Source organism: Mastomys coucha, unplaced genomic scaffold (genome assembly GCF_008632895.1).
Source record: "Mastomys coucha isolate ucsf_1 unplaced genomic scaffold, UCSF_Mcou_1 pScaffold17, whole genome shotgun sequence".
NCBI lineage: Eukaryota > Metazoa > Chordata > Mammalia > Rodentia > Muridae > Mastomys > Mastomys coucha.
Genome location: NW_022196899.1, coordinates 35,093,600 through 35,155,517, shown reverse-complemented (window position 1 = coordinate 35,155,517; position 61,918 = coordinate 35,093,600). Strand labels below are relative to the sequence as shown.

At 42.9% G+C, this 61,918-nt stretch overlaps 2 long non-coding RNA genes and 1 other non-coding gene across 5 annotated transcripts; all 3 read left to right on the top strand.

Annotated features, from left to right (window-relative positions):
• Positions 1 to 9,929: 9,929 nt before the first annotated feature.
• On the top strand, positions 9,930 to 27,620 carry LOC116094818. Of its 3 annotated transcripts, XR_004120333.1 has the most exons (4): positions 9,930 to 10,009; positions 19,565 to 19,705; positions 23,719 to 25,799; positions 26,483 to 27,620. It is a non-coding gene; the product is annotated as an uncharacterized LOC116094818 (long non-coding RNA). The 3 variants fall into 3 exon arrangements; XR_004120331.1 differs by lacking the exon at positions 26,483 to 27,620 and having other exon boundaries at positions 23,719 to 25,909; XR_004120332.1 differs by lacking the exons at positions 9,930 to 10,009; positions 26,483 to 27,620 and adding an exon at positions 10,653 to 10,699 and having other exon boundaries at positions 23,719 to 25,909.
• A 1,718-nt stretch (positions 27,621 to 29,338) lies between these two features.
• Positions 29,339 to 30,512, top strand: LOC116094819. Its single transcript, XR_004120334.1, has 2 exons — positions 29,339 to 29,827; positions 30,330 to 30,512. It is a non-coding gene; the product is annotated as an uncharacterized LOC116094819 (long non-coding RNA).
• Positions 30,513 to 57,675: 27,163 nt separating this feature from the next.
• LOC116095182 lies at positions 57,676 to 57,801 on the top strand. The gene has a single exon (XR_004120502.1). It is a non-coding gene; the product is annotated as a small nucleolar RNA SNORD22 (small nucleolar RNA).
• The last annotated feature ends 4,117 nt before the right edge of the window (positions 57,802 to 61,918 follow it).

Below are 61,918 nucleotides of genomic sequence, written 5' to 3'. Positions count from 1 at the left end.
GGGAGGTAGGCAGTGAGTGGGATGTAAAGTGAATAAATAAAAAAATAATAAAATTTAATAATAATAAAAAGGAAGCGTGGCAGAAGGAAGGCCATTCCTTGCTTGGCCTTTTTTCTTGCTGATGAGTTGATTTGCCACGTTCCTGCTGCTACTGATTCCTTCCCTGATGCCAGATCCAGGTCCTCCAGTCATTGCGGACTAGGGACCAGCTGCTCTGCAGGACCCTTCTAGGCTTCAGATGTCTATTAAGAACACTGAGACAACAGCTTTGTGACCCTACTGGTTGTTGTTCGCACCATTAAAGCAAGAGATACGCGTTATGGGACTGCCTTGACTGCTAAGGCACCCAGGCTTGAAGATCAAGTACACTGCCGGACTGTCAGCTCTCAGGCGGGATTTTGCTGTTGTTACTATTTTACATCTAATTTAATGAATACACACATGGACGCACACACGAACACACACACACACACATATACATATATGCACACACACATGTATGCATGTATGTCCCATTGGTTCTGTTCCTCTAGAGAACCCTGACTAGTGTGCAGCACACAGTTTGAGTACAATTTGTCACAGATGGGAAGGTATGGCTGGAAGAGGCCTTGTAGTGAGGTGGTAGGGTGCTGAGGCAGCTAGTCACACTGTCACACAGCTGGTCACACAGTCAGGAAGCAGAAGGGTGAATGTGGCGCTCACTTCCCTTTCTCCTTTTTATTCAGTCCAGGACCTTAGATCATGTTTGACACTCACACCTGTGGTGGCTGTTTGCACACTAATTAACCCAATCTAGAAATGCCTACAGACACTCCGAGGAATGTGTATTCATGATGATTCTAAATCCTACCAAGAGAGCCGGGCGTGGTGGGGCATGCCTTTAATCCCAGCACTTGGGAGGCAGAGGCAGGCAGATTTCTGAGTTCAAGGCCAGCCTGGTCTACAGAGTGAGTCCAGGTCAGCCAGGGCTACACAGAGAAACCCTCTCTCGAAAAACATAAATAAATAAATAAATAAATACATACATACATAAATAATCGTACCAAGATAACAACCAAGATTAATCACCACAGTCTGAAATTACTTTTTAAAAAATAATTTCAATTTAATTTTATGTGTATGGGTGAAATTTTTTACTTGCATGTTGTCTGTGTACTGTGTTTGTATAGTGCTAAGGAAGATGGGAAGACAGAGTCAGATCTTCTGGAACTGGAGTTATAGGCAGTTGTGAGCTACCATGTGAGTGCTGGGAATGAACCTGGGTCCCCTGGAAGAACAGCCAGTGCTCTTGACTGCTGAACTCTTTCTCCAGCCCCTGTAGCTGCTTCTCAGATTGCGCAAAGATCATTGTCACCAAGCAGAGCTGAATAGAGCAACACAAGGTGCAAGCTTTAAGATGCTCCAGGCTTTGAACCTTGTCTACTCTCCACCATTCTCCTGGGCATGGGTCTTCTACCTCAAGAGTATTGCCTGCCACCAGCTTGAAGACACTGGACAATCTGGAGTTTCAAACCCATGTGATAATCTACTCTGGTCTGGATCTCTGTCCATTCTTTCTGTCCTAACACAGAATTCTAGAAAATATGCAGTTCTATAGAGACTTGGGTACCAGAAAATGGAGCAGCCTGGCCCGTTTAAAAGGTAACAATTGACATAATTGTCCTGTATCTTTTATAAGATGTTCTATGATCGATCCAGATGTGGGATTCATACAGCAAAAGGTGCCCAAGCAGAAAAACAAGGCTTCCAGGACACATAATTAGGAGCTAAAGTGCAGGCATGGTGAAATTTTAGATGTACTAGCAAGCCTTCTTATTATACAACCCAAAAAACCTTTTCCTCACCTCAGATCCTCCTTCTCCTCCTTCTCCTCCCCTCCTCCTTTTTCTCCTTTCCCTCCTCCTCCCTGCCCGCCACTCCTCCTCCCTCTCCTTTCCCCTCCCCTCCTCCTGCCACCCCTCTTCTTCCTCCTCTTCCTCCCCTGTCCCTTCTCTCCTGCTTCTGTTTATTCTTATACCCCACCCTTGTCCCCCTCCTCCTCCTGGTAGGCTCTCACTGTCAGCTCAAGCTGGAAGTGGTAATCCTCCTGCCTCTACCTCCTGAGTGCTGGTATTAACAGATGTCGTCTACCACACCCAGCTCTGAGCTTTCTTTTAACTTTTAGTATTATATTTATGTGAGTGTGTTTGTGTGTGCATGTTCTGTTCCCTGTGGGTCTCAGGGGTCAAACTCAAGTCTAAACCCAGTAAGCCAGTTGCTTTCTGTTTTGGTAATTTCATGCATGCCCTTAGAGCACTTCTCAGTTCTGTCTAGAGAATCATGATCAAACCCTGGTGCTTGTCCTTTTAGAAGAAATCTGTTTGCTACTCTGAGGGTAAGGTCTGGAAGTCTTTGAAACTAAATGAGATGTTAGACACAATGCCATTCTCAGGCATTAAAAGACCCCAAGCTCTGTGTTTGTATCAATTGACTGTTGGACCTTGTGGTGGTTTGAATATTCTTGGCCCAGGAAGTGGCACTATTAGGAGGTATGGCCTTGTTAGAGTAAGTATGGCTTTGTTGGAGAAAGTGTGCAACTGTTGGGGTGGACTTTGAAGCTCCACCCAATGCAGAAGAGATGGTCTGCTCCTGGCTTCCTTTGGACAAAGATGTAGAACTCTCAGGTCCCCTAATGCCATGCCTCCCTGAATGCTGCCATGTTTCCTGCCAAGATGATAATGGACTGAACCTCTGACCCTGTAAAGGCTAGCCCCCATTAAATGTTGTCTTTTACAAGAGTTACTTAGGTCATGGTGTCTCTTCACAGAAATGGAGACCCTAACTAAGACAGACCTGATAAATGCTAAAAGGTTAAAAGAAATGAAGGAAATGGTAGAACATGAAATTGGAACAAGGAGCAAAGTATCTTGAAAAAAGGAAGATTCAACTGTGATATGAACGCTCCCTCCCAGAGCTGTCTGGAGTGGTTTTCATAATGCAGTATGGTTTTTTTCTTTTTTTTTCTTTTTTCTTTTGTTTTTTCGAGACAGGGTTTCTCTGTGTAGCCCTAGCTGTCCTGGAACTCACTCTGTAGACCAGGCTGGCCTCGAACTCAGAAATCCGCCTGCCTCTGCCTCCCAAGTACTGGGATTAGAGGCATGCGCCACCACTGCCTGGCTAATGCAGTATGGTTTTTAAGAATGGGAACAGTCAGCCGGGCGTGGTGGCGCACGCCTTTAATCCCAGCACTTGGGAAGCAGAGGCAGGCGGATTTCTGAGTTCGAGGCCAGCCTGGTCTACAGAGTGAGCTCCAGGACAGCCAGGGCTATACAGAGAAACCCTGTCTCGAAAAACCAAAAAAAAAAAAAAAAAAAAAAAAAAAAAAGAATGGGAACAGTCAACCTTCAATCCATTTGTTACCCTTAATCAGAGACCAGAAGATGATGTGTTTTGTGAGTATTTCAGGTGTAGCTGGAAGGGAGAGATCAGGAAATGGTCTTATTTTTACAAAACTTCCTGCTTGTAACTCTATGGTTTATTCTGTTCGTTAAGGGATGGAGGGAAGAAGACAGCTAAAGGGCAGGTTTAGAAGACAGGAGAGTGTGGCCAAAGGTGAAGTGCTCACTGTAAGCCCAGTGAAAACTACAGAGCATTAGCACAAACACCCCAGTGGTGAGCAGGGAAGGATCTCCAGTATTTAGAGTCATAAAATACCAATACTGCATCTGCCTCCTGGGTCAGCACACAACACTAAGATTTGTCCTTAGGTCAAATGAAATGACAAATTTCTGTTTTCCCTACATTTTCTTTTATCCTTCCTTCCTTCCTTCCTTCCTTCCTTCCTTTCTTCCTTCCTTTCTTTCTTTCTTTTTTTCTTTCTCTCTTTCTTTCTATTTTTTTTTTAAGACAAGGTTTTTCTGTGTAGCCCTGGCTGTGCTGGAACTCACTCTGTAGACCAGGCTGGCCTCGAACTCAGAAATCCTCCTGCCTCTGCCTCCCAAGTGCTGGGATTAAAGGCATGATCCACCACTGCCTGGCTCTTCCCTACATTTTTTAGTAATACGAATCTAAGGCCAGTTAGCCCCAACCCCCAAGGGAGGCCACAAGCCACAATCCAAATAGTTCTGAAAGGAGACAGCTGCTTGCTCAATTCAACCAGTGTACTGTCAGCTGAACAAACCAGGCCTCTCTAGGGGAAGGGGATATCTTTTCTGAGTGATCTGTATTTCAATTACTCCCTGCCTAAAAGTGACTTTATTCCGGAGAGAAATGTGCTAGGCCATGCCCGACTTTGTTCATTTGGTGACCAGGACAGCAGATCGTGGGAGAAGATGTGTTGACTAAACTGCTCTCTGCCTTGCACTTGAGGTACCGGAATCCCAAGGAAGCACACTCAGGCTATGTTAGTGAAGCCTTCTGGCTTCTATACAGGACTGACAGGGGAAATGAAGGCCAGAGCAACCCCAAAGGACAGAGTCTGTAGGTCAAAGAGGATAGGGAAATGTTAGGCACACTTACAGTTGTCCCTGTCCTCTTTGATCTCCTCAACTGCAGAACATTATAGGGAGTGACAGACTCTCTTCTGATGGAACTTCAGTCAAGATTCTCTGTATCCACATATCAGTGAGGTTTCAAGGAGTCCATTTAAGTTGGGCTGGGGAAGCCTAGTTACAGAAAGAACCCTGCTAAGTCAGCAGGCACTCTGTTAAGTTAGTTCAACAACAACAACAACAACAACAACAACAACAATCCCCCTTCCCTTGATGGTTCATCTAAGTAACCTCATTCACGGATCCTGTGATGTTGATCACTGGCTGTGGACTGCCTCTTGCTCCTGTTGTATTCAGGATTGAGCCTCAACTCCAGAGTGCTGATACGACAGTGTGTACAACCGCCTCAGATTATACAGTGTTAGGGATCAAACCCAGGGCCTCAAGTATCCTGAGCAAGCATCCTGCCAATTGAGCTACACCCTCGACCACATCTGAGAAACTCAAAATGACCCCCGGAAGTCATCCTCAGTAAAGTTACATCATGGTTAAGTATCAGATGGTTATGATGCAGTAGTGTGGGTAAGATCAAACTCATCCCTGGGCTCTGGATTTTTTTTTCCCTGTGTTCAAGTGTGTGCCTTTGAAGAGTCTGGCTGTCCCCATGACCAGCTTCCTAGGATTCCTTTGGTGAGTAAGCCTCCTGAGCTGATGAGTCAGATCACTGGGGTGTGTGTTGTGGGACAGATTTTAAATCCTAAGGTGACTATACTTTCTGCGGTTGTATCTCTTGGGCCAGAAATCCTGTCTGGCCGTTTCAAGCAAGGACCCACACCTTGAATGCAGGGAGGCCTCTATGTTCTGTTTGATCTTGCTTCTCTCCTCCCCCTCTTCGGGGTGGAGTGGAAGCAGCAGGGGCAGCGGCACTGGTGGTGGTGGTGGTGATGGGGCATCTCACAGAGACTGTTCTTCAACTTCTGCTCTTTTTCTGTTCCATTATCGCTGCACAGACTCTTTACTTGTCTGTCTGTCTGTCCTTATTTCCTTCTTCCCACCTACCTCCCTACTTCCCACCCTCTGCTTCCCTCCCCTTCTTCCTCTTTTTGCTTTCTTTCCTTGGGGCCTCTCTGACTCTCCCCCTCTCTTTGCTCCTTGCCGCCCTCCCCCTCCCTCTTTCATATCTCATGTTGCCTCTGATGGCCTCAAACTTGCTATGTACTAGAAGATATCCTTTAAACTCTTGATCCTCCTGCCTCTGCCTCCTGAATCTGGGATTATAGGCTTGTGCCACGACGCACAGTTTTTACTGGGGACAGAGCACAGAGCGCCTCACAGGACAAGCAAGCATCCTACATCTGAGCCACAGCTGTAGTTCTCTGCTGCCTTCCTTATGGCACTGTTTCTGCAAGCATAACCTGGAACTTAAACTCTCCTCAACAGGCTACTCTTCCCTTCGTCCTCCTCCTCCTTCTTCCTGTCACGGCTCCTCCTCACCCTCCCCCCTCCCCTGCGGCTTCTCCTCCCCCCCAACTTCTTTGAGTCCTGTGACTCATCTCTTCAAGCCCCTTCTGCTTTCATCCCTCTGCTCAATAGTGGCCTCTGTTTTTTTCCGTTCTACGTACTCAATTTACAACTGAGAGTATGGCTTTAAGTCGTGACTCCCAATGGGGTTCTCAAGAGACTTAGAGATTCCTGTAAACCACTATTGGAAGCTCCAAAGGAAGGGGACACTGTATTATCTCAGATGAGCGTTGGGGACAAGCAAACAGTGACTTGATCTTCCTCAGCCTTTGCTTGAACTGTAAGCCACAGCCTTTGTAAGACAGAAAGAGAAGAGAGTCCAAAAGCTCCTTCTACAAACACTTATAAAAAGCTTGAACCATCTACTGTGTACTCAACCTTAGCATGTCCCATTTGCCAAAAACATAATTCAGATAAAAATATAAACTGGAGCAGAGATGAGTGCCAACTATTTTTTATAAACTATGTAGTTGGGTATTGTTGTATTTAACTGCTTCATGGCTAAATTTTAGAGCAAAGCTCTGTGAGGTCTCTGTTTACATCTCTTTGATGTCTATATATGTACATATGTATAATATGTATGTATATATATTGTAAACACACACACACATATATAAACCTGTGCATACTTTTATACCTCTAGGTGGTATTATCAACTTAATTTTTATCATGAAGGATTTAGATGTTCTATTTAAACATACTTAGAAATAAATAAGTGCTTATAAAGATTGAAAATGATCATAGCTTTTAGAAATATAGAAACTAATGTAAAGGTCGATGATTCACCAAAGAATGGCACCGGGACTCAAATAGTATGTAAACTCAAAGAGTATTTTATTCTGCAGAAGTCCAGCATGCTGGGGTCTCCCCATTACCAAGATAGAGAGACAACCAAATGAGCTGGCAAGCCTGATGTAAAGCACATTAGGAGATTCTGGGGTAGGTGACCTCTATCCTCCATCTGGAAACTAACTGTTGCTGGGGAGGTCTGGAAACTGCTGCTGACCCATTGCCCTTGCCTCAGGCCCAGTGACTGGGCAGTTTCTGAGGCCTGGACTTGCCTGGACTTGTCGAATTCTTGGAAACAGAGATTTAGGGCCTAGTCTCCTTAACTGCCAATTTGAAGCCTGTCATGGAGTCAGCCTAGCCTTTGCATTAACAACTTGTGTTTTAAGTTTTATGGAAAAATTTTGATGAGCCTAGTTTGGCATTATTGGTTTAAAAGAAGTGGGTGTGTCTTCTACCTTTCAGTTCTAAGCATTATGCAAGCATGTTCTTGTTCGCATGGAGGTTACTGAGGACATAAAGGGCTTTGTATCAGGTGTTAAAATATCTAAGGGATAAATTTAATTTTGAGATATGTGCACTGGTAAAGATATAGAAAAGATGAATTGCAGTACCTTTTCATGTAAGGCAACCATCAGTAAGAAAAACTCTCAAGAATTTAGCATGTTTTTGTTTTGAGTATATTTGTCTGATATGTATATGTGATAAAACAATTAATATATAGCATCATCAGATGGCACGAGATGATGATTAATCAAGGTCAATAAGATGACTTCCTGGAAGTTTCCAAAATCTTGTTGGTAACTTGTAGCCTCAGAATTATACTAAATTTCTTAGTTAGGGCTTTACTGCTGTGAACAGACACCAAGACCAATGCAACTCTTATAAAGGGCAACATTTAATTGGGACTGGCTTACAGGTTTAGAGGTTCAGTCCATCATCATCAAGGCAGGAACATGGCATTATCCAGGCAGTCATGGTGTAGGCAGAGCTGAGAGTTCTACATCTTCATCTGAAAGCTGATAGTAAAAGACTGACTCCCAGGCAGATAGGGCAAGGGTATTAAAACCCACACCCACAAGGCCACATCTACTCCAACAAGTCCACATCTCCCAACAGTGTCACTCCCAGGGCCAAGCATATGCAAACCATCACACTAAGTAACAGGTGGTCACTAAACAGCTAGGTTATTTGTAAAATAAAGCATGAAAACATGAAGAAGGAGAAGAAGCAGCAGCAGCAGCAGCAGCAGCAGCAGCAGCAGCAGCAGCAGCAGAAGAAGAAGAAGAAGAAGAAGAAGAAGAAGAAGAAGAAAAAGAAGAAGAAGAAGAAGAAGAAAACATGTAAAGAAGATGAAAAAGAATATATATGTATATACATACATACATATATATATACATACATACATACATATATATATATATAATTTGTCTTTAGTCTTTTGAGACAGAGTCTCCTATAACCCAGGAGTGCCTTAAACAACTCACTGTGTACCCAAGGTAACTTGAACTCCTGATTCTCTAGACTCCACTGCTTGAATGCTGTGATTACAAGCATGAGCCACCATGCTGGCTTTTTATTTTCATATGGCACTGAGAGAATACTTTTAGTTGGATATGTTAATAAACATATTCTTTTGCCACATTAGAAAGCTGTACTGTGAAAACATGTACCTAGAAACATCATCAGATGGCACATGGTCCTACAATCCACTAGCCTGCCACAGAAGGCTGGTCTGTAATAAACAACTCACAACTTCTACTACTTTGTATTTTACTGTGAAAAATTATGATCAACACATACAAATAAAAATAGTAGAAAAATGAAGGTGAAGAGAAATAACATCACAGGAAAATCGTTCAGAGAATATAGGATCTTTCTATTAAAGAGGCAAGAAAAGAACTTTTTCTTAAATTGAAATGGCTGGTTGTCCCACAAGTAGAAACAGGAAGGGTAGGACATGGCTTGGATGGATAGCCAGTGTGTACTCTCATGGAGTCAAAGGAGGTGAGTGATACTGGATGGATTTACTTATAAGATTTATTTTATTTTATTTTATTTTATTTTATTTATTTTTTGAGACAGGGTTTCTCTATGTAGCCCTGGCTGTCCTGGAACTTACCCTGTAGACCAGGCTGGCCTCGAACTCAGAAATCTGCCTGCCTCTACCTCCTAAGTGCTGGGATTAAAGGTGTGCACCACCACTGCCTGGCAAGATTTTCTTTTTAAAGGGAAAATTTTCACCAAACAGTGGTAAAGATGAACCGGAGAAGCACAGGGCTGTGAAAGAAAGCAGAATTTGGTTTTCTTTCTTAAAGAGGATGGCTTCTTATGTCTTGGTTCCTTTTCCTGTTGCAGTGATAAAATGCCCCGACAGAAGCAACATAGAGGAGAAAGGGTTTGTTCTAGCACACAGTTCAGGTGTGGAACTGTATGGAGAACCAAAGAGATAGGAAGCTTGAGATAACATTGTACCCGCAGTCAAGAGCCGACTGCAGCCGAGCAGTAGTGGCACACGCCTTTTATCCCAGCACTTGGGAGACAGGGGCAGGCAAATTTCTGAGTTCAAGGCCAGCCTGGTCTACAGAGTGAGTTCCAGGACAGCCAGGGCTATACAGAGAAACCCTGTCTTGAAAAAACAAAAAAACAAAAACAAAACAAAAACAAAACAAAACAAAAAAAAAGGCGCACATGCACTCAGCTTGCATTCTCCACTCTTAAACAACTCAGAATCCCCTGACTAAGAACTAGTGCCACAGCAATGGACAAGTTTCCCACCTCAATGTAATAAAGATAACCCTAGGTCATGTTTTATAGGTGAACATAGATATATATAGAAACACACCTCTAACACCTCTAATCAGAAATTTCATGACATTCATAGATAATTAATTTTCTTATTGCTCATTATGTATTCAATTTCATATTACCAGCCCTAATTTTAATTTTGGAGTTGTTATGTTAAAATGTGTGCATAGCTTGACATAAGCCTGTTGGGAATTGGTTCTAAGGCTTTGAATTAATCCAGTCCCCCAAATCGGGACCCTGAGTGTCCAAACGCTGAAGGTCCTTGTCCCTAATTGGTTTTTGGTCGATCAATAAAGAACCAACAGCCAATGGCTGGGCAGGTAGACTGAGGCGGGACTTGGAGTCAAGGAACCGCGAGAGAGGGAGAGGGCAGAGAGCGCCATGATAGGAAAGAAGGAAGACCGGACCTAAAGGCCCACCGCCATGTGAGAATCAGGGAAAGTGGCCACACAGGCCACTTCCACAGCTGTGTTTGGGGTAGCAGAGATGAAATGTAGATTTTAAACGATGTTTTAAACAGTAGTACCAGAGGGGAGTGTTTGCTACCAGGGGAAGCATTAGAACTGCCCAGCATTTGAGCTAGTCAAGGCATATTAAAAGTAACTGGTGTGTGTGTGTGTGTGTGTGTGTGTGTGTGTGTGTGTGTGTGTGTGTGTGTGTGTGTGAGGGTGCAGTGAGCACATGCAATCTTCTGGGAGCAAAGTAACTGGTGTGTGTGTGTGTGTGTGTGTGTGTGTGTGTGTGTGTGAGGGTGCAGCGAGCACATGCAATCTTCTGGGAGCAAAGTAGTTAGCCAAACTACTGCTATTCATGCCTGTTTGTGGTCCTAGAATTTAAGAAGGGGGCGGGGCTTGAAAAGTTAGAGTCAATGTTGTGTGTGTGTGGGGGGGAGGGGACTTGAAAAGTTAGAGTCAGTGCTGTGTGTGTGTGTGTGTGTGGGTGTATGTATGTGTAGTACCCGCCTATAATCCCAGCACTCAAGAGGCAGAGGCAGAGGGAGGCAGGTCTCTGAATTCAAGGCCAGTCTGGTTTACACAGTTTGTTCCAGGTCAGCCAGAGCTAAACAAACCATCTTGAAAACCCTAAAGAAAAAAGAAAAAAAAGAAAAATTTGAGGTCAGTTTGAAAACCCTGTTTCAAAAAAGATTAGAAAAAAAAAAAGTAAACAAAGGCTGGGGGTGTAGTTTGGTTGGTACAGTGCTGGCCAGCAGCCAGTGTCCTGGATTCAACTTATCTTTTGGTTGCCAAAACCAGGCATGGTGAAACATACCTCTAAGCAGCACCCACAGATGTGGGAAGAACAGAAGTTCAAGGTCACTAGAGTTAGGACTCCCAACTTCATCCATTGAGAAGCTCATTTCATAAAGCTGCTGATTTGAGGTCAAGTTGAGCAAGCAAGGGTTAACTACCCCGCACTGGGCAGCTTTTGAAGGAGGATTATTGCTTTTAGTTTGGGTGTTTTTTGATTCTTTGATGTTTTTGTAGCGGGGGTGGGGATGGGGTAGGGAGTTATAAGGAACTTTTTTTTTCATCCTAAGCTATCTATAACTCATGGCAATGATTATACCTTTGTAAACAGAAATGAAACACATTTTTTCTTTGCTTGATCCTTTCCAAATTCAGAAATTCTGATTGAATATTCTTATTTCCATGGTAATCTTATTATTTGCACAAGTTCAGTATGAGCATGTCCTCTTTGCGACAGAATATAACAGGAAAGTGGTAGAAACATCAGATATGACCACATGGTTATAATAACTTACTGCAGAACTGGATGAGGTGACCTTAGGTTAGGGTCGCCTCCCTTAGCACCTCCCCGACAATGCACCCAACTGGGATCAGAAAGGTTAAGAGAGTTTGAACGCGTATTCAGGGGAAGGCCGGTGTATCTTTTGTACCAACTAGGAAAAGAGCACAGAAGCATCCAAGGGAAAGAACTAGTCCCAAGCCTTGTTCTGGTATAGCTTCCTAGTGTCAAGGGGCTTTGTGTGTTGTAGTTGTGTGTGTTATGCACACAAAGGCCAGAAGACTACATACAGAAGTCAGTTCTCTCTTTGTACTGAGCTCAGCTCATCAGGCTTCGTGGCAAACATCTTCAACCACTGAGCCAAGCCTCTGGTTCCACATTCTTTTTATGAATGAGCCTGAAACTCACATATCCGACTGTGTTGGCTGGCTAGGCGGGTCCAGGGATCCTCCTGGGTCTGCCCTGCGAGAACTGGGATTACATGCTATCTTGCCCAACTTATAGAAAGATGCTGGGGATCCCAGTTTAGGGTCTCACGTTTACATAGCAAGAACTTTACCCCATTGAGCCATCTCCCTAGCTTCTTAGGAAGCTTTTAAAAAGATATAATCTGAATCCGCATGGAAAATACCAGCCAAGGAAACTCTAAATGCCAATGTGGTTCTTTACCGGTCAGTTTTATTGATGTAGTGACCAGGACAGATCTAATTAGACCAGATTTATTTTGCAAACAGAATATCAGAGTAGAGTAACCACAGAGAAAGTTTATGTGTCCCTGGGCTGCAATGGGTCTTCCTGCTTTGAACAGGGGAGAGATGGACAGAGGTTTGCTCCTGGACTGAACTTCATATTTGGGCTTTTTGTCAAGTTCTCCTCTTTAGCAGGCTGTTCCCAGGTTCCTAACCTGCACTCATTGTTCCAAGAATAAAGCTGAGTCATTTAGAGGCAATCTGACTATCTAATTAAATTCCTCCTTCTGTCCTTTTGGCACCTGATAACTATGGCCCATCTTCCACAAGAATCTTACTGAGTCAGTTTAACTAGGATCCCTTGTTGTAATTTTCCATTCTCTGGCCTTTCTGTTCACATAAGCCCTCACTCTTTGGTTATGAATCCTGCTCTTGTTGTGTTTGGAGGAGAGCCCAGTCTTCTCCCACTTGTAATAATCTTGACACCTTTCACAGTGGTTCTGAACAAAGTCTTCCTTACACTTAGCATGTGTCAATATTTTCTTTAGCAGTACTTTGGGTCCCTAACCTGCTACTCAGCACTCAGTCCATCATGTTCTATGCTAACCCCTGTGACTTCCCCAGGGCAGGAAAGTGACAAGTTTCTGTGCAAGGGAGCTCGAGGTAACTGGTTCAGGATGGAGAGGGCACTTCAGAGGCCTCAAAAGCATGCGCAGTTAGAGGACTTCAGTAGCTTTAAACTCCCTCGAGGGTCAATGGCAGTCAGGCAAAATAGAGGAGCCTGAAGTGGAAGAACAAAAATGGAACAAGGCGTTTGTTCTGGAGGACATAAGGTAGTTTTCTGAGACATTTCCAGAAGTATTCAAAGGGAGATTTAATGGGAAACCATTATGCAAAAGAGTCTGTAATATATTTTAGTTTTAAAAAGTACCGAGCATGACACCTATCAATTACACCATCTGCAAAGGTGAATGATAGTTGTCATTACTATTACAAAATGCAAAGAGAAACAAACAAACAAACCAAAAACAAGCCAGCTACTCCTGTTAAGTACTCCAAACACCAAGCAGAAATGCTTCTGGGAATTAGCAATTGTCAAAGAGTAGACAAACTGAGCTTCACTCTTTATGAAAATGAAAAACTTCTTCTTTATATGCACTAGGAAAATGTTCTACCACAGAGCTATAAAGCCAGCCCCAAACTTGAAAATTTTATGCATCAAAGGAAAAAGGCAGCCTATAGAATGGGGGAGAATATTTTCAGGACACGTGTCTGGTAATGGGTGCATTTTTAGACTATATAAAATGAATAAGAGGAGGGACAGGGAGTTCATGTTTAGTGGTTGAGATCTCGGGACAGTTGATGAAAGGCTCCAGAGTATTCTGGAGATGAATGATAGTGATGACTGCATCAATGTGAATGTCCTTAATGCCATCAAAAATTGGTTATAATGGCAAATTTTATGCTACATATGTTTTACTACAATAAAAATGCCAGGAAAATCTAACTGCTCCAAATCCTGAATTTATTAACCCTATAAATTAGGAGATGGTTATTGAACTACAAATGGATTTGTCAATTTTTAAAATGATTTCCTTTAAATTGAATTCTCTCCTAGAGCTTTATTGTCTCTTCACAAACCATTAAACACTTGTTAAAGTGTTCAGAGAGGGCTGAGATGGAGGAGGAAGTGAAAAAAAAACAAACAAACATATGAGGGACCTTCCCCAAATGATGTCTGTTAGCAGACTTCTTGAGTATTCTATTTATATAGATTTCACAAGTGTTTTATTTGAGAAGAAAAATCCCTAGATCTTACATAGCACAATGAACTTCTTATGCCTGTCATCTAGGTTTATTAATTTTTAACAAAGCGTATTACTTTAAAAAGCTATCTATTTACTATTGGGGGAAGGCGGAGGTCAAAGGACAACTTGCACAAGTCTGGTCTCTCCTGCTATGTGGGTTCTGGAGACAGGAATTCAGGCAGGTTGTCAAGCCTAGCAGTAAAGGTCTGTCTGCACTGAGCCATCTTACCTGCCTTGTTTTGTTACTTTTGATGACCTATTTTAGACATCATGATTCTATAGGCCTAAGTATAACTTCAATTATGTATCTTCAACAATGACTTTATGGCCATGAAATCAATTCAGGAAATTTAACATGTATACAACTCTATCCAATGTATATACAGATTTCCCATCTCCCCTTTTACTGTAGTTTATAGAAAAAGCAATTCTCTTCCATATCTAAACCAAGGAATATGCATTACATTTAGTTTCTGTATTCTTTAATCTCTTGTACAGAACCTCAACCTTTCATGACAGGTTGAACAATTTTGAATCATACAGGCTGTCATGGTTTGTATATATTTGGACCAGGGAGTGGTACTATTTGGAGGTGTGGCCTTGTTGGAGTAGGTGTGTCACTGTGGGCATGGGCTTTAGGACCCTCATCCTAGCTGCCTGGAAGTCAGTCTTCCACTAGCAGCATTCAGGTGAAGATGTAGAACTCTCAGCTCCACTTGCACCATGCCTGCCTGGATGCTGCCATGCTCCTGCCTTGGTGATAGTGGACTGAACCTGTAAACCAGCCCCAATTAAATGTTGTCCTTATAAGAGTTACCTTGGTCATAGTGTCTGTTCACGGCCGTAAAACCCTAACTAAGACACAGGCCAATTACAGAATGTCTCTTTTTGGTGTGTGCAGTGTTGAAGTTTGAAGCACAGGCCTAATGCTTGTTAGACAAGCACTCTACCACTGAGCTACATCAACAGCTCAGCGTGTCTCTCATGCTGATGGCCTCATTGTTTTTTTATGACCCAGTGCATTGGGGTGAGCAGATCACACAGGTACCAAGGAGTCTCTTTCAGAGCTTAGCATCAGGGAACTCAACGTTGGTTTGTCCATTCTATTTCAGCTGAGCTAGTGTCTGGCAGTTGCTCACAACCCCCATCAAGTTACCACCTTTTTCTTTGTAATTGTAATTTGCAAAGAAATATTTGCAAGATTGAGTAATAGACTGCACAACGTGTTTTAGCTTTCACTGAGCATTCTGCCTGAACTGGTTTTTTAAAGTTATGAAATGATAAATTTCCAATGTTCTCATTTCTTTGATAATTATTTTAAAGACTTTCATTCTTAATTCTGTATGTATGCCTGTATGTGCACGTGTGTACCTATGTATCTGTATGGTTATGTGCACATGAATTCAGGTGTCCAGGGAGAAGAGGCCAGAGACCTTGGCTCCCTGGAGCTGAAGTGGGAGGTGGCTGTCAGCTGCTGTTGGAAGGTGAGAGGAACTCTGCTTGAGTCCTTTCTTTGCAAGAGCAGCATGAGCTCTTAACCACAGAGCCACCTTTCCAGTCCCTCTAATTTTTTTAAAAAAATTTATTCTTATTGTGTGTGTGTGTGTGTGTGTGTGCACGTGTGTGTGCGCGCGCGTGCGTGTGCGTGCGTGCACACAGAGGCCAGAGGATCACTTTGTGAAGTCAGTTCTCTCTACCTTTTTGTGGGCTCTGGGGACTGAACTCAAGTTGTTGGGATTTGGTGACAAGTGCTTTATCCACTGAGCCCTCTCACCTGCCCTTAAATGTTATTTTAAATGACATCAAATGGTTACATTCTTTATATAACAGGCATACCAGAATAAACATGTCCTATTGATGTTAATATGCAAAAGTATGCCATTTTTTTTAATCTCTGTTTCCAAATGGACAAGTATTCCATTTTATTTCCAAAAGTAGAGATTTCTTTTAGATACAGTCATGTGGATTAAACTACTTGACTGAAGCCATGTCTCCAAGATACATACCTAGAGGGTAAAGGGAATGTTTTAAAGGAGGGTGATTATGAATATCCAAGCTGAAAATAAACACTGATTGCTAACAACAAAAGATTACTGAGAAAAAAAAATGAGTTGGTTTTCAGTACTTAACTCTTTAAAGTTATGTTAAGAATTAGTTTAAGGGCCCAGAGAGATGGCTTAGTAACTGGTTAAAAGTACTTATTGGCCTCACAGAGGACTGGTTTCCTTCTCATCATGATGGCTCACAACCATCTGTAACTTCACTTCCCTGAGGCCTCTCCTGGCTTCTGCAAACTCCAGCAGACACATAGCGCACATACAAAAGATAAAATAAATACATATTTTTGAAAGGCCCTAGGACTGTTAAATGACTTACACTTTCTTAAACCTTCATTCATCTCTTATACTTTTATTGTGAGGGCTGAGCTGCAGGAAGACACAAGGCATTCAGCGTATGCAGCTCCCGTGGCTGGTTGTCACCCTGGTGCGGTCCTACCACCCACATGCACCTCCTACCTCCAGCCTCTGGCTAACTGCACTCAGACAAAATTCATGTCATTCTTCTGCAGTGTCATCATGTCTGTGCTCAGTTTATCCTGGGCTTGAGGGAAGTCTTGGGAAGTCAGGTGATCGCTGCCTAGATCAGCCATGTGACCCCAGTAGTTAGTGCTGATGGGTTAGCCCACAACAGTTGCTACTTTTCCAGTTCAACCCTCCCAGTTACTGCAGACTCCTTCCACTAGAAAATTCTATCTTGTGAGGTCTCAGATATGGCCACTGTCTTGTACTGACCTATATCTTCACTGTAGAAGAGCACCATCAGCAAATCCTTTCTTATAAACACTCCTCTAACACATACATTTCCAAAACATTTAGGGACAAATTTCAATATGATTAAAAAGGGGAGGAGGAAGGGTTAGAATACCATGTCAGCCCTGGGGGTCTTAACATCAATTGTTAAAACGTTTAAAATGGGGAGCAATGAAGTTGATGTCTGGCCTTCATTTGTGAGAATGTGCATGTCAGTAGCCCACATGCAGCGGTGCACACACATGAATACATAAACACAGACACAAATGACAAAGAAATACCATTAAAATGGGGTAAATAATTGCAATTCTTTTCAGTTGTTTTAATCAGGTTAGTTTTTTTCCTTTAAATATTTGAGTGTGCTAAATATTTTTTTTCCTGTTGCATATCCATGAGGGCTGCCTACACACTGGCCCAGAGAACTGAGAGGTCATTACTCACATAAAGGCAGGCTATAGTAATTGCATATAATAAACTTGAAACATCTTCAGAAGCTGACCCTGCAAGAAAAAACTTATTAAGGAAAACCTCTTACCTCAGTAGTTCTAAACCCTGATTCTGTGCAATAAACACCTGGGGCATCTGAAACAGTTAGTTCCTGGCACTGCTTTGACACACTACACTAGCGACCAGGGAGTTTGGCCTAGCATGGCCAGGATGCAGAAACCCTCAGATTCTAGTGTGCAACTAGTTTTCCTCTGCCTCTTTCTCTTCCTCCTCTTCTTCCTCTTCTTTCTCTTCCTTCTCCTCCTCTTCCTCCCCTCCTCGTCCCCCTCTTCCTCCTCCCTCTTCCCCCTCCTCTTCCTCCAAATCGGTTCTTACGTACCCCAAGCTTGTCTAAAATTTTCTCTGGGCCTTCCAAGTGCTGGGATTACAGCTGTGCACCATCACAGCCAGTTTCTATGGTGCTAAGGGTCAGCCCATGCTGGGCAAGCACTCTATCAACTAGCCACATTCCCAGTCCTCACAAGCGCTTCTTTTTCCGACATAAATACACATTGCTTTCTTACCCAGAGTCCTTGGGTTTCTTTCCTGCAGCTGGTTCCACCTGCCCTACCTCTCCTACTCTCGGGGTTCTTCCTGTAGGGCACACGTAAAATAAATGTTTCCATTTCTCCCGTTTCCTCTGCTACAAAGAGCCCCTTCCATCTTAAGAATTACGGTGCAGTAAATGAGACAACAAAACACATGCTGCAAAACTATAAATATTATGAAGATTTTGGTTAATTTTTCCAATGCCTGTTGTTTATTGGACTTGCTATGTTCCTCGCCCCCTACCCCCGTTCTTTGACAGTTTTAGGGAGGGTTCTTGGCCTTTCTGTTATTTTTGTTTTGCAGACCTTAAGTTCACTAAACGCCTCTATCTCTAGTAAAAGTCCCCAAACCCCACATCTGATTTTCTTCTTAGAGGTCCTGAGAATTTCACCAAGGCAAATGTGTCAATGCATGTATTGATTTGCATATGTATGCATGTACATACACATATGCTAGTTATACATAGCAAGGCATTCAGCTGCTTTCAGACTCCAGAGGAAGTCGTTTATGTAATCTTAAACTTCTCAGTTTTGGGCAGGAAAAAAAAATCACCTCATAGATCCCTGCTGCTGTGTGCTGAAAATGAAAACATGTAAAAAGATGAGATAAATATGGAGTTAAAAAATTAACCAATGGGATACAAGTTTAAACTTATTAAACTTGTTCTGAGATATGACCAGCAGTGGTTAAATTAGAACTGGAAGAAAGTGAAGACAGAGAAATAAGTAACGATAGTGGTAAATTGCTCAGTAGCTGCAGTGTTTCTCAGAATGCTTCTAAGTCTCAACATGAATATTTTAATACCATAAAGTAAAACTTACAGGTAAGCCAGTATCATGAACTCATCCCTGAATATGAAACATAATCAGAACATCCAATTTTAGCAGTTTATATTTATTTAAGTGAAAATGTTGGAGAACTATAATTCTTTAAAATCCAAAGTAGAGAGGTGGGTTTCTCAAAAATGTTTTTTTTTTTTTTAAAAAGGACTGACTTTTATTTATGTGTCTGTGTACTGTTCATCTGTGTGTCTGTGCATCTGTGTGTCGGTCGTCACGTGAATCTTGGTGCCTGTAGAAGCTAGAAGTGAGCATTGCATTCCCTGGAGCCAGAGCCTCAGGTGGCGGAGAGCTGCCCTGCACGGTTCTCTGGAAGAACAGCAAGGGGTCTAACTGCTGAGCCGTGTTTCCTCCCCAATTTTAAAAGCTCAATTAATTTATTGTTGTATGTGTTTGTGTGTGTATATATGTACGTATATATGCCCATAGATTGGCACACATGTGGGGACCCTGTTCTTTCCTCTACCATGTGGGTCTCAGGCCGCCAAGCCTGATAGAAAGCACCTTACTCACTTAGCCATTTCACGACCCCAGCATCTTAACACAGGGATTGATTGAATCAAATAATTCCCATCTTTCACTAGACCAAAGTACTGTTGCTCTAGCCACAAGGAAAATCCTGGGCAGCACTAGTTACTGTCAAGGGAAGATCGGCTGTCCCCACTGAGGGCACCTTGCTGGATTCAGGTGATCAGCTGATGAACGTGAGGGGACAGACAGGAGCGTTGAGCAGTCTCGGTACTGAGTCATTTTTCATCTAACATGCAAAGAGCAAAACAAACAGCAAAGTACACCTAAGCTGTCCATGTTTCTGCTAAGACGAGAGAGTGACTTACACGTAGCTCAGCACTCACTTGGTGCAGTATAAAGTGACTGCAACCAAACAATGGGACGTGCCTGTTGTAGGAGTCTGCAGTTGGCCTGGGTAAATCCTGGATTCCCAGGTTTTTAAGTCCCTTCTATCCTGTTAAAGCCTCCGTCTCGTTTGATCATTCTGAGTTTACACACCAGTTTGCTATGGACATGGACTTGTTTCTTGTTTCATTTTTCTAGGACCATGCTGCATTGACATATTTCCTGGTGGCTGACTTGTTCTCGTGGAATTAAATGCTAGGAATCCAGAAGCTGAATGCGGATCTAATATGCTCTCTAAAATTAAAGAAAAGGTTGGCGTCAGACTTAATCAGTGTAAAGGTACACAATAAATTTTGAGTAACTTATAGTGTAAAAGTTAGGGCTGGGTAGCTCAATTGATAACTCATCTAATGCATAAGCCGAAGGACCTGGGTTCAGATCCCAGGCACCCACATTTAAAAAAAAAAAAAGGCTGGGAAGGGTCTTGTGTGTCTGTAAGCCTAGTTGGGGATATCAGCAGAGATATTAGCCAGTCAGTCCAGCCAATCAGTGAGCATCGAGTTCACACAAAAGACCCCACCTCAAAAGATGGTTTTGGCTTCCACACCCATGCGTGCACACATGCATAAGCAGCTGAATTCTCATGTGCATACAAACATACATACTACATACGTACAAGTAGATAAAGAAAGGAGTTAAAACAAACCCCAGACACCAAGAAATAAAGTCACTGGCAGGAAGCGCAGGGATCCCTGTTAGTGGCTTGCCACTATGCCTGGTCTCTGATATTTACCCCCATCTCCAAGGGAGTTCAGGATCATCTTTCCCACACTCGTCTTAAGGTCCTTGACCTTTCTAGCCATGCTTATCTTCCTTTAAAGGCCTCAGTTGCATGAGCAATGTCAATTTTCATTTGAGAAAGTCTACCTGAAGGGTGCTCTGCTTCTCTCCAGCAGGACCATGCAGAGCTCAGACAGGGACCTTGGAATCATTCTTTAGCTTCTGGGTGATGTGACAGTCCCCTGATCTAGGACAGTCCTGGCTTTCTATCCATTGCTGGGTCCTTTGAACATAAAGCGTGCAGAGGCGTTTGATGATAGATGGGCTTCTGCAGAGACGAAGCTGGCACCACACCAACAGGGTTCAGTCGTAATAAATAGCATCAAATGCAGTGGTCTTGTGCACCAGGAGAGGCCGAAGCTTGTTTAAGCCATCGACTCAAAAGATAGCTTTTAAGCTTTCCCAGTCAATGCGGCAGTGACCAACTCAAACTTTTGACACCTTCTGGGTATCTGACGAAGGCATGAGGAAAGAACCATTTTCCAGTTTGATTATTTTATTCTAAAAGGGGGGTTATTGTGCCCATGACTTATCTACCTTCAATAATTGCTAACTTTTTTGCTAGTGTAAGGGAAGGGAATGCTAATACAAGAGAGCTACTGTCATTCAGACTGTCAGAGTGAAAATAGGACAAGCTGACTTATAAACTGTATAGAGGGCTAACAGGATGGCAGTCCACTCCTTGGCAGTTGATTTCAGTTGGCTTTGCACCTAATCTTGGTCTACGCTATGAAGTGCTATGGAATGGTAGGGAGAGTTTTCAGTTGTAGCAACAGCTAAGTATCTCTTTGGCTGTGAGTTTTCTGACACCCCTTCTAGGAGAGTGACCCAGTCTGTCTTCCAAGACAGCTGCGGGACTCTAAATTCAAAAGATTATAGTAAGCACAAGAGGGATAGGAAAGGAAGTCTTCTCCTAGAGGCATTCTGGGATGGGAAGGATCCAGAATCTGACCTTGGAGGTTTTAGTTGCAGTTGACTATGTGTCTGGTGACCATTAAGAGAACAAGCAGCCACTGCCAAAGTTAAGAGCTTTATAAAATAGAAGCTAAAACCAAGCAAGACAAAGAGCTGTGGAAGGAAACTACACAGAGTCTCAAAGCATATTAAAGCAGGGAAGATTAAGGCTCAACAAAGGTGAATGGCTTAAACTGAAACTGAACCCCACAATGTGTAAGATGGACCGTCATAGGAGATAGAGGAACAAACATGTTTACCAGCAGAAGGAAAGCAAGAGATGTAGCTAAGTGAGTTGCATGGTCACCTACCATGCACAAAAGCCTTGGTTTGATCTCCAAACCCCATAAAACTGGACATGGAAGCACATTCCCAAACTCCCAGCTCTTAGAGGTAGAAGTAGGAGAATCAGAAATTTAGGGTCATCGTTGGCTACATAGTAAGTTGGAGGCCAAGCTGTGCTATGAGAGCCATTGCTAAACAAAAAAATGAGAAGCAGAAGCATTCCAGCAGGCTCAGGAGGGGAACCTTCTACTGTAAAAAGTGAGCCAGTGTAAACCAGTTTCTATAATAAATTGTTGCATAAAAGAAAATATGGGCTCATAGGAATTAAAAAAAAAATAGGCAACTGTACAGAAAACTCTTGACCAGATGTCTTGTGAAGACATCTAAAACTACTAGAAATGCTTTGTGTTCCAATACAAAGGAACTATTGATACTTTTTTAGGTGTATTAATAATATGGTGATTAAACCTTTACTAAAAAAGGTTTTGTTAGAAATGTTGACAAAGCTGGTGTTGGTGGCACACACCTTTAATCCCAGCGCTTGGGAGGCAAAGGAAGGTGGATCTCTGAGTTCAAGGCCAGCCAGGTCTTGCTCTACAGAGCAAGTTCCAGAATAGTCAGGGCTACACAAAGAAACACTGTCTTGAAAAATGAAAACAGAAAAACCAAAACAAAACAAAATTTGACAGAATATCTGAAAAATAACATAACATTTAAGACACCCCAGTAAGGATGAAGAAGAAGAAGGAAAAGCAGGAACAAAAGGGGAAGAAAGGAAAATGTCTTAGGTAGTGTTAAGCGACAGTGCCTAGAGTCACCTGAGAGGCAGGTGTGGTCCTATTCGTTTTCACCTGACCATCCTACGTAAAAGACAGGCTCAAGACAAGCAGCCATGATGCAGACCACAGGGCCAGGGCAATTTCAAAAAGGAATAGATGTCTTCTAGAACATAAGGTTCTAATTCAGGGGTTCTCAGCCTGTGAGTCACACCTCCTTTGGGAGTCACAAACCAAATATTTACATTACAATTCATAACAATAGCAAGGCTACAGTTACGAGGTAGTAATGAAAATAATTTTATGCTTGGGGCGTCACCACAACATGAGGACCTGTATTGGAAAGGTCTCAACTTTACAAAGGTTGAGAACCACTGTAGCAAACATGTGGAAGATGCTGGGAATAAGCATAGATGTGGTAGATAAAAGGTAGGCCCCGTGGATCCTCAGATCTACATGCGTGCAATCTTCCTTTGCTCTGAGAAATCTGACACACTTGAGTCTTTCTTTGAGTCTTGCTCCATCCTTGAGGACCCATGAGCAGAGAGACACGTCTAACAGCCACACCTGGGTGCCTACCACTCCGCTCACAAATCAAAATTTAACCCAGCAGTCCCCTTCCTCACTAACCTGACACTCCTCACTTCACTGGAAGCCATGCTCTGTGCTCTTGTGCCATGGTTTTTTCACCTTTAAATGTTACATAAGTAGGCTCCTGTAGTGTGATGTCCTTCCATCAGCTCTGCCTGTGGCATTCACCCGCAGCCTGGTCGCTGTGTTCTTTCTGGTGCCGAAGAGTGTTTATTGTGTGCTCTCTGCTTCTCACTGCCATTGTTTTCCATCTGTGCAATCCCAAAAACAGTGATTACGTTTCTGCATCGTCCTTTGCTGCACCTATAGGTGTGCATGTGTTGAGCACACGTGGAAGGCATTTGTATCAATGAGACCCAACAGTTACAGAGCACAGGCATGTTTTCTCCATCTCTGTAATGCCAGGGCTTTCTAGTACCTGGTACTTAAACAGATACTCAGTGAGTCTTTGCTAAATGAATGAACGAACAGATGATTGGCGTGGGTTTTCCTTCAGGACCTAATACCGTGTCATTCACATTCCTGCATTTTTCAGTGTGCTGAAGTCTTTCTCTTTACAAATCTGTCAATTTCCTTTGCGGGAGCTCGATCATGGAGCTCTTCTGCATCAGGTGATTGATGTCCTGCAGGTACTTCAAGCAACATCATGCATATCAAACCTGCCCTCTGCCTGGACTGTTCACAGCTGCCTTTTTGCTAGCTGAACTGCCTGACACTTTGGCTCAAAGTCTCATTTATCACTGAGGGCTCATACCTCCGTTATCTGAGCACCTTCCGCAGCATCCTGCACCATCTCTAGACTTCCTGGAATTGTCTATGGGTACAGCACTCGCTCTTGTAAGTTGGTTACATAAACATCAAAGAATGAACTTTAAACTAAAATTTCTGACTTTTATCTCTTTGCAGTGTAGGCATAGGACAAAAGAGAGCATTTTGGAAGACTATATTTACATGAAATTGGAAATGCTACAGACAAGCTGCAGATGCTGATACAAAGTCAGAAGACACGGTTGTCAGTGTTGGGATGCTGCCTTATTCTGCTCTCTCTCCTTTAGAAGATGTACAGTTTACATTGTGGGTAGCATTCATTAATGAGGGCGATGGAAACTTGAAGAAAGCACTGCAAGCTCTTCTCTGTGTTTCACTCACTGGCCAAGTAGCTAACCAGCTAGGTTTTCAGGCTCCCGCGTGTCTCAAGATGATGTGGCTCCTTCCAGTAGCAACCATCCTGAGCAGAGACCTTTGCAATAATTTAAAAATTAGAAGTGATATAGAGCTTACTACACTTTTTTTTTTTTTTTTGCTGAAGATTAAAGATCTTCATGAAGGCACTGGCTCAAAAGACATCAACCCCAAGCCTTTCGAAGGATGTGCACTCGAGATTGCCATACTTGATGGTGTGTCCAATTAACTTAGAAATACCCTTGACATTTCTCATCCGTGAAGAAAGGCTTGGGGTGACAGTTTTCATGGTGCGGGCACTCACGGTGCCTAATTTGCTTTTTCCTTGTTTTCAAGCCTGAAAGGGAAATAGCCCCGGCCTTCAGCTCTGGAGCGAAATGCTCTTCTTACATGTATACAGCCACTGTCTGAACCATTGTACTTGACTTCCCCTCCATCCCCCTTTTACCAAATGTCCTTTTGATAGCTCATTTAAAAACTTCTTCTCCTTAAGCTTGGGGGTGCAGAGCAGCTCAGTGATGGAGTGCTCACCCATCACAAGCAAAGCTCCTCGGCCATTCCCCGCTCCCCGCCCCCTCCCCAGCCCCTGTGCACACACCAAAGGAAACACAACCACAAAAGAGACATTTCTGATCTGAGAGGCCTCCTCCAGTTGGCTTTTGGAAGGCGAAGGTGCTACCTACCTACGCCGACAAAGCTCTTCCCAGTTATCCTTCAGATGACTGTGGTTACAATCAGAAGAAGAAAAAGTAAAATAAACTTTAAAGGGGAGCCATCCAAACCATTTAAATCAGCACCATAAAGCTATTTTAGAAAGCCAGCTTTCTATATTTTAATGCTTTCCATGTCTGAGGCATCTCTCCAGACTTTGGTGCTATAATTGTAACACCATCTTGACACTTCTACTTTTAAGCCACGAAGTTTTTTTGCCTTTTCCTTTTACAAAGGAAAAAGAAAAAATGGAGCCAAGTGACCGTAGTGCACACGCTGACTCAGGTAGCGGTGGCTGGAGAGAGAGGTCTGTGCTGAACAGTACATCTGTGGCTTGGGCTTCTTGGTTGTCTGTGGCACAGGGTAAGAGCCAGGGAACTGAAGAACGAAGAGTGGTCTCATCCTGACCAGGTCTGCAGGACTCTACATGCAGGGAGAAGGCAGCAGACACTTCTTGTGGGGAAACAGGAAGGGTCTTAGGTGGCAACTGCTGTTTTCCGTGTGCCGTGTTAGGAAATGGCCGGATCTTTCTAATGATGCTGGTGGATGTCATCTTAGATGCTCTCCTTCTCCAGCCGTGAGCAGATGCTCTGCGCAGAGCACAACCCCTGTGATCACGTTGTACCGTGACTTCATGGCTGCCTCTCCATTTATGGTTTCTGACTGTCTAGCTTGAGAGGAGTGTGTGTTTGGATGAGTCACCCCAAATGACCTTTTCATTGGCACAGAAGTACCAAGGAAGGAGCGGCCTGGCTCCCCAGGCTGGCCTCAAACTCACAATGGAGCTGTGCGGCCGGGCTCAAATTCGCTATGGAGCTGTGGCCTAGGTTCTTGAAGAATGGTTGAGTCAAGATGGAAATGGACATCTTAAAGTCCACCGTAGGAAAAAAAGAGCTGCAGTAAACAGAACACAGGGAGATGTGTAGAAGAGAAAGAAAAAGAGAATTGTACTTGCAGAAGGACTTCTATACCAGAACTGCATTCTAACAAATATTCGAACAAGTATTCCCTTGGAGTCCTCAGCAAGCAGTATGCAGCAGGCGGAGAGTGCCAAGTCTGCAAAGCTTCGAAGTTGGCTCCCAAATGCTCCAACTGTAAGTAACGGGCGTCCACTTTGACCCTCCCCCCTCTTTCTCTTTAGAGCTACTTAGAACGTGGATGCAAGCTGGAACTTGGAAGTTGTCTTGGGGATAAAAGTTAAACATGGATAACAGTTAAAGAGGTAGACTCTTGCGTCAGTCCTGACATGTAAGTCACTGACAGGTGAGAACCTGGAGATGTCTTCTTCTTTTGTAGTAGTAGTAGTAGTAGTAGTGGTAGTAGTGGTAGTGGTAGTGGTAGTGGTAGTAGTAGTAGTAGTAGTAGTAGTAGTAATAATAATAATAATAATAATAATAATAATAATAATAATAATGATAATAATAATAATAATGTGATCTTATTAGACCACTGCTTGGGGGTCTTACTTACAAACAAAGCTACTCTATCTGAGATCTGCACCTCTGAGCAGCATCAATGACATTTTCTCCCCTGCATCTCATACCTGCTCTGTTCTCCCTTTCTGTGACTCACTGATGCTCTTTAAGGATGAGCTTGTTCAGGCCGGGCGGTGGTGGCGCACGCCTTTAATCCCAGCACTTGGGAGGCAGAGGCAGGTGGATTTCTAAGTTCGAAGCCAGCCTGGTCTACAGAGTGAGTTCCAGGACAGCCAAGGTGACACAGAGAAACCCTGTCTCGAAAGAAAAAAAAAAAAAGGATGAGCTTGTTCCCTTTCCAGGAAAACACCTACCTGTTACAGCACCTGCTTTGCCAGCTCCCTGGATTTTCTGCTACACCCTTGCTCAGAACAGTAAGTACTGGTTCATCCTGAGGTACAAGGGAGGGACCCCAGTCACCTGTGTGCTTCCTGAAGAGAGTCCATCTTCTCCTAGGTCACTTACTCCTCTAGCAGGTCAGAGGCAGGGCTGGCCACCCCCTGGCTCCCTGCTGCACCAGCGCTGGGAGAAGGCATGCCTACTGTGTATTTACTGGAGACATTGTATTTACTCAAAGGCTCTTTCCTTGAGAAAGAGTCACTGTCTTAGTAAGTTCAAAGAGCTGTCTAATGCCAAGCTATTTCCTTCTGGGTTATTCTTGCACAAATATTGTGTGGGACAACTGTGTGCATGTGCCAACAAACTTTAATCCTCTCTTTCTCCTCTCTTTCTCCTCTCTCTCTCTCTCTCTCTCTCTCTCTCTCTCTCTCTGTATGTGTGTACACATACACATACAATAAACACAGTTGCATGAAGTCCCAGGACCTATGTGTGTCTATATATACAGTAAGATATACTGAAATGGATGGATTTTAAAGTTTTCCACAGGGTCTAAGAAATTCTGTCCCACTTTCCCTTTATAGACACTTTCTGTGACTGCTCAAGTTAAAATGGGCGTCCGTCTAGCATCATGACCTTCAGTTATGCCATCATTACTTGGAAATGCTCCATTCACATCATGCTCTCTTCTGATCCACACGTTCACAGGAGAGATCACCCCTACACTGCTGCATCCACACAACCCAAGGGTTCCTGGCCTGAAAGTCACTTGTTAGCGAATGGAATGACTGGCCATTTTATACGCTATGAATATTTTAATGACACAAATACAGAACACTATTATTCACAGTCACTGAGAACTTTGGTAAGTTTTGGGGTTCTCTTGTCAAGAAGTTGGCTGTCTTTAAGCCTTCCTCTCTTCATATTTACTACTGAAATATCTAAAGTGTACAGGAAAAGAAAACAGAAGAGGGGAAATGCTACAGAAGTATCAGTGTAGAAATAAAGAAACCAGACATTGGATTCTTTGTTTTAATGATTATGTGCATTGAAAACATACCCACTCACAGACACATAGAAACACACACACACACACACAGTTTTAAAATTAAAATATGCCTTTAAAAATAAATTATTTTATTTTATTTTTGTTGTTGTTGTTTTGAGATACGGTCTCATGTATCCCAGGCTGGCTTGGAACTTGCCAAACAACTGAAGAAGGCCTTGAACTTTGATCCTCTTACTTCACATCCCTATTGCTAAGATTACAGGTGATACAAAAGCCAGGTGTGTGTAGTGCTGGGATCAAACCCAGGACTCCATCCCTGTTTGCAAAGGAACAATTATCAACTGAGGTATGCCCCTTTATTTTACCTTTTGAGGCAGTCTCACTATGACTTATATTACTTTTGAGGCACAGGATGGCTCTGTCTAGAGATCCTCCTGCCTCCGCCTCTAGGATGATGGCATTGGAAGTCCACTAGACTGGTTCACAAGCACCATTTAAAATTATACTCAGAAGGCCACTAATTAGGGACTCTGTCATCCAGGTGTTCAGTTGTCTTGTGTGGTGTGTCCTCCAGGGACACTCCTTGTTTTGTTCTGTTGTTGAACTTGCACGAGACTACATAAGAACAAGCTAGTCAAACTCCTTGCATAGACGGCGAGGCACACTCCAGACTCCAGCCCTTACCGAGGAGCTATTGGCAGCACATAGTTGTTGGAGAGATAATCATTCTTTGTTGAGGATATAGCAGCTGGTGGATTTCCCACCTCCAGTGCATGGCCTCCTTCCCATGGTCTCCCTCCCATCCGTGTGCACTGGGCAACACTAACTGGAATTGGTTGTAGGGGTTGGGGGTGGGGGGGAAGACAGGGAGAAGGACCTGCTGGAGGAAGCATAGGGTAGCTGGAGAGGGGAGATGGGGTTATATATGGTTGCAGTTCATTGCATACACGTAGAGTTCTCAAGCATAAACATTTAAAATAGTATAGGCAAAAAAGGTTTTTGAAGGTGACTATGCATGCGTGTATGTGTCTATCTGTCTGTCTGTGAGTGGATGTGTGCATGTGAGTGTGCAGGTGCTCTCAGGAGCCAGAAGAGGCACATGATATAGAGCTGGAGTTACAGAAAGTTGTAAGCAGCCTGGAACGGTACCACACACAGAACTTATCCTCTGCAAAAGAAGCAAGTGCACGTAATTTCTGAGCCATCTCTCAACCTCCTAGGAAGCTCTGGCTTTATATACGTCCTCTAACCTCCTCTAAGTGTCCCAGTTAACTAGCAACTTTTCCCTTATCATCCATTGGTATTTCTTCTGGGGCCAGAAGGAATCCTGTTCCAGGGCTCTCGCTGTCTGGGTGGACACTGGATCATAAGTATATGAGTGGATCTCTTTCCTTAGAAGCTGTAGTCACTCCTTTGAAAGGAGTTTTAGCTTGGTTTCATGTAAATCTTCTGTTCAGGCTTCATAGGAGGAGGTATTAAAAAGGAAAAGCAGAAAGGAATGTTCAGTCATGAGTATTGCTGCAGCTTGCTAAATGCCAGTGATATTACCCTCTTCATAAGCAGAAGAGAGATGTGCCCACAACATTTGCAGCATGTAACATGTGTCCTGGAAATGTTAGAAGGTGTAAAAATAAAGAGGAATGGAATACAGACTATGGGAGGAAATAAGATGCAGGGGGAAAAAAAAAGATTCATCTTTTGTATATGGGTGTAGTGTCTCTGTGTGTGCATCATGTTAGTGCAGTGACCACAGAGGCCAAAAGAGGGTGTTGGATCCCCACAGAACCAGAGCTACAGGAGCCTATGAGATGCCCAGTATAGATGTTTAGAGCTTGTGAGGGAGTAGCAAGTCACCAGTGAATGTCAGTCTAAAGAATGAATAAAATCCTTGAATGTGTATTGTCCACATAGGCTGAGCCATGTCAAGGACCAGCTGCCTCCTACCAATGGGAAACTGGCAAAGCCTTCATTGGTCCAAGAAGGAATGTTTATAAGTGATTGGCCAGCATGTGTGATTGCACACACTGCAGCTTCCTCTTCCAGGACATTACAGACTGCTTGCCTACAGACCGCCTACCCAGACTAGCTAGCCCCTACCTCGGGCTGCACTGAGATTCCTGTTCTTTCCATTAATCGGTGCCTCTCCACCATATGTGCGCAGCCCACCTGACCCAGCTTTTCTGTGCCCACATGTCTGTTTTTATCTTTTCTTTATTCCCTATGCATCCCTAGTCAGATTTCCAGGACCATGCCACAGCAGATGTAGCAAGAACTGAACTTGGGTCCTCCTGTAAGAACAGTAAGTGCTATTAACTACCTGTCATCTCTCACCTCAGAATAGATTCATAAAAATTAATGCTTTGGTCATTTGATCATTTTATAAAATGTAGTAGAATGCAAATCATAATTTGTCGGCTGGGGAGGTAAGTGTTTTCTTAATTTTGTATTTTGTGATCAGGTCTCACTAAGTTGCCCAGGCTAGCCCCAAACTTGTGATACTCCTGCCTCTATATCCCCAGTGCTGTGATTATGGATCTGTGCATCAAATTCCAGAGACAGTAACTTTTTTCCTTTTCTTTTTCTTTTCTTTTCAGAGATAGGATTGAACTTGCTATGTAGACCAGGCTGGACTTGAACTAACAAAGATCTACTTGGCTCTGCCTTCTGAGTGCTGAGAACAAAGGCCTATGTCACAGGAAGGATTTTTTTAAATAGAATAGAGAACACTTATAATATGTCCATAGACTTAGGATACTTGGCCCCAAGTTAGAACTTCTCAACATACTGATTTTTTTTTTCAGTGCTGGGAATCAAACCAAGATTGTGTCCTAGGTTGCTCTGGATCCCACCCAGTTAATGGTGTGAGGCATTACAGTGTACTGAGACTGGTAACAACAACAACAACAGCAACAGTTCCAACAAACTGTCTTCAAGTGGAGAAGATGAATGTATGAATTCAGGAATTAAAGTTTTGTTCATTGCTATGTCTTAGTCTATCTGTTGATTTGCTTGTGTGATAATGCTTGGTAACATGGATATATAAGAAACATTGAACTAGAGTACCTGCTTTAAACTTTCTCATGCATTCTTTGGGAGTGAAATCATGCATTGTCCTGCCTAGTGGCAGAGTAAAAAGAATAAGGAGACAGCTAGCACATAAGTCTGCAACAGTGCGCTATGAAAGCGGCCACTTTGCAACCAGAGATTGTGATTCATCTTGACCTTGACATGCCTGAAGTCTTTAACAGCCTACTAAAGCCAAGCTTTGGTTTCACTAGCTTTAAAAGAGATTAATACTCTTATAAAATTGTCAAAATTAGCATATTTGAAAACATCTTGGTCTTCTTGAAGCTCATGGGTACTCAAAAAAATCAAATGTTTCCGGGCTACCTGTCTAGGAAGCAAGCCCATGGCTGAACAGTGCATGCAAAACATTCTGACTTAAAATAACTACCACTTTTGCATTCATTGAAAGAAAAACTGAAGCAAAATTAAGACTCAACTTACCATGGGGTGCAAAACTGAAAATGATTTTATGTCTTAGAAGTCAACAGAGGCTAGATGCTGAATTCAAAGACTTCTTAGATATTTTATATTACTTTGCTTCTTTTAAGAAACATTTATTTTGCTGGGCAGTGGTGGCACACGCCTTTAGTCCCAGCACTTGGGAGGCAGAGGCAGGTGGATTTCTGAGTTCGAGGCCAGCCTGGTCTACAGAATGAGTTCCAGGACAGCCAGGACTACACAGAGAAACCCTCGAAGAACAAAAACACAACCAACCAAACGAAAGAAAGAAAGAAAGAAAGAAAGAAAGAAAGAAAGAAAGAAAGAAAGAAAGAGAGAGAGAAAGAAAGAGACATTTACTTCTTTTTCTGTGTGAGTGTAGTACACATGTGTGGTGTGTATGGTCATATGTTTATTTGGATGTGTGTACTGCCCAGAGGATCCCACTGGGTATCCTGCACTGCCATTCTTGCATTCCTTTGTGACAGGTCTCTCACTGAACCTGGAACCAGGCAGCCAGCAAACCCCAGGAAACTTCCTACCTCTACTTCCCACAGTGTTAGGGTTACAGATGCATGGAGTCACTCCCAACTTTTCACATAGCTGTTGGGATTTGAACTCAGTTCCTTATGTTTGTTGTACACAACTGTTTTTACACATGGAGACATATCTCTACCCTCAGATATTTCCTTTAAAGACAAAAAGGTTTAGAAAATGTGCAAGCCATGGAAAGATGTCAAAATGAGCATCAGAGTTACCACATCCAACTTCTCTGACATTGTGAGGATGGGAAAGGTTCCTTGAACTCTGGAGGAAGTGGCAAGATTGCTTTCTAACTCACTCATGTGTGGATATTATTCATCAAATAAATCTTAACCAATTCACAGTCCATAGGCCCAAAGAGGTTAGGGATAGAGAAAGGGACTAGAGGAGGACACTTGGATCTTCTTGAGAAAGAGGAAATAAAATAGATCTTATAGATGGACTAAGGGCAGGTGGGGTGGAGAGGTATGGGAGGATCAGGTGGGGAGGGAGAAGAGAGATGCCATCGAGGGAGGCAGTCTTGGTATTGAAGCTGGAATTGAGTGGTGGTGTGGAAACCTGGTACAATGGAAACTTCTTAAAATGAAGACAGTTCTAAGGAAGTCTCCTGATAAAGGGGAATGGCCAATAATGAAGAACTGGCCATCTCTTGTCACCAAATGAAGCTCCCGGTACTAGGACTTGGTTACATTCAGTTGAGTTGTTTCCCAAGTGGGTGACATGGAAATTCCCAAACAACTCAGGCTGTTGCCAAAACAGGTTGCTCTCTATAAACTGCCTCTGAGGCATCCTTGGTGAAGACAACACCCACACAACTCATGGAACACGGAGAAGCCTAGTTGGTGCCTACCTGGAGCCTTCACCCTTAAGTTCTAGTATCTTTGTTGTGGGAAGGAACTCCTCAGGCCATCAAAAGAGAAATGTAAGCACCAGCTCAGCCACAAAGCCTTTGACTTACAATCTGCCCTCTCTGCAAGATACTCTCCAGGAATGGTGGTGCACAGAACTTGTCTGATTTATGTACGGCCTACTCCACAAAAGGAAACCCATACCCAACAGTGCTTGGGTGACCCAGAGACAAGGTAGCCCAGAGGGCCTAGGGTAGAGCCTAATACTAGTGGTTTAAAAATTAATAAAATGATTCTTAATGATATTCTCCTATACTCATAGATCAGCTCTAAATGGGATGTCTCCATCAAATCCCTCCCCTGAGTGTTCAGAGAGTCCCCCCGAAAAGGAGATGGAAAGAACTGTAAAGACCAGAGGAGGCGGAGGACACCAGGAGACTAAGGCCCCCTGAATCAACCAAGCAAGGCTCATGTGAGCTCACAGAGACTGAAGCAGCGAGCACAGTGCCTACATGTCTGCGCTAGATCATCTGTGTATGTATTATAGCTTTCAGCTCAGTATTTGTATGATACTCCTGAGTGTGTGAGAGAGTGGGTCTCTGATTCCCGCACCTGCTTCAGGGACTCTTTTCCTTCTGTTAAGTTGCCTTGTTCAAACTTGATGTCACAGTTTATATTTATTTTATTTTACTTTTTTCGAGACAGGGTTTCTCTGTATAACCCTGGCTGTCCTGGAACTCACTCTGTAGACCAGGCTGGCCTCGAACTTAGAAATTCTCCTGCCTCTGCCTCCCAAGCGCTGGGATTAAAGGTGTGCGCCACCACTGCTGCCTGCTTCTGTTTTGTTTTGTTTTGTTTTGTTTTGTTTTTGTTTTCTAATGAGAGAAAGAAAAGGAGTAGATCCTGAGAGAAGGGAAGGTGGGGAGGAGCTAAGAGGAGTCAAGGGAGGGGAAAACTGTAATTAGGATAGATTGTATGAGAAAGGAATCTATTTTCAATAAAAGGAATAAAAACAAAGATAGAAAAGAAAGTCTGCTTTCTAACTCAGTGTTTTAAATGACTGCTGTTTCATGGATTTAAACAAATGCCACAAGTGTTCTTTTCCATGTATGACATTTTGATAAATTTCCAGCTTTCAAAGCAATCAAGAGAGCCAAGTTACAAACTGAATTTGAGTACTATGAATAGCAAACCAACTCAGATATAACCCCAACCAAACTGCCTGAGACTTTCAGTTAAATTCCTAAAATATTAGCAAACACAACTAGCTAATAATCCCGCCCCCCCCTTTTTTTTTTACAGAAAAATCTTTAGATTTACACAGGACTAAGTAGAACCTTCTGGAAGCTCCAAAGAATAAAAACAAATTACAAATGTATCACATCCAGTGTAATTTAAAATAAAAACGATTCCAAATCATATAAGAAACTAAAAACAAACCTTCTGTTATTTTAACACAATGATGATTTCAGAAGCCTTTTTTGACAACAAAATTTAAATTTAAAGCAAATTTTCTTTGATTTTCTTTCTTTCTTTATTGACGTACCAAGCTCTTAGCTGCAAACTACCAAGCTAACCAAGGCGATATTAAGATTATATTAAGAATAAACTGCCTGCCCTTTTCACAACAGAATACACATAGGTCATCCATGGTTAAATTTACTAAATCTACAAGACAGGGGAACTACTTCTATCACAGAGTCTCTTAGAAGCTAAATGCGAAAACGTACAGGCTGTGGAGTATGAGTTGTTTGAAGTGGGGACCTTGTAAAAGTTGGGAATACTTATACAAGTTTGATGTTAATAGATATAGAAATGACAGGGTGTGGTGGTTTGAATATGCTTGGCCCAGGGAGTGGCACTATTAGGAGGATGGCCTTGTTGGAGGAAGTGTGTCAGTGTGTGTGGGGGGTGGGCTTTGAGACTCTCCTCCTAGCTACGGGTGAGCTGGTCTTCTGCTATTTACAGTTGGATCATGATGGAGACCTCTCAGCTCCTTCTCCAACACCATGTCTGCCTGCATGCCTCCATACTTCTAGCCTGGATAGTAATACTCTGAACCTCTGAATCTGTAAGCCAGCCCCAATTAAATGTCATCCTTTATAAGAGTTGCCTTGGTCATGGTGTCTCTTCACAGCAGTGGAAACCCTAACTAAGACACGGGGTCTCAAAGAAATTCTGTTTTAAAAAGAATTATATAAAATAAAATTGAGACAGGGTCTCAGGTAGCCCAGGTGGGCCTTGGGTTTATATGAGTCCAAGATAGACCTTGATTTTCTGATTCTGTTAGTGCTTGAATTATAGGTGTACACCACCACACCCCGATTACGTGGTGCTAGGCATTCTACTCAGGTTTTCATGGATACTAGGCAAGATTTTTACCAATTGAGCTACATCGCTTGCCCTCAAAACAGTTTATTTTTATTTATTTATTTATTTATTTATTTATTTTATTATATGTAAGTACACTGTAGCTGTCTTCAGACGCACCAGAAGAGGGTGTGAGGCCTCATTACGGATGGTTGTAAGCCACCATGTGGTTACTGGGATTTGAACTCAGGACCTTTGGAAGAGCAGTCAGTGCTCTTAACAATCTCTCTAGCACCCAAAACAGTTTTTGATAGGTGAACAGTTGTTTAATAAATAAATCAATCGTCCAGGTGAGTAATCTATTGTCCTGAGAAGAGCCTGTTTGACCACATGAGCAGATTTATTGTTCAAATAAATTGGTTTTCAGGAGTTTCCTGATAGGAACCGTGAAATTATTTATTGCTCTACAAGTTTATCTTCCTGGGCAAGAATTTTCTAGAACAAGTAGTAAGTCATGTTGCTACAGGGGGCCTCAGCTCATCACCTTACTAGTCAAGCTGTGTGAGAGTATAAATGGACTCAGTTGTCTGCCTAATATGGAATCCAAGACCTGCAGCGCCTCAGCGCCTCAGCTCAAATTAAGGATTGAATTGGGGAGGGGGCAGGCATGAAGAAGTCAACAACAAAGGGATAGCCAAGTAAACTTAGGGTTAAATCAAGGATGAGATAACTGAACACCAAATCTCATCCTTTGCCTCAAAGTGCCCCAGTGTATCTGAACTCTCTCAGAAACGGAGTTGCCTTCCTGGGAGGGGTGACTCTGGTGGCAGCAGCTTAGCGAGACCTGGTTGTCGTAGCTGACAGCTGTGACAGGATTAGATGAGGTGCTATGCAAGGGACCCAGAGTCTTCCAGTCCCCCATACACAAGTGCTGCTGTAAATCAGGCTGTACTAAAGGCTACAGATTGGTCTCAGAATGACATGGCTTATAGATTGTCTATAGATACAGATTTGAATGGTCAAGAGACAGCCCATGTGTAAGAAACTAAGCACGGACAATACAGATAATCTTGGACTTAAAAAGAAGAAGAAGAAGAAGGAGAAGAAGAAGAAGAAGAGACAAAGATTCCTAAAGGACATGGAAGCAAATGAGGACAAAGAAAGAGAAACCGAGGATAAGTCAAAATAACTTGCATTTTACATGACACCTTTTAACATACAAGGGGTTTTCATTATGTTATTCCATTTGATTATCTCAACATTCTTGTAAAGTGTTTTAGTTTGGATCTTTTACATATTCCCCCAAAGACTCATGTATTAAATACTTGGAAACCACTCTGGGTTGCTCCTAAAAGGTGGGGAATCTCTAAGATGTGGCAGGTCTTTAGGTCATTGGAGCTATGCATCCAACAGGGATTTGGGGATCCTGTTTTCTGTTTTTCTCTTCTCTTTGCTTTCTTCGTCATGGTGTGAAGCTTTGTTCTGTAACATGTTCTCACCATGATGCCAATGCCTTGGCACAATGTGCCGCAGTCCATTATCACATATGGCAATCCCATGAATCCTGAGTCAAAATATACCTTTTCACTTTGTTCACGCATGCATTTGTGTGAGAGTGTGTGTGCTCGAACACATGTGCGTGTGTGTGGGGGGCAGGGGCTGCTTTTTGGAGACAAGGTCTCTTATAGCCCAGGATGGCTTGAACTAGGTGTAACTAAACAGCCTTGAATGTCTGATCGATCCTCTTGTGCTGGGATTTCAGAAGTGCACCACTGCTCTCATATTTAACCTTTTTTTTTTTTTTTTAAAAAAAAATGTCTTATCTTAAGTTTTGTTAGATTGATGGAAAGCTAACATGGAGGTCTAGGAGGCATTATGATTACTATTTTACAGAGGAGGTAGCTGCTGTCCAGAGAGGATGTCTCATGTAAGGTCATAGTCCTGTAACACTGCAATTAGACTTCTTAGGACCTCATTTCCTAAGGCACGTTTTCAAGTGTTAACTGGAAACAGAATAAAAACAGGAGAAGAGAGAGACAAAAGCCTCTCTTTACCCCTCCAATTATCAAAACCAAAGTTTGTCTAGTTGGATTTGAACATTCTATAAATAGTTGAGCGTGCTCTGTGAGCTGTCATTGAATGGACCCATCAAAGAAACTATGTGAGCCCCACTGGGCCTGTGTACCCTGAGCCACCCCAAGACTCTGCTGCGGTTATTTAAGCACACACGACAGCTTTTTTATGCCAAAGTCCTGTCTGGTCACGTGTTTCCACAGGCAGCAAAATTTTCGTATTCCTGTCTGGCTGGGCTTAAGTTTTTGGCAAGAATCTCCCTTCCCCTCGTAACATCTTGGAAAGCTTGTAACTGTGCACAAAGATGTTTATTTTGAGAAGCAAAAGGGACTAACTAAAAATGTTCAAAAACAATCTTTACCTCTCCCACAGGATGAGCCTTACTTTTCTCCTGTGGGTACATTTTGATAGCTTCACCTGTCCAAAGGCGAAGGGCACAGGCGAGGCCATCGGACGGCTCTGGAGAACTGCAACTCTTTCTGTGACACTGGACCCTCAAGGGGTTTTAGGAAGTACTGAGGGGAGGGGGTATTTAGAAAGAGACAGAAAGGGCGGGTCTAGGAGGAACGGAGTGAGATTGTCAGGAAGGACAATGTCGACGTAATAGACAGCTGCCCTCTGATTGGTTATTTCATGTCCGTGCACAGAACACCATTTGTAGACCTTTACAGGCATCGATAAATATTGCCTGATCAGCACCTGAGAATTATAACACACCTTAATACACTTCTTACCAACTGGACAGCTAAGGAAATTAGACTCGAGAAGTGAATTTCCCGAGATTAAGAAAGTATCAGCCATGCATCCAGTCCTTTGATTTTTATGGTTATTGCATCACATCTTGAAATAGTTATCCTGAAAGTAACATTTCTTGTTTTTAGAATTTTCTCCTTTTCTTATACTGTATTTAAAAACAAAAACAAAAACAACCAAACTATCAAGTTCCCTTACTAGTACAAATGAACCTCACGAAGCCGAGACCCTCTTACCTAAATCCATCGGAGGTAAAAGTATCTTTGCTGAATGTTTGGCTCAAGGGCTTAGATCTCAGACTTGCCCAGAATCCTCTACTAGAAAGACGGTAGCATAGGCAAGGGTTTTCAGAGAGGGTAGGGAGAGCCCCAAGAGTTGGGCCACGTGTTTAGATCCAGATGCAATCTTAATTTCTTCTGAGTGGAAACTGCCGGAGTACATGGGGAGGTCCTTGCCCGTTACTGTCTGCCTCAGCTGTAGGCAGAGTCCTTTATGAGCTGTTAATTAGCCAGAGTCACACCGCTAACACCAACAGATGGTATAAAGTTATAAATCAGCCCTCATCTGGGGAGGGGAAAGATGAATGTGACTGGGATCACCACCATCTTTATTCTTCTAGAATAAATCCAGGTGGAGAGGCCAAGTGGGAACATATGCCTCTGGACCCCTCAACACTCGGAAGCTCTTACATATGTGACAGTGATCTGTTTCCTGGTCCTCTGACTCTGTCCCTTAAGTTCACACCCAATGCCTAGGTGTTTCTCCCAGGTCCCAGGATTTAGAAGTAGTTGCTCAGGCATTTGTAACCATGATTGCTTTTCTCTACAGGAACTCTTCCTTTCCAGGTCCCCAAGACACAGTCTTTCCTCCCTGACTAGCATACAGCTTCTTGCCTTTCTCTTAAGAGAGCAATAGGGATTGGGTTTTGAGCTTTCTTTTCTAGTCCCGATGAAAGGCACTGAAGCTAGGTAGCAGATTACTGTGACACAGTATTTGGCTTTCTGACTAGAGTTGGCCTTGCTTCCTGAGAACTGTCCTCGGAAGTGGGCTGCAAACTTCAGCTCAGATTCAAAGAAAATCTGAGAGTCCAGAATCAAACCAAGAGTCATAAGATAAGGGTTGCTGCTCTAGCCCTGAAAGGCAGACAACCTGGAGGTCTTTCAAAGCCAACAGCAGCCACAAAACTAACCAAGGCTCCAGGGTGAACTGCCACACTCATGGTGATGAAAAATCACCAAAGCCATCAGGACTCAGAGCTCAGATTCCTCTCCCAGGCATCAGACTCATAATCCTGAGGATTTTTTTCCCTTCCTTAGGTTAGAGGCAGACATGTTTGTGGTGTGGCTACAACCGTGTTCCCATTTCATAGGCAAAGCCGTCATTCCTGATTGCGGATATATATTGATTTTTTTTTTTTATAATGGCAGAAAGTAGGTTGGACTTTCCCAATTTCAAGACTCACCTTTGCACTGGAAATCCAAAGACACTGACTTGCAAGATTGAATGTGTTGGGATGTTTTGGTGTTGTCTTCATTGTTTGCTCAAATCATAAAGCTGACACTTTCCCCGACCTGTGACCACTGTGAACCTTCAGAGCGCCTAGACTGTACTGACAGCTTTTGTTGGCTCAGTAGCTGGAACTGCCAGTCACCAGGAACCTTATTTCTGTGACACTGTATAGTAAGTTGGGGATTTTATTTGGCACATGAAAGAAAAAAACTCGATTTGAGAGTCAAACATTAAAAAATATGTTCACAAAATCTTTGACACATTGCTATGGCTTGAATGTTTGTGTCTCCTCCAAAATTGACATTGAATCTTGATTCCCAATACCATAGTTTTAAGAAGTGAGGCCTTTAAAGGTTATTAAATGATAAGATGACTATCCCTTTCAAGTGAAATGAGGGCCATTAAACAGGGCTTGAGAGAGTAGATTGGCCCTTTTGGGCTGTCTGTCCCTCCCCATCATGTGAGAAGACATAACATCTATCTGCAGAGGTGCTTCGGTTAGCACCACTTTAGAAGAAGAGACAAGGTCTTCAGCACACAACAGTGCTTTCATCTTAGGCTCTCAGGCTCCAGAAGAGTTTGAAGCAATGTTTTGTTTTTTGTTTTTTAATGAAACATCCAGTCTCCGGCATTTTCTTATAGCATCAGGATCCAGTTCAGATCTACATTGTCCCTTCAAAGGATGGAGTCTAATTCCTTTCCCCTTGGATGAATTTGAGCTAAGATTAGTCAAGGCTGTCTAATGAAAAGAATGTAGTAGAATTAATGTAACTTGTCTCCAACACAATTCACAAAAGGAGCTTTTCTGGCTGCCTTTCACTCTCCTAGATGTCTTGATCTGAGGAAAGCTACTGCCACGTCACGACAACTCTAGCATTCCTGAAAGAGGTCTGTGTGGAAAACCTGATCCTCCCACCCAACTCCAAATCCTGCGAGTGAGCCCTGCCCCTTAGCAAGGTCTTCTCACCCCACAGAGCCCTCACCGGAGGCATCAGCTGATATCTTGCCTCTCGTCTCATCAAAGTCAGAACTACATCTCCAAGCTCCTCCTGAATGAACGCATGGCCCATAGGAGGTATCACAGTTAATGGATAAACATCGTTAAGCCACTAAATTTGGGGGGATTTAGTATGTGCAGTAATGGCAGAAATATGTGCCATTCAGGAAGCAGGTAGCAGGAGATGCTGAAAACCTTCAAGGGAAAATAATAATTATTGTAGAATCAGAGGATTCTCCCCTTCAGCTATTTCCATTTTATTCTCATTCATTTGGATTACAGGAAACTCACCAACAATGCTGGGAATCTGCGCTCTTCCTTCTCCCTGCTCACAGCTGTGAGGCGGGTGTGCACCATTTGTGTTTGAGTGCATGAGCATGGATGGGCACACATGCCAGGAAAGGTTAAGAAAACTGAAAACTAGGTACCTCCCTCAACTGCTCCTGAAATATTTTACACACCACACTTTGTCTCCTTCGAGTCCTCCAAACACCTTTTTGGCCTGGAGAAAATTCATGCATATATTTGCATCAGTGTTAGCTCCAATCCAGCTGGTAGCTGCATTTAAGGGCTTATCTTTTGAATGAATCTGCGATAAGTCTATTTTTTGATCAGACTATACTGCTTGTCAGCCGAAATCAACTTTTGAAGGTAGCTCATTGAATTCATAACTGGCCAAAGTTCAGATGGTAAGTGCTAGGGAGTGCTTCCATGTGAATGGAACACAAAAATCACACAGCCTCCCCAGGGATCAGGGAGCACCTCAGAAGAAGCAGAAAGATCGGAAGAGCCAGAGTTCAAGGAGGAATGGTTTGAAACAGTGTCTCCTGGGCAGGACAGGACCACTGTACTTCTGACATCACAACAGCTGCAGTTGCGTGAGTAGGAGCTGCATAAGATCAAGCCCTACAGCATTCTGGAATGGAGTAGGGGGTGGAAGGGATTCATGAGTGCCCACCCTTAACTCAGGAGCTATTGGCATTTGAGGGCTTCTCAAGAAGGGAGAGTTCATTTTCTTTAAGGATAGGTCAACCATGCACCAGGAGATGAGCACATACCCATGATTATGTGTGCAGTACAAACTGAACTGAGTAGGTTATCAAACAGAAAGGAGGATCCAAAGTTGGGAGGCAGTGGGAAAGGGGGTGGATCTGGGAGGTGTTTGGGGAGGAACAAGGGGGAAATGCGCTCAAAATATATTAAATATATGCATGAAATCCTCAAATAATTAATGCAAATATTCTTAGTTTTAAAAAGGTTGAGATTGGCTAGTCATCTTCCTTCTCACCCCACCTATGGCCATTTAAATAAGAATGGCCCCCATAGGCTCATATATTTGAATGCTTAGTCATCAGGGAGTGGCAGTATTTGAGCAGGATTGGAATGTGTGGCCTTGTTGGAGGAAGTGTGTCACTGGGGCTGAGCTGTTCAGTTTCAAAAGCAGTTGCCAGGCCCACGTCTCTCTTTCTGCAGGGATGAAGATGTAGAACTCTTACATACTTCTCCAGTGCCACATGTGGCTCTGTGCCTCTATGCTCCCTGCCATGGTGATAATGGACTAAACCTCTGTATCCGCATGAGCTTTGGCCTCCAGGACCCTGCCCTGCTTGACTTCCTGTCCTGGTTTCCCCCAGGGATGGGCTCTTACCTGGACATGTATGCTGGGAATGGCGTTTCACCATAGCAATAGTAATCCTAACTAGGACACCACCCCATACAGCTTCGGTCAACAGCTTCTTATGCTGTGGGGTGGTGATCCCACGAGGGTGGCACAACTGAATGTAGAAGCTGTGAAAAACTTGGCAACAGGAAACACTTTCTGAATGCACGATGGCCTACCAGCAGTTCAAAATCAAATGTACACCCAATGTGAGGTACTTCTGGCAGTATGTTCCTGAGTTATATCATCTGACTTCATGGTAGTCTTCTATGTACGCTATCCTTTGACACAGCATACAGCCAACAAACACTTCCTAAGAACACCTCAGCTCAGATTTGAGGCGATTAGGTGCTATGAATTTCCAGTGTTTTTATTGTACGTGCAAAGTTTCCTGTGCTTATAGGAATATAATGGTTTAATTATGGAAAACAGAGATCTTTAATAATTTCCTGCAGTCAGACCTCAGCATGTAAGTATCAAAATAGTTGTATATCTTTGGCTCATATTGTGTAATGTGTATTGTGTAGAATGTTAGATTTTAAAAATTGCTCTTTGGGGACTAAGGGAACACCACTATTGATAAAATGGCTTGCTACCAAGCTTGAGGACCTGAGTTTAATTCTCAGCATCCATAATTTAAAAAGATGGACATGGGGCTTTCATTTGTAACCCCAGTGTTGGAGAGACAGAAATTGCCATAAGGCTGGTGCTCCCTGGCCTGCCAGCCTAGTCTACTTGGTGAGTTCAAGGCCAGGGAGACCCTGTCTAAAAAACAAGCAGGATGGTACCTGAGGGACAAGACCAGAGGCTTAACCTCTGTGCTGAACATGTATACACACAAACAAATGCATATGCCCATGCACACACAGACAGACACCAATTTGTTCTTTGAGGTGCTAATTTCAGTTTCATTAAAAAAAAAAATCAGCAATTTTTGGCTTGGGATTAGGACAGAATTTCCAACATAGCCCTAAACATGTTTCTGGCATTTTGTACTATATATTTATCTGAAATAGCTTTCTCATCATTGACAATTATAAAATCAAAATGTTGATCGACTCTGAAAAACATGGAAATTGTTCATGTCCTGCATTAACAAATATTTAGCTGAGATTTAATTTAGTAAGCCAAAATAAGCACATCCATCTCATTAGTACATACATTTGCTTTTATCTTTAATAATTGTTAAAATTATATGTCTACCAAGATAAAATTCTGATTCATAATAAGCAATATTTTACTTCTATGCCTATTTTATATATTTGTATAAACACTTTGTAAAACTTCAATTGTGAGACCTTGGTGTATGGGATTCTAAAGACATCAAGAGAACAGTTTATAAACCGGAAATCGCAGGCAAGGGCGAGTCCTCCTCCTGCTTAACCTCCTATGCCACTTCATGGGTCTTTCCTTTTCTAAATAAGCAGAGTCCACTGGTGATCTGGGCTCCCTGGCCTCTGTTTCTTTGGTGACATCTGAGAGCCTTTCCTGCACAGCACAAGGCGGCGGCGCCTTTCCTACACCTCCGCAGGTCTCAGCAATGACTTGGAGATCCTAATTCATTTCTTGTTTCCAGAAGTTAATATCAAAAGCAAAGACCACTCTTCCCTCATCCTGTTGTTGTCTAATGGAATTAATTTGAAATGATGGATAGCAATTGGTCAATGGCATCTTTCTACAAACAACCAAACCATAAATTTTGCAAGTTTAGGGGTCAGGTTGAAACCACATAAAGCCAAGAGCCACTTACTCCTAATCACTTTGTACGCTGACTGAGATCAGGGGCAATCGTTTGGATCCATGCAGTTGTGAAGTATTAGCACCACCAAGCTGCCATCTCCAGCCCAACTTAAGGTTTCTTCCGAACCTAGATCCACTTTCCTGTATTTGCGTTTCTGTATTGCCAATAGCTCCCTGTTAGGCTTTGTCAAGAAAGTATGCTGAGGAGCTCTCCAGGCAAGGAGAGGCAGTGCTAACCAAGTGAGCCGCTTCTGCATCTCTTCTCAGAGTCCAAGGAGTGTGTGGTCATGCAGATGCACCCCCAGACCTCCATCTGGAGAGAGTGTCATTAGAATTGCCAGACTGAGGAAATTAAAAACAAACAAACAAACAAACAAATAACAGGAAAGATTCTGATTATGTTCAGACAACAAATAATTTTTTTTTTTTTTTTAGGAAAAGCATATCCTATGCGATATTTGAGACATAAACTAAAACATTAGTCATTGTTTATTTGAAATTCAACTATATCTGAGTGTCCTCTCTTTCCTGGGTACCCCAAGCTTACCTGGCAAGTGGCCCAGCTACCTGCTGCTCCTTGAAACCTCCCATTCATTACTCCCTGTGCTCTGAGACCTGGCCTTCACACATGTTCTGCTATTGGCAATGAATGAGCATGCTTGGGTACCAAGGCAGATTCAGAAGAGATGTGGGATTCCCTTGAGATTCAGTCTCAGCTCAATGACATTCCCATGGAGAAAGTGCCTTAGATGCTAAAGTTCCCGTCCTTCACCTGGGCAATAGCTCCTGGTGTCTGTAGCTCCACTCCAAGGCATTTTCCAGGGTAGCAACTTCTACCAGTTACTATCTGTGCTGCTCTGGTGTTCCTTCCCACCCTCCTAATCACCTATGCACCACATACCCTTTTGTTGGGTTTTCTCTTTGAATGGTGTGGCACTTTCTGCCCCTGGACTGGACTTGACTGGCTGGCCTTAGCCTGGCAAGAATTCTCTGTGTCTCTAGAAAGCTTAAGACATGGAATCTGTCCTGTAAAGGTATTTGGTGTCATGTTCCCTTGCCTTCTTGTTTGACCATGAAGTTGGCAAAACAGGTTGACCAACATGACTGCCTGTCATAAACGTGGTATCAGACATTTCTTTTCCTCCCTCTTTCCATTGCATTTCCTCCTCCCCTCCTCTCCTTTCCTCCTTTCATCCTCCTCTCCCTCCTCTTCCCTCTCTTCCTCCTCCTCCTCCTCCTCCTCCTCCTTCTTCTTCTTCTCTTTCTTCTTCTTCTCTTTCTTCTTCTTCTTCTTCTTCTTCTTCTTCTTCTTCTTCTTCTTCTTCTTCTTCTTCTTCTTCTTCTTCTTCTTCTTCTTCTTCTTCTTCTTCTTTTTCTTCTTCTTCTTCTTCTTCTTCTTCTTCTTCTTCTTCTTCTTCTTCTTCTTCTTCTTCTTCTTCTTCTTCGTATATGAGTATGCTTGTGGGGAATATGTGCAGTATGCATATGTGTATGTGCATGTGAGCCCACAAATTCGCACAAGACCAGAGGAGAACATCAGGTGCCCTGTTCTACCCCTCTTCTGTTTCTCTTGAGGAAGGACCTTCCACTGAATCTGGAGCTGGGCTGGTTTCCAACAAGCCCTGGAATTCCTCCTGTCTCCAACCCTCTCAGCACTGGGGTCACAAGCACGAGTGAGCCAAGCCTTGCTCTTTACATAGGGGCTAGAAGCTCATGCTTGCACAGCTGCCTTAGTTAGGGTTTCATTGCTGTGAAGAGACCCCAGGACCAAGGCAACTCTCATAAAGGACAACATTTTTTTAATTTAGGCTGACTTACAGTTTCAGAGGTTTACTCCATTATTGTCGTGGTGGGAAGCATGGCAGTGTGCCCATAAACAAGATGCTGGAGGAGCCAGAAGTTCTACATCTTGATCTGTAGGGAGCAGGAGGGACCATCTTTCACAGGCAGCCGGGAGGAGGCTCTCTTCTGAAAGCAGCCCGGAAAAGACTATATTCTACACTGGGTGTAGCTTGAGCTTACATGAGACTTCAGAACCCTTTACCCACAGTGGCACACTTCTTTCAGCAAGGCCACACCTCCTCCAACAAGGCCACACCTCCTAATAGTGCTACTCCCTATGGGCCAAGATTTTAAAGGCATGAATCTATGGGGGCATAATTCTAACCAGCACAAGTTCTTACCTTCTGAACCATTTCTCTAGGCCCCAGACATTTCTTAGATTGTGTTTGGTGCTGGGAGTCACTCAGAAACACTAGTAAGCTAGACTACCCCCCCCCCCAAGAAGGTAACGATCTTGAAGCCATTTTCAGCGGAGGGTATGCTCATTTCAGCAGAGATGAGATGCCTGCAGGGGGATCTGAAGATCAGCCATATGGAAACTGGTCCACTTATTTTTGCGTGGTTCCAGATGTTAGAACCAGTCACTGGAGCCAGAGTTGGTGTGGCTCAGAATTTGGCCACAATACAAACCCATATCCCTTTAGTATGTCTTAAACACGTATCCAACAATAGTTGGGGAAAATTATTTTTTTCTGCTAATAAAATGTCTGTAATTCTTTATGCTAAAATAGGGGTTTTATTACATGTGGTAACATAACAATAAAGTTTTAATATTTTGAAAATGTTTCTAGTCTTTTTGTCACTCTTTAATGGACAGCTCAGCTCACTTGGACTAAGAACAAAGGTGACCCTATGGGTTATCCTTAGGACCTCCATCCTGATACCAGACTTTTCATCATCATTTGTGATAATCTTTTTGGTTTATTTTATGGTTTTCTGATGGGGAAAGACGGGCTGGTGAAGGGTTTATGGTTTAAGTAACTAAATAAACTACTGTTCTTGGTAAACAGCCCTGGATTGCTTACTGAGCTTTGGAATTTCAGACGAGCATGTCTTCGGGCTCCAGGGACAAGAATTAAGGTTTAAAATGTAGCTCTTAGCCATTGAGGTCTGTTTAGGGTTTTGTTTGCCTCCTGGGAACACTCAACCGAGAAGCTGTTGTACAGATGGGGAGTCCTTTATGTTTTCTCCTTAAAACCATTTTCTGTTTCCACTTGGTAAAACCCGTTCATATAATCCTTGATTATGTTAGGTATGGTGGCCAGAAATGTATTACCTGGCCCACATTACAGCAGGTTTTGGTGATATTTTGATATTCCTTTCTCCTTTATTGTTCAGCCAGCTGTCTGGTTTGCCTGTCTCTTAACCCAGAACTCCAGTGAGTAATTGTTACTTGCCGGCCACCTTGCTACACAGGAGGTTTCTCAATCGAGCGTTACTGATTATGGGTACAGAGAAATCCATCTTGTGCTGGAAAGAAAAATAAACTGGTCTTGCAAAAAGAGCTACAAGGCTTGGGAATGTGGCTCAAGGGTAGAGTGCTTATGTATCAGGCACACAGCTCCAGGCTGGATTTTCAGCCCTGCAAAAATGGAGGTGGTGATGGTGACCCCTGAGGTGGAGTTAGGGAGCAGAAGAGAAAGGTACATGGTACATGGTGTATCTGGTGCCAGGAGGCTGGCTGGCTTGGGATACAGGAGACCCGAGGCATTGGGTGTGTGGTGTGGGTGTGTGGGTGGGTGTGGGGGAAGGGCAGAGGTGAAAGGAAAAGAGCAGGAGGTAGGAGGGGGAGGAAGAGGGAGAGAAAGGAAGGCCCTAGAGATAAATGTAAAGTCTATCTTGCTTTATGTTAGTGGTTCCGAAGGCTGGAGAGACAATGGTTCAGAATTTAAAAGACACCGAGGACTGTGGCGATATTTGAAGATAAAGCAGGGGTTCTATTCCGAGCACCACAAACAAGAAGTTTAAATCATGAATGAGGACAGTGGTTTTAAAACACTTGAGGAACTTGGAACTGTACGTCTTTTCAAGGTTGTACTGGGGTGTTGTGTAATGTTTTCTTGGGAGCACTGAGTATATAGGAGGGTGTGTCCTGTTTGACTTTGGGATTAGTTACTGGATAGAGCTCAGGGACAGGAAGATCTATGCTAATTTTCAAGTTTCTTTTTGGTGGAAAGGAAGATTCAATAACAACAACAACAAAAGGTAGCTTTAATGTTTTGCAAAAATTGTATTTTTTTTTTTTTTTTTTTTTTTTTTTTTTTTAGGCCATATAAACTCTAGTTCATCAAATGTTTTAAGACATTCATGAGTTAAACTTCCTGTATGTGGTGCTAGGAATCGAACCTCATTCTTCACATGCTAGGCAAATGCCCTCCAATGATCTGTGCTCCTTGCCCACTGTATTAAACCTCTGCCTCTTTCTGCATTTCTCTGAAATTACCCTTTTGACTTTTGAAAAGTGAAGCTGTTAGTTGTTAAAATGACTAAAAAAATTAATATATCGATTGTTTGGAGTGTGGACTCCTACACTCAGCATCTGCAGTCCAGCTAGCTCCAGGGTGCCTGGTTTCTATAAAGACACTGTCTCAACAGAGACCTACAAGACAAGGGCAACTAAGACAAGTCTGTGGTGGGGAGATGGCTCAGGGCATGAGAGTGCTTGCTTTGCAAGCATGAAGACCTGAGTTCAAACCCCCAACACCCACATAAAAAATATGTGGGTTCAGTGCTGGGGAGGGTGGAGAACAAGGACGGGTAAGCCAGCAATCACTGGAGCTTGCCGGATACCAGCCTAGCTCCAAGTTAAGTGAGAGATCCTTGTTTTTAGGGAATAAGGCAGATAGTGACAGAGAACACCTGACAGTTAGCTTGTATGTATCTGCACACATACATGTGTATATGACAAAATCTTTTTTTTAAATGCTAGATGAACAAATTAAAGAACAAAGACTCAGAGGGCATGTGTTGTGAAAATTTTACCCTTGATTTCATCAAATGTGACAAAGTGTGATGGTATAGAAGCAGGGAAATCATTAGATTCTTTGAGACTCAGATTTTTGTTATCTTTTTTCCTTTCTTTTTCTTTTTTCTTTTGTTTTGAGACAGGGTTTCTCTGTGTAGCCCTGGCTGTCCTGGAACTCACTCTGTAGACCAGGCTGACCTTGAATTCAGATATCCACCTGCCTCTGCCTCCCAAGTGCTGGGATTAAAGGGGGAGAGTCAGTTTCTTTATCCGTAAAGTGGGCGACACTAGCTCTCTAGTTTTAGGATAGCTAGCTGCACTTGACTTTGAACATTCACTGGCTCAATGAGTAGCATTATTTTGAGAACTTACACAGAGTGAGGCCAAGTCTTGGGGTTAGAAGCTGTAGGGAAACAGACTTCTAGCTCACTGTAAGGAAAAGTAGGAAAAGTACAATGATGAGCTGTCTGTCTGGGGCCACTCTGGGAGGTCTGCTGACATCTTCAGATGGAGTCTGATCCTGGCGCTATTATTACTGTACCCACGACAGTGTTGACAGATGGAAAGTAACCATCATGGCAGAATTTACACTGCAGAAGGTGGCAAGTGCTACAGATTAGGGTGGAGCATTATGTTGACACCAAGAGTCTCTTTTGGCTGCTGGGTCCAGGCCCTAGTGAGTCCACATTTTTTTTTTCAAATCATCTATATCAATCTAAAGATCATAAAATTAGTGGTCACACACAAGAGCGTTTTAAAGTTCAGGACTGCTGTGCAGGTCTAGATTTGCATTCTTGGCTAAGAGAAGGCATTACCTTCTCATGTCCTTGTGTTATGCCCAGTGCCTGTGTGATGGGAATCTTGGTTTTATGATAGGATAATGTGGTACTCTCTGTAAGGTGAACAATGGGGTCTGTTTCTGTTCTCTGCCTGGAGAGAGAGGAGAGCTAATCCAGTTTGTCCATCTTTTTATTTGTCTATTCGTCCACTGGCAAGATCAAATCAATTAGGAAAGCATTTTATACCCACTAGAAAGCAAAACAGCCCTCTGGGAACTGGAATATCCGGTTCTTTGTCTCCATGCTTACTGCTGACCTGGAGCTGAGGTAGCTGCTCTGAAGCCAGTCAGCCCTCTGCACCTGAGAACCGTGTGTGCCTTTTACTGTGTGTGCCCTGTTGCCTTACATGGAGAGAAGATTAATAAATTACAATGAGATATTTTAAGTTAAAGAAATTTTGTTCTAGCTGACCTACGGACAGTAATAAATGTTTATATAAACCCATAGCTCTAGAATTGCTGTAAAATAAGCTCAATACAATAAACAGTCTTTTAGTAAAAATTATTTCAGAATGCTAACACATGCATTTTTATATGATAATCTAAATCTGTTTGATGTATTCATAGGAAATCTTTGGATAAATCAGTCTAGTTTATACTTTGGGTTTAAGACAGAAGGTTGAATTTTAGTGTGTTAAATAAAATGCATTTGTACATTTTGCTTTTCAGAATATTTTTGTTAACTTTCTGAATGTTCTCGTTTTACACACTGGGTTGTTGGCGACTTAAGCTAAAATTATTATTACTTAATATTAAGGAATGTGAGACACGTGTAAATTATGTCTAGAGTTGGAGAAGAACTCAGTAGTGTATAGTATATACAATGTCCTGGGTTTCCAGAACTACAAAAAGTAACAACAATAACAACATTGTGTTACTAATTAAACTAAATTAGAGTTTTGACAATTTGCACTGTAGCAATGGTTCACTGGTTAAGGATGCTGGCTGCTTGTCAAGAGGGTAGGGTTCTCAGCACCCACATGGCAAATCACAACTGTCTGGAACTCTAGCTCCAGGGGATCCAGTGTTCTATTCTGGCCCCTGTGGGCACCAGACACACATATGGTTCATTCATACATACAAACGGGCAAAACCCGAATATGTAGAATAAAAATTGAAAAAATCCAGAACTGGTAATCTTTTAGTATCAATAATCATTCTCTGTGGTATATTAATATAATCATAATTTCTAAGGTTCACTTTAAAGTCTTGGACTAATATTCATGCAAGTAGTGGGAACTATTTACAATCCTAGATAATTTTCAATAGAATACAAAACACTACACATTATTATAAACATGTAAACACACTTTTCTGCTATACTGTGCTACAGTGACATTTTTTGCACATATTACCAAACATATTCACTTTTGCTTATGTATAATGCTCAGTTATTCACCATCCATCTAGATTCCTCTGTAAAATTGAGTTTGTTAAGTGTTGTAGTTTGAATGAAAATGGCCGCATGGGCTCATAGGGAGTGGCACTATTAAGAGGTGTGGCCTTGTTGAAGAGGTATGTCATTGGGGATGGGCTTTAAGGTCTCAGAAGCTCAAACCAGACCACACTCTCTTCCTGCTGCCTGTGGATCCAGATGTAGAACTCTCAGGTATGTCTCCAGCACCACGTCTGCCTGATTGCCGCACTGTTTCCTGCCATGATGGTGATCATGGACTGAATCTCAGGACTGTAAGCCAGCTCCAATTAAATGTGTTCCTTTACAAGGGTTGTCATGGTCATGGTGTCTCTTCACAGCAATAAAACTTTAACCAAGACACTAAGTATGCTTAAAGTTATGCTTACCTGGGAAGGGCATGTAGACCAGTGATGCTACTCATGTAGGATTGTGAAGATGTCCTTCCAATCCCTACTGTCAAGCACTCAGACAGAAATGGATGCAACTATGCTTACTGTGAGTAAGTGAGTTTAAAAATTTATTTAAAAACTAAAAATTGGTGTGGTGTGTATGTGTGCATGTCTGCATATGAGTATATGCCATTTGTGTGCAATGCCCTTATAAGTCAGAAGAGGGTATCAGATTCCCTGGAACTGGAGTTACAGGTGGTTGTGGGCTGCCGTGTAGGTGCTGGAAACCAAACTGGGATCCTCTGTGAGAGCAGCAAATGCCTTTAACCACTGAGTCGTTTTCCATCCTCCAGAGTTGTTGTTTTCAAGGGAACAAAAAAAGACGAGTTTGTTGTAAAAGAAAATGCTGTTTCAGAAAATGAAACTGACAAGAAAGACAAAACATAAGTGGGCATAAAAAAACTGGAGTCTGTTTGCAAGAATGGAGCATTTTTGTCTTTGCTTTTCAAAACAAAACAATAAAATATGTTGACATTTTGGTAGTTTTCATGATCTTATTCAAAGATTTAAAAAAAAGAAAAGAAGAACTTGAATTCTTTATTGAATATTGAATTAATAGCGAAACAAAAATTGACTTTCCCTGTGTTAAAATCCCCACCTCTTTCAGCATGGGACAGCATACAGACATCAGTCACCTGCCATGCTCACGTTGACAGCAGAGACTTACTAGTTCTGTTGGTTTCACTATGTCCATGCTTGAAAAGAGCAAATCTCTGATCCTCTAAATGTCTGAGAGTCTTTGGAAGAGATGACTCAAGGGTCAAGAGTGCTCACTGCCCCTGTGGAGGTCTGCAGCTCTGCTCCCAGCCCCATATTGGTCAACTGGTAACTACCTGGAACCCTAGCTCCAGGGGATCTCATGCCCTCTTCCTGGCCTCTGAGGACACTTCCACATACATTTTCACACACACACACATGCATACACACTTAAATATATAAAAATAAAATCATTTTACTTACTTTGGCACTTATGGAAATGTAGTATTGTTGCTTTAACAGAGACACGGTGGCCTTTTTTCTCAGGCACTTGTGATCTGACCTAACCTAACATCTGGTTTTGTCTCTTCTTCTTGCATTCTAAGTCTTCTAAGATCAGACTCTACATTAGGATAAAAAAAAAAAAAGCCACTAGACTCATACTACCTAAGTATACCTTGAAGATTCCCCAAGAACTCCTGGCACATTACAAGGATTTGCTCTTTGACCTTATGGTGAAGGGATTACTAGGGATGAGTAGTTTAATATGTTAAAAATACAAAAAAACAACAGTGTGGTTAAGAGGCATGAGAGAGGAGCTGTCCAATAGAAAGGATGATCCATCCTGCCTAGGATACATTTGTGTAGTAAAGTATTAGTAGTAGACAGGGTTGAGAGGTTGTTCACATTGGAGAAAGTCAAGTCCTAAAGAATGCATCACTCCTTTTGTTCATCATGTGTTCTCACACTCAAGGGAAAGAGCAGAGAAACACATACAAGCAGCCATGTATTTGCAACTCTGTCCTGTGTTGCGCCTTCGCTGTAGTGGATTATAGAGGTCCCTCCCAGAGATTCTGTTCTGAGATCTAAGGCAGATATCAGACTTTCAACAGGAGTCTCAGAGATGCATGAGACGATGGTGCTGGGACTCTCTTTTGCTTTTGTTTGAGATGATTCTCACTTATGTAGACCAGGCTGGCCTGGTACTTACTGCATAGACCAGGCTGGATCTCTGAATTCAGAGATCCACCTGTCTCTGCCTCCCAAGTGCTGGGATTAAAGGTGTTCATTACCATAACCTGGATGCTGGGTACTCTTAACAACCTAAAGGAACAGACACCACCTCTAAATATGAGCAGACAACCTTAGACAACATCTAGGTTGTACTAAGAGACTAAGTCAAGGCTTCCAGGATTAATTATGCGGAACCAAAGGAACAGATAAAAGAAACGCAGTTGCAATTATTTATTTGAAACATTTATTTAAAAAATATTTTTTAATCTGTGTGTGTGGCAGTGTTTGTGCTATGGCAGGAATATGGAGGCCAGAGGACAACATTTGGAAATCAGTTCTCACCTCCCTTCCTTCTTGTTTGAGGCAAGATCTCTCTGGTTGTTTTTACCACTGTGTGGTATGTTTGTGCACACTTTCATATGTCAGCCAATACTCAGAGTATAACTTTCATGGAGTTATTGGCCTGGTGGCTGAGTCTCATCAAGGAAACAGTGTAGTCTACAAAAGGCATTGGATATTAATTTACTAATTAACTAGTTAACAACTCTATAATTTTTTAGAAAAAAATGAGTGGAGCTGAGATTGTACTAAGAATACTTGGTACATGTCTTTCAAATTCTTTTCCGTACCTCTTTATTTCTTATGAAGAACCTTCCCAAATCGTTTGTTTTCTCTTACTACAGCTTCCCTTAATTTCCTCCCCAATCTAGGACATTGCATTCTTGATCTCTTCTCACCCACTCTGTCACATTTCTGACTGGCTTTTGTGTGTTTACAAGCTTTGGCTACGTGAGCCTGGCAGCTGTGCTATTCTCCTTACTGCAAACCCTGAATCTGTACAAGATCCTGGGGAATAGAGAGGCCACAAAAGCAATTTTGCTTTCGAGACAGGGCCGAGAAGCAATAAGCGGTCCTCTATGTGAGCATCTGTCTGCTCGACAGGCACTCCAATTACTTCCTCTGTCAAGTACAAGCCTGTCTGTGAACAGGTACTTGACTCAAATTCTGAGCGGTGGGGGAAAGTCTCCGGCACTTGAGAGCAAGAGAAACAAAACCTGTGATGTTTTGCATGCAGGGATTGAAGACCGAGAAGAGAGAAGACCTTTGTCTTTCTGTTGCCTGTTTGTACTAACTTGCTCTTGTTGGGACTATTTTAATTTGGGGGATGGAATGACAGTGAGAACAAAGGCTGAGCCATCCATAGTGGAGGGCCAGGTATTGTACTAACACGGAGCTACAGTATGGCCTGGTGAGAACCGGAGGCTTTAGCGCTGGACAGCCCCACGTAAGCTTGAATCTCCAGTTGCTCGATTCCTAGGGGATTCTGACTTCTTGTCTTCTGCAAATGGAGATAAGAGTAACCGGATAAGATCACTGTGGGAACCAACAAAGCCTTTATAGATTGCTTAGTGAGGTTCCTGCCATATATATTCAATCATGGCATTTATAATAACAACAATTTGACAACAATATAGATGTAATGATAGCTCTAAGGAAAAAGCAAAGCGGGGCGGGGTGGGGAGGAGCATTTACTTAAACTTCCTCTATTAGTAAGGTTCTAAAGTTAGCCTGAGTTCTGTTTTAAACTGCTTTTACTTAAAAACTATATCTAAGGCAGGGCATGGTGGCACATGCCTTTAATCCCAGAGTTCAGGAGTCAGAGGCAGTCAGATCTCTGTAATTTAGAGAAGAGCCTGTTCTACATAGTGAGATAGAGATAGATAGATAGATAGATAGATAGATAGATAGATAGATAGATAGATAATCACACGGTGTGTGATAAAGTGAGTTCTCAACAACTATCAGCAATAGGCAAATATCCAACTAAAAACATTTCTCATATCAATGATGGAGGGCAGTCAATAATTAAATAGTCAAAATGTATAAAATCTCCTGCTGGTGGTTGTAGGTGCCCTCCATTCTGTCTGTGGCATCCTCTTCCTTACCAGCTCTGCCCTGGTCTCCTCTCCATGACCACCAAGGAGAGCTAGAGGTTGGAGCGGAGGAGGCTCAGAATAGTTCCGCCTTGATTTTGGCAACATGCATATTGTTTCTTCAGCTAACTCAGCATGCTGGAGATCATTTTAACAGCACAGTGTTATCATGTGGTTTCAGTAGAAAAAAAAAAAAAGACCCTGTGTAAAAATAGCACCTTCTTCCTCAGCATGTCTGCTCCCTTTAATGAAAATAAGGCTTTTGCTTAGACGGAGCCAATGCCGTTATCAAGGCGTGAGCTAAAAGCTCATCTGCTTCAAACACCGCTAGCCAAATTCACTAACGGTGGCACTTGGCACTTACAGATCCTGACAATAAGAAGGGCATGGCGGTAAGAGCCACAAACAACACAGGATGACTCCCATTCAACACGGAGTCCTTAAATGGCAGTCTTTCTAGGATGAGCCCCTAGAGAACGGCATCAGGGAGAAGGGGCCTGACTGCTTCATAAGAGGATTCCCTACAATATGAACAAACCAGGAAAAAAAATAAAGCAAGGAAGAATCTGAATCAGGCAGGTATTCCTATCCAACCCTACTAAACTTAGAAAGGTAAACCAATAGCATCTGGCCATCTGGCAGGCTAATGGGTTGCTTCTTAGAGAAGGGGGCTTCGCTCTCTCTCACCAGCTTGTGTTCAGTCACATTGTATTTCATGCTGGGATCTGGGATCCTCTGTGTACATTATCAATGTGAAAATACAACAGAGCAAAGGGAGCGTTAGTCTGTATGTTTAAGGAAAGAGTCAGAATACAATTGTGAAAATCACCCTAGAAAACATTGACAGACCCATGCATGCCATGAAAGCCGAGGCTGTGCTCATGGGTAGAACCCTTGCCTAGCATGCCCAAGGTCCTGTGTTCCGAAAACTCCCCATCTTCAATGGAGAGGGAACTAAGGCAACAGCACCCTCTTAGGCTGTGCTCAGAACTGGCCCAAGTCAAGCCCAATGAGCTGATTGACTATGCTATCCAGAGTCCCTCAGAAGACTTAAGCTGGGTTACTATGTTTGGCTGTAAACATACAGTTTGGTAAATTCTCTCATGATCATTCGTCATTTTTACTGAATGAAGAGTACTCACAAAATGAGGAGAACTGTCACTTTCCATGGAAGAAATTTGCTCTTGAAGCAATAAATGTTCTGGGAGCTTACTCTGAGTTCTAGGGGCCTCTAGGCTCTGTGACCAGGGTGAGAAAAGAAGAGTCATTATTTAATTTGTAACCCGTTTATCAGAACCTTTACTCTTACAATCTATTTATTTTTATCTATGTATATGTGTGCCCATGGTGACCAGAGAGCACTGGATCCTTTAGAACGGGAATTATAGGCAGTTGTGAGCCACCTGACGTGGGTGCTGAAAACCAGTCCTGAGTTCTCTTACAAGAGTAGCGAGTACTCTCAAACCTTGAGCCATCTCTGCACACTTCATTTCTTGGACTCTTGGGGAAAGAGTGTTTCTGTCTGTTAGCCCAAGATACCTTTCTTAAAGTCATTTGAGGCTTCCAGACATCTCCTTATACATTGCAGCAGTCACACACATACCTCCACTCCTTGGCTGTGGCTGCACCTTTCCCTAGGTTAATAGGCATGTACAAACCTTGTCTTTCTAGGTGTCACTGCATGAGGTTAACTAGGCATGTACATACTTCCTTGGGTGTCACTGCAAGGTCACTAGTCTCTCTCTGACACTCTATATTCCATGTGAATATATCTGATTGATCCGGTATATGTTCTTTTAAAGCAGTTCTAGGAGATATTTATCCTCTTAAAGTAAAAGAATGTGTCAAGCTTGCATTTAGCAAATGCTAGCCCTACACTATCTTCCTCCATCTCCTTACCATCTTTTTGTTGTTGTTGTTGGGGTTTTTTGTTTGTTTGTTTGTTTTGGTTTTGGTTTTTTGAGACAGGGTTTCTCTGTATAGCCCTGGGTGTCCCGGAACTCACTCTGTAGACCAGGCTGGCCTCGAACTCAGAAATCCGCCTGCCTCTGCCTCCCAAGTGCTGGGATTAAAGGTGTGCGCCACCACCGCCCGGCTTCCTTACCGTCTTTCATTTGAAGGAAAGTATGACATGGAGACTCTGAGGGCAGCACATAGTCCCGCCACTCAGTCCTGTCTTCTTAGTATGTAGTCAATGTGGTTTTCATTAGAACTCTAGATTGATATTTGGGTAGAAATTATCACTTGGGCCGTTTGAAAACTGGCGTCAGACTCTGAGAAGAAACCTAGGAATCAGGGATTTGACTGTGAAATCATTTGACAGAAGTTAATTGTGAGCTGTGCTGGCTGGTTTTTATATCAACTTTGACACATATGTGGAGTCATTTTGAAAGGGGAAACAACAATTAAGAAAATATCCCCACCAGATTGGTTAAGCTTGTGGTGCATTTTCCTGATTGATGATTAATATGGGAGGACCCAGCTCACCGTGGGTGGTGCTCCTCCAGGGTTGGTGGTCTCAGGTGCTGTAAGAAAGCAGGCTGGGCGAGTCAGGCGTAGCGAGACAGTAAGCAACGTTGCATCATGGTTTCTGCCTTGGTTCCTGCCTCACGTCCTGCCCTGACTTCCCTGAATGATGGGCTACGGCTGCTTTTGGTCATGATGTTTTATTACAGCAACAGAATCCCTAACAAAGGCCCAAGCTTCGGAAGAGATGTATTTGTGGAGATAGTGTGAGAAAGAAAGCCAAATGAGGCTGGAGTCTCACATTTCATCCCAGAAGCAAGAACAGTCCAAGAAGTGAATGGACAGGCAAACAAAGTGTTGATGTATACAGGAAACTGTAAGAAGTGTGGTTCAGGAGACGAGAACGCAAGTAGACCTACGTGCGTGCGTGCGTGCGTGCGTGCGTGCGTGCGTGCGTGGGTGGGTGGGTAACAACCGCAGAGCAAAGTTGACTGTTCCTCCCAGTGATGGAGAACATGATTTTCATGCTAGGGATGCAGTTAACTAAGGTGGTGGTTACAGAAATTGGCTTGTAAGAACTACAAAGTGACTCCAGAATAGGGCTGTTCACACACCTGACTTCCTCTCCCAGGCCCAGAGCCCAAAAGGGTGGACTTTCTGGGGCTGGCTTCGCTGGAAGAGGAAAGTCTGCTCCGGAGTGAGCTCCCTGAGGGGTTGTCAGAGCCTGCACGTGGGGAAGCGGAGACTCCCCACTGCAGAGAGTAGCTTCATCGTTTCTAGGTCCAAAGAACCAGGTGCATAGAAATGGATACCACTTTCAAGAACACCAAGAGAGGGCTCCTCAGATCCCCTCCTTCGTAACTTTGTTCCAGATAGCATGCAGCCATCTTCACTTTTCTAATAACAGAAACAAACAAACAAAAATAAACAAACAAAAAACCCCAGAGTTACTAAGTGAGTCCAGGGTGGAAAAGTAGAGACGCTTTGCTTCAAGCCACCATTTTCCCCACCCTTCCCATTGCCAGAGCTCTGTTGGGAAGATAAACGTTATATTCATGGATTAAATGATATCAGCACCCAGTTTCCTGGTTGTGCCACGCTGAAAGGTGATACATCTGCCTGGATGTGATTGGTTGCAAAATGTACGTGCCCTTGTAATGGTTAATCTCAGTGTCAAGTTGATTGTAGATAGCAGACACACCTCTCAGTGTGCAGGCCTGTGAGGGTATTTCCTGGAAGAACTAACTGAGGGAAAATACTACTCTAGAATAGGTATCACCTTCAGGTGGCAGCCCAAATGTGAAGACTTCCAAGGGACAGGAGTGCTGGCTTTGCCTGCCTGTTTTCACTTCTTGCTGGTGCGTGCATCTCCTTTGCTGCTGCTTCTGCTGCCATTCTTCACTGACACTGGAACCCAGATTCTTGGACCTTCTGATGTGGATTGAAGACTGGAAGCTCTCCAGAACCCTCTATCAGTTCTAGATTGGACCACTGACCATCCAAGCTGGTAGACTAAACATGTATGGGTTCTCAACCTCTCCAGTGTGCACCCACTGTTGAACCACCCACCCAATATAACACACCCCCTTGATTGGTTCTGATCCTCTAGAGAATCCTAAGACAGTCCTCGCATTTTGTATGCATGCCCTTTGCACTGACTCTGTAGACTTTCTCATTGAAATACAGAAGGTAGTTTCTCCTGTACATTTGCCTTTGATGATGTCAGTAACTTTGGATGTGGGAACAGTAACCAACCCGACACAAGCAGAAACTTAGAATGATTGAAATCTGTGTTTATTTATGTATTTACTTAAGTGCACATGTGCCACAGCATGTAGATAGAAGTCAAGAGACAACCAGTCAGAGTTGGTTATCTCCTTCCACCGTGTGGATCCTGGGAACTAGACTCAGGTCATCGGGCTTGGCAGCCGGTGCTCTAATCCACCAAACCATCTTGCCAGCCCAAGTAGAAGTTTAATGTTGTTTCACAATGTAATTAATTTTCTCATGGCCACCTTTGCAACAAGCTTGCTGGTCTGCCGGATACTGGGATAAGACATGAAGAGAAGGCCAAGCTCTTTCAGCTGAGACCACATAAATACGAGGGGGTGGGGTGGGTGGAGTGAGCACCGGCTGAACCTGCCCAGCCTAGGAGTATTTCCTACTGAGTCACAGGGCATGGAGACATGCTCGTGTTTCTAATCACAAGCTGCTGCACTCTGGAGTTTGGTGAAGGACAAGCTATTCAAACAGAAGAGTCCACCTTTCTGTGTCTTCTCTGTAGACAAATAATTCTGAAATAATAGGATGAGACCAGAGTGCCGAGTGACATCATCTTAGAAAATGAAGGACAAGTCTGGTGAAGGAAACACTGTCTAGTCCACCCCACAGTCAGACTGTGAAGATCATGACTGTGGACGCAGCACCCAGGTGTGATGCAGGGGAACGTGAATACAAAAGCTGGCTAGATCCCAAGGAAACTCCCCGTCAGAGTCTAAGTGGTTTATTTAAGGCATAAGCCCCGGGGTTCCTTCTCAACCAGTGTATTTTAACTCGGTGACAGAGAACTACAGATCCAGATGGAGATGGTTTTAGAAGCTAGCAGATTTTATTTCCATGGCAGCTGTCATTTCATGCAAAGATTACGGTCATCTGATTGTTAGGAGAACTACGGTACAGGCAGAAAGCAGTGCAGATGTTTTAGGTGATCTGTTAAGAGGACTACGGTATGTGCCACCTCTGAGTTGCTGGAAGGCTGGGTGGTTCCCACCCCTGAGTGCAGGAAAGATGGCCACAGGGGTACAAAGAAGCCCTGGATTTCCCCAGCGCCTGAGGGTGTATTATGCCACTACCCAGAAGTGGCTGATGTCCACAGCAGGGACTCATAGTCATCCGGCACTGGTAAATGATGTTCAATGTATTCTGTTTAATGAGGCTGAGCATACAGGGATTCACTTTATTACAGTTCCATAAAAATGACTAAACTTTTCAAAAGTTTAATGCTTAAAAATTATAAGCGTCAGTTCCCTAGAAAACTCACTTTTTCTGACAATGCAGATTGGTGAGGTATTAATTTAGATGTGTCCATTTGGATCCCATATTCATTGTAATGGATCCCAATGGTATAACAGGACAGCCATTTCCAGAGCAAGGAGGGGAGGATTCAGGACTTGTCTTTAGTTGTAGTGGAATTGTAGGATTTGAGTGTGTGTGTGTGTGTGTGTTCACATGCTGCACTTGTGTACATATGTGCATGTGTATGTGGAGGCCAGAGGTAAACTCTGCCTGTCGTTCCTCAAGTGCCATCCATTTGCCAAGTAGCTAGGCTGGCTTGCCATGAGTAAATGTCTACCCATCTCTGCCCCCGCAGTAGAGGGCTTAACAATGTGCACAGTCATACTCAGCCTTTTTAGGTGGCTTCTGGGCTTAGAACTCAGGTCTTCATGCTTAAGAGCCAGTCACTTTGCTGACTGAGCTGTACCCCTAACCTCTTGCCTGTCTTACAAAGCATATCCCAGCATCCCAAGGCCTTGGCATCCTTCGCTGTATGAGGCTCACTGTTCTCTGGAAAGACACAGTCTTTCTTCCAGTTGCCCTCTACTCAGCTAATGCTGGACTGGCTTTCTGGTCCTCTCAGTCCAGCTGTCCCAGGCTTTTGAAAAGCTTTCCCAAAGAGTCCATCTGTGGCAAACCTCCATCTGGACTCTTAATGTATTCTCCATCCTTATGGCTCTTCCTGTGAATGCAGTCTAGGTACCACCATCGTAGCTGCTGTTTGTACTTCTGAACAGGGCATTGAGAGGACTCATATTTTGGTCTGCTTGTCTATTACTTCATATAAAAGGTCTGATTTTAATACACTTCCTCAAGGCTACAGGCTTCTATCACCCTGATTTCTAATCCAAGTGTTATAGACAAAGAAATTTGTGGGAAGGAGTATTGGAACTGACAGTGTAGTCCAGCAGTAGAACAATTTTCTGATATATTCAAGATCTTTTGTTTTCTGTTTAGTGTATGAATACCATGCATACACACACACACACACACACACATACACACACAGACACACATACAGAGACACACAGAGAGACACGGTGGGGGGGGCATTGCTGTAAGACCTGAGACTTAGGTAGGCCTGGTTCTGCCTTGTGGTAACTGTGATAATTGACAATTGGTTTAATCTCTCTAAGCCTTGGTACATTTATCTCTATAAGGAAGTCATTCTGAGGGATACTTTAGGGTTAATGTCATCATAAAGGTTAACTCACTGCAAAGGTTAATTCATGTGTATAAACTACCCAGTATAGTTCTTGGCAAACAGACGATACTCAATAAATATTGACCCTCTTCGGTTTCTCCTTCCTTTGTAATTAATCTATGTCTAATTCAGGATATTGTGTTTTAGATATTGCTTGCTTTGAACGGGGGCCATGTATAATGAAACCTCACAATCTTTTTTATGGACTTGCAGCTTCTCACAAAGCATATGGGCAAGGGGAGAGCGAGTCAGGGAATGTCAGAATGGTTCTTCAGTTACTTGTGGACTTGTAGTTAACAATGCCTCCTGAAACCTCCCTCCGTGCTCCCCACCTGTCATGTTCATATTCATGCCCCACTTTTAAACATCCACAAATTCAGAAATAAAAAAAAATTGTATCGTCAACCTCTGGAATTTTGGGTTTACAAAATGGAAGTGTCAAAGTGTCAACCTTTCTTTTCTCTTCTTTCTTTCTTTCTTTCTTTCTTTCTTTCTTTCTTTCTTTCTTTTTTCTTTTCTTTTTCTTTTTTCTTTTTTCTTTTCTTTTTTTTTTTTGGTTTTTCGAGACAGGGTT